The 72,089-nt window shown below is 39.3% G+C and overlaps 1 protein-coding gene and 1 non-coding gene across 2 annotated transcripts; both read right to left on the bottom strand.

Moving 5' to 3' along the window:
- Positions 1–29,966: 29,966 nt before the first annotated feature.
- On the bottom strand, positions 29,967–30,073 carry LOC148803245 (small nucleolar RNA R71). The gene has a single exon (XR_016081607.1). It is a non-coding gene; the product is annotated as a small nucleolar RNA R71 (small nucleolar RNA).
- A 9,882-nt stretch (positions 30,074–39,955) lies between these two features.
- LOC104589932 (uncharacterized) lies at positions 39,956–45,514 on the bottom strand. The gene is made up of 6 exons (XM_010248411.2): positions 45,143–45,514; positions 43,022–43,221; positions 41,483–41,623; positions 41,313–41,393; positions 40,293–40,420; positions 39,956–40,189 (listed from the first exon to the last, which is right to left on the bottom strand). Exons 1-6 carry the CDS (start codon positions 45,408–45,410, stop codon positions 40,144–40,146), a joined length of 864 nt encoding a protein of 287 aa, XP_010246713.1. The 5' UTR covers positions 45,411–45,514; the 3' UTR covers positions 39,956–40,143.
- Positions 45,515–72,089: the final 26,575 nt, after the last annotated feature.

The following is a 72,089-nucleotide window of genomic DNA, read 5'->3' as shown; positions in this document are numbered from 1 at the left end:
CATATTTTAGGTGATCAGGTAGGGTCTTTAGTTCCAGCTCCGGAGCCTGCAAAACAGAGGGCAGCAACCTTGTGTGAGAAACCTTCGATTGAACATCAGAAGTACTTACCTCCTATTCAGGTTCCAGAGTATCATAGGATGCATCGATCTCCTCTTCCCTGTCCAATTGTGCCTTATATTCCAGCTCATCGTCCATGTCCTCCTCTCCAAAGACTTCCTACACAATCAAATCGATAGTATCAATAGAGCATATCGAATGACACTCACTAGGATATTTCATTGCATAAAAAATATTAAATTTTACAATCTCTCTGTCAAACTCGATGGAGAGGGTACCCTCGTCCACATCTATTTTGGTCTTGGCCGTTTTCATGAATGGCCGACCTAATAGAAGTGGGGCTGAACTCGTGGTTGTGTCTTCTTCCATCTTCAGGATGTAAAAATCAGTTGGAAAGATCAAATCGTTAACATGCACTAATACATCCTCAACAATCTCTTCTGGGTATGCATTAGAACGATCAACCAATTGAATAACAACTCTAGTCTCTTTTAAAGGACCTAGTCTCAATGCACAGTAAATCGAGTATGGCATGACATTAATAAATGCACCTAAGTCCAGCATGGCACGCTCGATTCGTTTATTGCCAATCACACAGGGTAGGGTAAACATACCTGGATCAGCACGCTTTTCTGGCAGGGCCTTCTTGATCACGGCTGAAACGTTCTCTCCCACTCTTACCTTTTCATCAATTCGCAGCCTCCTCTTGTTAGTGCATAACTCTTTCAAAAATTTTGCATATTTAGGGATTTGTTTTATTGCATCTAGCAAGGGAATGTTGATCTCCACCTTCCTGAAGGTTTCTAATACTTCTTGTTCATATTCCTCTTTCTTTGAACTTGCCAACCTGCTAGGAAAAGGTGGTACAACATTAGTAACCTTAGGGAGAGGGGGGTCCAATTTTACCTCAATGGGGCTGTTGTTTGACCCTTGTCCTTCCTCTTCTTTGGCTGCCTTCGATGGTGAACTTGGTTGGGACTGCAACTCTCTTCCGCTTCTCAATACCACCGCACTTGCATTCTCTTTCGGATTAACTACGGTTGTAAGGGTAGTTTCCCGGAGTTCTGCACCTCCAACTTGCTGATGGAAGTGGCAAGTTGGCTAATTTGGTTCCCCAAATTCTGAATGCTAGCTCTCGTTTCCTGCTGAAATTGTTGAGTATTAGTAGCGAGAGCCTTAACTATATCATCCAAAGACATACCTGAATTCGGGGGTTGGCCTTGCGCTGTGATGGGTGTTGAAAACTAGGGCTGTCGACTGAAAAATTGGGGCTGATATTTCTGCTGTCTTCCTTGGGTCCCGTAGCTTAAGTTTGGATGATCTCTCCACCCCGGATTGTAATGATTGGAGTAAGGATCATACTTTCGTTGGGGCTGGCCCGGGAATCCTCCCACGACATTGACTTGCTGCATCGGGCCATCTTGTAGTGATGGACACATGTCCGTAGGATGTCCAGGGATCGAACAGATACCACACACCCTGGCAGTTTGTAACTGTCCTGCTGCGAGCTGATTAACCAAAGCAGTTAAATCAGAAATCTGGTTTTCTAAATTTGCATGGCTTACCTCGTTAATGGTACCTTCTATCCTTGTACCGAATTGTTGAGAATTTTCGGCCATATTGGAGATTAATTCCCTGGCCGCTTCAGGTGTCTTGTTCACTAGAGCTCCTCCACTGGCTGCATCGACCATACTTCTATCCATGGGCTGAAGCCCTTCATAGAAGTATTGGATTAACAATTGTTCAGGAATTTGGTGGTGGGGACAACTAGCAACAAGTTGCTTAAACCTTTCCCAATATTCAAATAATGTCTCACCACCAAACTGCCAAACTCCACATATTTCTTTTCTTATATTCGCAGCCCGGGACGCAGGAAAATATTTATCTAAAAATATCCTATTCATTTCATCCCATGTGCGTACTGAACCGGGAGGGAGAATATACAACCAATCCTTTACTTTATCTCTTAAAGTAAATGGAAAGGCTATGAGTTTTACCTGGTCCTCGGTCATACCGTGGGGTTTCATGCTTGAACAGACGACATGAAATTCCTTTAGATGTTTGTGAGGGTCCTCACCTAAGAAACCATGAAACAGAGGCAATAATTGAATCAAACCAGATTTGAGTTCAAAGGCTACCTCAAGAGTGGGGTATGTGATGCATAAGGGTTGTTGGTTCATAATCGGTGCAGCCAACTCCCTCAATGTCCTCTCTCTGTTAGCCATTTTTTCTCCTTCTTCGAAGATGGGAAAATCACAAGTGGGCAATTCGCAATCTGAGTTCACTCTTTTGGTGAACGATCCTTCCTTTGCTTTGCCTCCTTCCTTAAACGATGGATGGTCCTCTCAATTTCGGGGTTGTACTAAAGTTCACCTCGTTGAGAAGCACGAGTCATAAAAAAGAAGGTAATAGCTAAGAAATTAATGTTGCTCCCTGGCAACGGCGCCAAAATTTTGACGGGTTGTCGAAGCCTTCAAAATTAGTACTAGTCCCACAATAAAATATTTGCAGTAAATGTGGTGCTAGGTCGAATCCCACAGGGAGCAAATCAGTAATCTCTTAGCCGAATAGATAAAGTAATTGAGTGGAAAATTTAATAACTAAAATTTAAAAGAATAAGAAAGCAATAACAAACTAAACGAACAAGAGAAAAATCAATCTTACCGAATTCTGGTTCAAGGGTTTGGGTTGAATCGATTGGCCATCGATCCTAGGTACAATTCAGCATTCTTCCAATTCAAGCATTTAACCTTAGATTTATTAGGATAGGCATAATAAACCTTGTGTTTCCTAATTCAGTTGACCAAACCCAACATTCAATCAACACTTATCACCACTCAACTGGGTACGATAGCGTCCATATTAAACAGTGATAGCATTAAGATTTGTGAAAACAGTTAAACCAAAATAACAATAATTGAGATAGATGCAATTACTGAATCTTGTTCCATCAATTCCTTTAGGTTGAACCATATTAAAACATTGGTTAAAGGCTGTCACGAACAATTGACCCAAAAAGATATCAACCTAATTGCTACTTGCACCATTATTCGTGACAATTACGGATCACCGAAATCATGGATAGTAGTAGGAAGATCAACATTAATTTAGTTTGTCAAACTAATTAACATCAACATCCAATAAAAAATTATGCACAAGAATCAATGAATACTTGAATTAGAAAGAAAGAAAATAAAATAACTACAGAACCTCACAATGACACAATCGAACCTCCCCCCTTGAACCAGAAAAAAAAAAAAAAAAAAAACTTAGCTGCTCATGATCTACGCAATCTCCATGCTTTTCTTCTCCATAGCTGAACTGCCTTCTTGAGCTTCTTGGTCTTCTTGATGATCTCTTGGACCTGAGAGTGAGTGATGCTAGAGCTGGTTTGCCCCCCTCTTTATATATGCAAAGGAGAGGGCTATTTTCCAACTCCTTCTAGGAGATCTTCTTATCTTTAGGGAGTCTTGATCTTCTTTGAACTAATCCTATCCTATCTCTTATCTAATCCCCAACCTTCTTATCCTTATAGGATTACATTCAAAGTTTAGATCTAATAAGACTCTCTCCCTCTTGGGAGATTACATTCGAATTAGGACTGTAGACTCTTGTATCCGAGTTGGGCTTCTCTATTACTTGGGCTGCTTTCAGGTTCTTCTGCGAGTTAGGCTTCAGCTGTTAAATGGGCCTGGCTGCGAACTTTCTCCGACTTCGGACCCGATTTCTTACTCGATGCGGACCGAATCAGTCAAAACCCAAAACATAATAGTTATGGGTCTTTCTTTCTTCTTTCTAATGCTTCTTGAATTGCCCAATTCGGAGTCCGGAATTGTGAGTTAGGCCCAGATCACTGACTGTCGCCGAAACTGTACAAAATCACCTAAATTGGCCTGTTTCCTTCCAATTGCCCTGAATCGAAATACAAGAGTAATGAGTCCATTTAAGTGTTAAATAAATATAAAAGAGTGAATATTAGAGAATAAAAATAAGGTTCTTTTTGTTCTCACCAGTGGCCCACTTTACACCTCTAGAGGGGAGAACTGGAAAACTAGTTTCTCTATACTCCTATAATCAGCTTGATCTTTGATTCTAGTCAAGTTGACACCTCAATTCAAATTATGGATGTTTTGGACAACAATGGCACCTGGAATTGAGGTCTAATATAGAATAAAACCTATTTAAGGACTTAACTTAACAGGTTAAACTTTTAGATTGAATGGTTTTTGAGATGGTTTCAAAGCCACTTTGATCAAGTGGTCCAGTGTTCGATTCTCGTCACCCCATTATAATTAATTAAGTTTTAGCACAAGGTATGGATGGGTCTGTCCATTATAATTAATAGAAAATAAAACTTATTCAAGGACTTCACTTAACAGCTTAAAATGATTATTTGAGAGGGTCCAATAGCTATGTCGATGCTGATATTATTCATAAGATTGAGAGCAAGAGACTACGACTTTCAACACTGAAGGATCTTAGAATTTGGAAACCCAGTTCAGATGGCAATTTCAGCTACAACAGTACGTGGAATCCTGTGTGCACTCAAAACACAAGGGTTTGGTGGTATAAGTTTTTTTGGAACAAATTTTTCCCAACTAAAGTTGCTTTCCATTACTGGAAATTTTTGGTAGGAGACATTCCTATTGATGGCAACATTAGAGGGTTGTGCATCCCAGTAGTTTCCAGATGCAATTGCTGCAAGGATCAAAAGGTAGAAACCACTAATCATCTTCTGATTCACGACAGTTTGGCTTCTAAAGATTGGACACTTTTTCAGTCACATTATGGATGTCCCCATTATACTCTATCAGGTTGTACGGGATTGGATATTCCTGTGGTTCAATAAGGCTAAAGAACATCGATTGCAAATCAAGGACATCATGGCGTCTGTTCTTTTGTTGATCATTTGGGAGGTTTGGAAAGAGAGATGCAGGCGTAGAATGGAAGATCTAAGCCATCCTCTTCTATTATTTAAAAAATACTTTTATGGCTCAAGGAAATTAATTGGAACACACCGTTGCATCCACCCATTCTTACTCTCCAGACTTAACATATAACACCCCATTCTTGTCGTTGACCTTAAATTAAGGTAGTTTCGTGGTGCCCTTCCTTAGATTTTAATTTCTTATTCGTTTTTCGGTAAGTTATTTATTCGGGTAAATGCATTTACCCATGTTCTTTTATTTTTTATATAAATAAAGCAATGACAATCTTAACCATAAAAATTCCATTATTAAAAGGACACTTTTGTCCCATCCAAGTATTAGAAACTTTCTCTTAGATGGGAAAATTAATTTACCCACCTAGGAGATGGGTATCACTGGTTCCCATATAAATCTGAAAAATGAACATAAATTTCTTAGTCAATGGGAATCAAAATCCCATTAACCAACTTTCCCCCTTCTCAAAATCCAAAAAAAAAATGCCCCCTAAATATAATAATGGGCAGAGTCTATGCTGGAAACTCGGGGCTATCAAGGGGAGGAAAAATAATAATAGACAACAGTGAGAATTTTGTTTTTGCCTTTTGTAATTGGTATGATTAAGGGGCCAACATAACTACCAAATGTAGAGCAATTTTGGACGGGATCTATTTCTACAAAGCTTTCAGTATAAACCCATTGTACGATTGAAAGTGATTCCAAAATAATGGTGGGCATTCTAAACTCTAAAGCAACAGCTGCCCTTTTTGGATCAAACTTTGCAGCTGCTTCTTGACATGAGGATCGATTTTGTCCTCACGCTAAGGGAAGGTAACGTAGAGGCGGACGCTCTCTCGAAATTAGCAATCCAGAATAGAGTTTCCACCAACTATGATACAATTTGAATTCTATACACTGTTATAGGTTTTAATTTGATGATCTTTTGTACATCCCTAAAATTAAAGTTTCTTTTAGAAAATTTTGGGTTTTATGTATGAGTTTTTGTTTTTTGGGGCAAGGCAGATTATGTCCTCCCCTATATTTGCATATCTATTTTTCAATGATTATTAATAAAATTTAAAGTGGCCTCCCCTTCACCTGGAGTAAAGTTTGAGGCTAAAAAAACATGTTTAACTCTTCACAAGTATCACAAAAAGTAAGCCAAGTGTCTTGAGGAGTTCAATTGGTATTCCTTACAATTTGACCATAAAAAACACCTAGTTCAACTTCAAAATGATCACTCACTTCCCCAAGGGACCACTTGTCACAAGAGCAAACATATGTTAATAACAATAATGAACCTAATAAATCATGTGTTTTATTATAAGAAAATTAGTTAACCTTAATAAAAGTTATAAGAAATAAGAAACCTTTATATAATATTAACTCAACAATTAGTTTGGGTCTTAATCGGGTTGAAACATGCAAGAATCAAAACTGATTTAATCAATTTGAGTTGGGTAGAAAAAACAGTTTCATTCAACACTGATTTAGCAAACTTTGAATGCAATGTACTTGAGTAGAAAAAACAGGACACTTTTTTTTTGTGGGAAGCCCTTAGACCAGTTTCATTCAACAAACAAATTAGTGTACATGATTTGGGGAAATTGTAGTACCTGGTGATATCATAGACTAGTAGGGCACCTACAGCCCCCTTGTAGTAAGACCGTGTGATCGATCTGAATGTTTCTTGACTAGCCTGATATATTCCATGGCAATTTTAACTTTACAAAATTCTAATGTTGCTGGATAATAACTAACTTAGCTTCAGAATTATTATATCGGGTTTTTACCCAATTCTAAAAAACACAATTACATTCTTGTAATTATAATTAATGAATCAAGGGTGAATACTCAAGTATGGCATACTGCAATTATTAACCACATCAAAATTCCAAATTAACATGGAGCACTTCTGCAAGAGTGTAAGTTTCAACCAAGTTCCCATGATATCAAGCAACAATATTGCAATATTTACAATCAAGTTATAAGAGTTCATTCTATTCAAAGATACTTAACCAAGTTCCAACTTTACAAATTAATGTTTTAAAAAGAGAGATACTTATCAATGTTAATTAATTACTAGGAATCCTCCTTGTTGCAAATATCCTTCAAGACACTAATTCCTTTCTTTCACTAATCAAATTTCAAAATAAACTTGGAGAATTCTAATTTTAAGACAAAAAAAAAAAATAGGATTTCTTGGTTGTACTATAGCATTTGGTTGAGTTGTTGTAGTCAAGTTGCTTGTCTGCCCAATAACCAAGTTGCTTGAAGGTGTAATACCTCATCCTGATGAGTGTATTCCCCCTCTTGTCATGGTAGTACCTCCTCTTGATGAGTGACCTCCCCTTCTTAATGGGGTAGTACCTCCTCTTGATGAAGGTCCCCCCTTCTTGAAGGGGTAACATCAATCCATGATTAGATGTTGTAGCACCTTGTCTTATTGGAGTAGTCACAATGCAACTCCTTGAGTTATGGCCATACTCTTTACAATGACAATAATGCCATTTCATTCAACCTTCATCTGCATTGTGACGTTTTCATATTTGGCCTCCTAATTTTCTTTGGGATTTTAGGTGCTCGAATTGGACCCGAACTTGAGGCAGGTGAATGTTTTTCCTCTGAGATTAGATGCACAACATGACTATAAGATTGTAGATACGAGGCTCGAGGATATGACTCATGATAATAGTCTTCAACATTCTTCCTTCGTTGCTTTATACAAGCAATCGCATGAATACAAAGTAACCCACTTAGATCCCATTTTCAACATGTGCATGACCTTCCATCAAGTTTTACCACATTTATACTAGTATTGTACCACACTTCATAAGTCCTATAAATAGATTATATAAGTAAATACACCAATACTATTATTTAAAACTAGAATAGAAATTAAGGAAATTAATTTTATACCTATAATTGGAGCTCCTCCTATTTAACAATTTTTGTATGTTTCCCATGATAGTGTATTACTAGTTATAGCTCAGTTATGTCTCTCCTCAACTTTTTCCATCCATTGCCTTCTAATACTTTCAAGTAATTGGATGACTGGAAAATACCTAAATGGCATTATCCACATGTTAAATAACTCTGTCAAATTGTTCCTAATGTTGTCGGTGTTGGAATGAATAGGAAATGCATGCCTAGATCACAGGGTTGGATCAATTTCACAGCACTATTCATAAGCATCAGGGTTATATCCTTTATATATTGCATTGCACGTAGAAAATCAGGTCTTATGTATGCTTTAGTAGTTGCCCAAAAAAGTCACTTAAGTACTCCTTTGTATAGCCTTTCGAAATTAATGTACAAGTGAACATAGTATCTATGCTCAACATTCGACATGATATGTTTGCATGCATTATCCAATCCCTATAGACATAATCCATAATAAAAAAAATAAACAATTGAAAATATTAATAGAAAATACCATTACTGCATTCACATAAATAATTTAGGTATTTAAAGCATACCTTTTGTCGATATGACATCAAAGTGAATCTAGAACTAGGATCCACCATAATAGCACTTTGTAGCTGCTCCATGAGCGAAGTTCAACTATGAATGTTTTCTATCTCAACTACACCAAATGCTATAGGAAATAGCCATTGTCACTATCAAGACCAACTGCAGCGAGTAAGACACCACCAAGTCGACCCTTTAAGTGGGTCCCATCCAATCCAATAAATCTCCTATATCTTGATAACCACCCTATCCTCATTGCACCATAGCTCATAAAAACCCAAGATTTGAACATGAATTCTAGCAATGCTCCCAAGATTTGAACTCAAAATGGCATCACAATAGTTTGGAAACTTCTGATAAGATTGCTTATGTGTGCCATCAATTTGCTCCATTGCCTTTCGTTTAGCTTTGTAAACCTTTTGAGGCTTAACATCCACATCATACTTTTCACTCGAATAAGAAACCATAGTCCTAGTTGACATTATAGGATCTGCCCGTATCCTATCTCCTATTTTCCTAGCTATCCAAGAATAGCTAGCTTCCTTATTTATTAGTCAACCTAGCTAGGAATGTGTGCTCACCACTTAATGTCTTTACCATGAAGGTAACATCATCTTGTATAGTTGATGCATAAATCTGCCATTGACAACCTCCTGTAGCACACTTGTAGATACACCTATCCTTATCATTATTAGAACCTTATTAGAGAAATTCTCTTGTAAACACAATAGTCTTTAATTGCCCATCTAAAAGCCTTTATGTTGTTGAACATCATCCCAACTGCCAATTCCGGTTTGTCCTCATCCCATAGTGGAATATCATTTTTATGTCTTTCATCATCAGAACCAACTAAACTCTCATAATTAGATGTTGAATATAGTCAACCTCGTTCTCACCAACAAAACTTTTATAACAAATGTTAAACACACTCTCTTCTTCAACTAGAGTAGCACTGCATTTTGAATTAGTATCACCTTCACCCATTCCAACTTCATAATCAACATCACTAGTGTCATTAAAGTACGAGTTGCTACCACCTTCTAGCTGACGATCCACATCATCATCATTGGAATGTATCTCTATAGCACACACATCATCATCATGTTCCACCTCTATATCATTGGCAAATGAATTTCCATTCGATTATGAAACTTTGAAATCATATTCAACAATTCACTATCAGAGTTAAGTGGACAAATCTCATTCTTGTTGCCTCCATTCGATATTTGGTATTGGATTGTTATCTTTGCACCCTTTAAGGCACCACATGAAACAACTACCTCATCTGCAATTTCCATAAAGCAAACCTTGTCTTTGTCAATATGGTCTATAAAACTAACACTACCTCCTACAAATTAAAAGAGTGTTGGTGCTGGTATGTTCATTTACCTTGAACACCAAAAGCAATCTCCCTTTCTTCTTCTGTGTTGAATGTGTTGTTCCCAAGTAATGGTAGAGCTTTCAGACCATAACAACAATAGAAAATAGGGTTTTCGGTTGGAAACAGATAGTAGAACAGGGTTTTTAGTTGGAAACAGATAACAGAACAATGTTATCAAAGGTGGGCGAACCGCTAAGTTGGCAACAAAGCTATGTGTTTCAATAGCCAACAACAAAGATACTTGCTTGGGTTTTCAGAGGTCGGTAAACCATCAAATCCGACAACAAGGTTATGTGTCTCAATAGCTGGCAGCAAATATATTTGCTTGGGTTTTCAGAGATTGGTGAACTATTAAATCGCCAATTTGATTTCCTCTCACTAGCAGTCTGAAAATAGAGTTGCCACCGATCAGATTCTAATGTTCATTCCTTCTCTAGTGGTGGTTATCTTCTTCGTCTCAGGTGATGTTAGAAGAAGCAGTGACTTATCATTTTCATCTCAGGTGATGTTAGAAGATGCATTAGCAATCATTTTTCTCTTTCATTAGGGTTCAAACAGTTAGGGTTTTGGGTTGAAGAATAACAACATGAGTATTTTTGGAATGTTGTAAAATCATTAAAATATAACAAAGGGTAAAATAGTAATCTACTAACATCCGTTAGTTTATTTGTTGTCTAACTTACTGACATGGGGTTCCTTAGACGTTTTGAAAAGTTATGGTGAGTTCATTGTTTTAAAAGGCTTAAGCCTTGAGGCATGAGGCGTACGCCTTGAGGCAAGGCATACAAATTTTGCCTCAAGGCTTAAGCCTCACAACTTTAATGCGAGGCTTAAGCCTTTGTCAAAATGAAGCATAAGCCTCAAGGCTCAAGGTGTGAGGCATAAAAAGGTGTAAGCCTCAAATATCAATTACATAGTTATTTAATGAAAAAAATATAAACTTTTATAATTTAAAACACATAGAAAAAACACTTCGATAATTATAAGAAAAATAAAAAAGAGTAAAAAATAAAAACCAATAAGGCAAATCAAATTCTAATAATTTTTCTTAGTGTTTTAAGAGAAATCAACATAAAAACGAATAACAACAACAACGATAGATCAAATCAACTAAGTTGTTTTCTTTTTTCTAAATTGTTTTTCTTTTACATGAAATGTAAAATGTTTACAATTATTAATTGATTAGTTATTTTTTAATTTAATGCTTAAATGTTAAAACTTATTGCTTATAAACTTCTAGTTTATGAATCTATGTACTTTATATCATTTTAATTTGACATATTATATGTTATTTTCATCAATTTACAAACTTTAATTGATTTTTCCTTAAACTTTGAGGCTTAAACGTCACCTTTTTGGGCCATTACACCTCAAATATTCCTTTAGCCTTTTAAAACCTTGGGTGAGTTTAAGAGAAGTGCTAAAAAGGCATGGTAGGTTTCAGACAATTTACCTATTATATATAATTACAATAAGATTTTCATTGATTATTAAATTTTATTACTTTAGTTTTATTATTTGTCTTATTGTATTATTTGTTTGTTCTTTAGATATTTTTTACTCATCTTATTTCAATATTTAAGTTTTAAGTTTTACTATTTTAAAAAAAAATCTTTAACTTAAACATTAATAATTTAATACATTGATGAAAAATTAAATACATGTATTTAGAAGGTAGAGAGAGAGATAAAAATAGATAGAGAAAGAAAGAGATAAGGGGAATAATCTCTAGTGATTGTCGTTTAAAGCTCAAAGAGACATTACTTGCATATCGGTTAAGGTAGGTAAGGCATGTTTCACGTTAATCATGCATTAATCTTCACCAGTGGTTAGTTTATGAGGAGATCAAATCAGTCCCCCACAATGTCCCATAGCACATCCCCGCCGTGTATTGGGAACATCTCCCGATGATAATATTAGAAATGATGATGTCATCATCAGGAAATGTTTTCAATACACAGCGGAGATGTGCTGTGAGACGTTGTGAGGGACAATCTTGTGGGGGCTGATTTGAACTCGTTTACAAGTGGATTTTTTTCATTCTATTCTATATTAATTGGTTGCAGTTCGAGTAGACGGTTTGGTTTTTTATTTGGAATCCAATTACTCTTCATTGATAACCAATTTTTAAATCCATTTCAATAAATAAAGTCATCGATTCAGCAAGTTAGTCCTATCCTCTCCCGCCATCAATACTTTTGTAGTTTGGCTAGTTTTTGCAGGAAAACGACCATTGCAACACTCACTGACATCCCGACGGTGATAACCATGTGGAATGCCAGTATGTTGCTACAGTAGAAGATGGTTGGATTCAACCTAGATACGACCCAAACTCATGGAACTGATTACCAATCCAAATACGATCTTATTTTGGATTTTTTTTTTTGTAAATTACCAAAATAAGCCAGTAAGTTATTGGAAAATAATGCAATTACTTTTAACTAATTAATGTTAAATTACTGTTAAATAATGTTAATTATTATTAAATAATTATAAGTGTAACACTAGTTTAAGTCAATAATGTCAATATACTATTAAATAATTATGATAATTAGTAATTATTAATTTATAGTAAAAAATTTAGTAATTTCCATAATTAATGGGGTCTGTGACAAAGACCCCCCCTGTACTATGACTGTGAGACAAAGACCCCCTTCTGTTAGCCTACCGTCCAAAAATGTCGTTACAATATTTTCTAATCCCTATACTATCCTTCTAATGACTATTCCTTTGTGAAAAATACTACTGTTCATCTCCCTCAACCCTCCTTCACGTTTCTCTTCCTCTCTCTCCTCTCTCTCTCTCTCTCACCCGATCTCTCTTCTTCTGAGATTGCATTGGACGAGTGAGAGGTGAAGGGTGATGAGACTAAAAAGTACCTTATTTTTATCCTCAAATATTCACTCTTTTCCATTAATTTAGCTTAATTGGACTCATTACTCTTGTATTTTGATTCAGGGCAAGCAAGAAGGCAATTGGAAGAAAACAAGGCAATTCAAATGATTTTGCACAATTTTGGCACCATTCAGTAATAGGGGCATAACTCTCAATTCTGGACTCTGATTTGGATAATTCAAGAGGCATCAGAAATATGAAAGAAATGCCCACAACTTTTATGTTTTGGGTTTTGACAGATTCAGTCCGCATCAAAGACAAAACCGGGCCCTAAGTCGGAGTAAGTTCGCAGCAAAGCCCACTTCACAGCTGAAGCCCAATTCGCAGAAGAGCCTTGTAGCAGCCCAAGATATTAAGGCAGCCCAACTCGAATTCAAGAGCCTAGAGTCCCATTTTTGAATGTAACCTCTAGAAAGAGAGTCTTATTAGATTTAAACTTTGAATGTAATCCTATAAAGATAAGAAGATTGGATTAGATCACTAGATAAGAGATAGGATAGGATTAGTTCAAAACATATCAGGACTTGAAGTTAATCTCCTAGAAGGAGTTGGAGAGAGCCCTCTCCCTCAGCTATATAAAGAAGAGGGCGGACCAGATCTAGGCATCACTCAAGCATCCAAGAAATCATCAAGCAACTCAAGCTACCAAGAAGAGCAGTTCGGCCTACTGAGAAGCAGAGCATGGAGGGATCGAAATTCATGAGCAGCTAAGCTTTTCTTTTCTAGTTCAAGGGGGGAGGTTCGATTGTGTCATCGTGAGGTTCTGTATTTAACTCAAGTTTTTGCTTTTTAATTAAAGTATTCGTTGATTCTTGTGCATATTCTCATTGGATGTTAATGTTAATTAGTCTGATAAATTAATTAATATTGATTTTCCTACTGCTATCTGATGGAGGATGATTTGACCCAACCTATGAAACAGTGACACGTGGACACTGACTCAGCACGAGCGACAGCTCAGCATTGTAGCCTAGTGCGACCAAGTGAAGGGCCCATAAAGCAGCTCGCTACACTATAGCTCATAAAAGAAGGAGCTCGCCACAACGCGAGCTCCGGGTTCCCCGAGCTACCTTTGAAGGGATACTCCGAGGCAACTTTAGCTCGCAAGCTAGGGGAACTAGCTCGCCCGAGCTCCCAAGCAGACAAATCATCCCAAGGACCAATTCTATTAAGGGTAATCCTGAAGTGTTCCGAGCTCGCTACAAAGTAGCTCGCGAATGAGCCGTATGAGCGCTCCTCAGGAAGCTTCTATCTGACAGGACGTACCGATCAAACTGGGCAACATCCCTTACAAACGACGCAGTCCCTGTCCTTTCGACAGTCTACATCCACGTCTCTCAGCAAGCGGAGGCGTGCCTGCCACTTTGGAGACGTGTCACTCACCTAAGAAGTACATCACAACGGCCACCTGCACAGCCCTGGCAGGTAACGGCTGTGGCAGGAGCCCAGTGGCGGTTACGCCTGACCTGACATGGATGCCCCAATAAAAGCCCTCAGGGAAAAAGAGAAACTTCTTCTTGAGACTTCTGATCTCTCGAGTATAGTGTAACATGGTATCTGCACTCTTAGCCTCCGTCTTCTCCTTGCTTTTCCTACTGAGTACTAACTTAAGCACCGGAGTGTTCCCGCCGGGCAAGCCCCTGGGGATTATTCTTCTTCTTCATCTCAGGTATCTTCCAGGAGCCACGCGAGTGCCAGCTAGGAGTGACCGAATCGTGCTACATCACTTGGCGCCGTTTGTGGGAAACGCTTCGAAAAGCCTTTCTTTAAACCTTCACAGCTCTTTCTTCCTTGAAAACTTGACACTCATGGCTTCCTCAAGCAACATCGGACAAAGCACGGAGATGGGCAATTCCAGGGAACAGCCCCAGCTTCCTACTGTCTGCATCGGACAGTTCACCATCCCCCTCTCAACGGACGGGATCCCTAGTTTTAACGTGCTTCTTACAGGGGCACCCGTCGTTGCTCCACTCCCTACTACAGTCGAAGCAACCTTCAACGAACCCTCGGTTGTGCCCCCAGTGGCCAACCCGAACCAACTGGAGGACTTGGTGCAGTGCATGCGGGCCATGCAGGCCCAAATGCAACAACAGTTTCAACAGTTCCAGCTCTATTAGCAACAGGTACTGCACCAGGTTTCCCAGTACCAGTATCAGCAGCAGTTCCCTCCACTGCCTCAACCCCAGCTTCAGCAGCCGCAGCTCCCTCCTCGACACCCAGCCTCACGGCGCGCTAGGTCTCATCGTCAGGAGGAGCACCTTTCTCGCCAAGGAGAGGCCCCCTAGAACCCTCCAAGGAGCCAGGCCTCCTCCCGCGGCAAACAAGAAAGACTGGCCACTCCGGTCTCACCACGGGCAGTCAGGTCAGAAGGACCTCAGCTCGCCAAGTCCACGTCGCCTCAACCCTCCAAGCTCGATACCCCGTTCCTAGAGAACCGGTTCGAGATTCTGGTCGCAAGCTCCAAGCAGGATCCCTCTGTCCGCAGTCATCACCAGCGGCCTAAGCTACTTCCTGCACACACCATCCCTGACAACACAAAGGTGAGCAGCACAAACGCCTAGCCTGCCAAGAAGCAGAGACGCCATCGCCAAGCTCGCCAATCTGCCACCCACGACTTGCTCGAGCTCGGAGACAAAGAAGAGGTAAGCTCGCACGAAGTCAAGGCTCCCCTCCTTTCAGTTCAATCCCCCTTGTCTCCCGAGCTCCGGGCAGTCCCAATGCCTAAAGATTTCAAGCTCCCCCCTCTTGACAAGTACGACGGGTCATTCGACCCAAATGATCACGTGGATTCCTTCCAGTCGCAGATGCACCTGGCGAGAGCTAGTGAGTCGTGCATGTGCGTCGCCTTCTCCACCACTTTCAGAGGAGTAGCCCGCACATGGTACCGGAACCTGGCGCCCGGATCAATAAGAAGTTCGGCGCAGTTCGTGCAAGCCTTCACGTCCCACTTCGTTACCAACAAGCGGTGCCCGCGGACTGAAGAAAGCCTCCTCAACATAGTGTAGAGAGAGGGAGAGTCCATCCGAAGCTATGTTAAGCGGTTCAACGATGCTTGCATGCAGATACTGTGCCTGGACCCTGTTGTGCACCTCGCAGCAGCCAAGAAAGGCGTGATGCCGAGTTCAAATGGCACATGGTCGTCAACCAACTGCAATCATAACCGAATTTCTTAAACTCGCGGATAGGTTTATAGCCACCGAAGAAGAGATCGGCCAGAAGGGCAAGGGCGTGCCCAAAAAGAGGAAAAGAGAAGGAGAGCCTTCTAGTCAAGGGGACAGCCAAAAGAAAAAGGATGCAGCTCGGGGAGCTAAGCTAGGTTAGTCGTTCCGAGCCCTTGTAGTGGACCGAGCTGATTACACCCCACTGAACGCGAAAAGGGTCGAAATCCTGATGGCGATCAAGGACGCCCCATATGTGAAGTGGCCACCCCGTTTAAGGGGAAATCCCAATGAGAGAAACAAGAATCTGTACTACAGCTTTCACAGAGATCACGGTCATAGCACCAAAAGTTGTAAAAACCTCCGTGACGAGATTGAGGAGCTCATCCGTTGCGAATATTTAAGGAACTTTGTACAAAATAATAATAATAATAATAAAATAGGTCGGCAAGGGGAGCACAGTAAGGATGCTCCCGAGTCCAGTAGCAGGCCGGTCGAACAGTCACAGAGGCAGGCTCCGAAGGAGAGGCCGGTTCGGGGCACCATCCACGTGATAGTGGGAGGTTCGATCGTCGCGGGTTGTACTTTAGCAGCAGCTCGAATGTCAGTTCGTGAGGCCGCCCGAGAAGAACAGAATCCTCTGAAGCGGTCGGGGACTCAAGAACCAATTTTCTTCACGGAAGATGATGCGTGAGGGGTCTACTACCCCCACGATGATGCACTTGTGATAGAGTTGAGGATCAACGACTTCGAGGTCAAGTGCGTACTCTTTGACTCGGGTAGCTCGGCGGATATTATCTTCAAAGCCGCGTTCGACTAGCTTCAGTTGCAGAAAAGTGACTTGAAGCCTGCGGACACTCCTTTGGTGGGCTTCAGCGGGGAAGAAGTCCGGCCCCTTGGGAAAATAACAGTACCTGTGGAAGTCGGCACATGGCCCTGCATAGTCAGACTCAACCACGACTTCCTAATGGTCGTGACCCCCTCCCCATACAATGCCATAATAGGTTGGCCGATCACCCATGTCCTACGGGCGGTGGTCTCCACCTATCATTTGGCTATGAAGTTCCCTACAGACTTCGGTGTGGGGGTAGTGCGGGGCGACTAGCTCGACTTCCGCAAGTGCTATGTCGCCGCCCTGAAGGGAAAGACCAAGGTGGCCGACGACCTCGAACTGGAGTGGCCTACAGAACAAGGCGAAGAACGAGCCGCGCCCACGGAAGAAACAGTCACAGTCCCGACCTTAGCAGCAGACCCAGCTCGGATGCTCCAGATCGGTGCTTCCGTCCAAGAACCTCTACGATCCGAACTGGTAAGTTTCTTATTTCAAAATTTGGATATTTTTGCATGGTCCGCAGCAGAGATGCCCGGTATAGACCCTGACCTTATAACTCACAAGCTGAATACTGACCCTGTAGTTAGGCCCGTTAGACAAAAGAAACGCAACCTAGCCCTGAAGCGGTGGAAAGCAGTCGACGAGGAGGTCGAGAAGCTCCTCGCAGCTGACTTCATAAGAGAAGTCCATTACCCGAGCTGGGTAGCCAACCCCGTCCTGGTAAAGAAGGCCAACGGCAAGTGGCGCATGTGCGTCGACTACACCAACCTAAACCGGGCTTGCCCAAAAGACTGCTTTCTGCTCCCCAGATTTGACCGCTTGGTGGACGCAACCTCAGGGCACGAGTCGCTAAGTTTCTTGGATGCCTATTCGGGCTATAACCAAATCAAAATGGACCCGGCGGATGAAGAAAAGACTGCCTTCATCACGGAGTTCGGTCTATACTGTTACAAGGTTATGCCCTTCGGGTTGAAAAACACAGGGGCAACCTTTCAAAGGCTTGTAAATAAGTTGTTCGCGCCATTAATTGGCAGAAAAGTAGAATGCTATGTAGACGACATGGTCGTCAAAACTCAATTTTCGCATGAACTAATACAAGACCTGCATTCTATTTTTCAAATTTTGCTAAGTTTAATATGAGATTAAATCCAAACAAGTGTGTGTTCGGTGTGACCTCGGGCAAGTTCCTAGGGTACATCGTCAACCGGCGCGGCATCGAGACCAACCTGGATAAAATTAAGGCCATCTTAGATATGAGACCACCCCGGAAGTTGAAGGAGGTTCAGAGGTTGAACAGCCGCATAGCCGCCCTGAGCCGCTTCATGTCCAAGTCGGAGGACCGGCTGTTTGCCGTTCTTTAAGGCAATTAAGAGCAAAGGGTTTGAGTAGACCCAAGACTGCCAACTCGTGTTTGACGAGCTCAAGAAGTACCTCACTAGCGTGCCAATCTTAACCTGGCCCGAGGAGGGCGATGTTTTAGAACTGTACCTCTCGGCATGCGACGAAGTGGTCAGTTCAGTACTAATAAAGGAAGTAGATCGGGTTCGACGACCCATCTATTATGTTGAGTAAAGTATTGCAGGGAGCAGAGACGAGATATCCAGAGATAGAAAAGCTAGCATACGCACTGGTAATTTCAGCTCGGAAGCTCCGCCTGTACTTCCAGGCTCACACTGTTATCATCCTCACCGATAAAACTCTGAGGCAAGTCTTACTCAAGCCCGAGGTCTCTAGTCGGTCGACGAAGTGGGCCATTGAGCTCAGCGAGTATGACCTCCAGTACAAGCCACGAACCGCCATTAAGGCCCAAGCCTTAGCAGATTTCATCGTTGAGTGCACATTCAGCTTCGAGGTTCACAGGCCGATTGAACACGAGGCTCCTAGCTCGGGTGAGCCTGAAGCCCCAGGCCGGTCGAGTCCGAGCCCCGTGAGGTAGGAGCCAGTGTGGCATCTCTCCTAGTTCAGCCAAGCGCGAGCTGGGATGATGAGCCTTGGATCCTTCACGTAGATGGCTCCTCGAACCAACAGGGCAGTGGAGCCGGAATAGTTCTGCACGGCCCAAGTGGCACGAAACTGGAGTACGCGCTACGCTTTGAGTTCGCGGCCTCTAACAATGAAGCAGAGTACAAGGCGTTGATAGCCGGACTAGCTCTAGCCAGAGAAGTAAAAGCCAAGCACATCATTATCTACAGCGACTCCCAGCTCGTGGTCAACCAGGTCACTGGCGAGTAGGAAGCTCGCGAGCCAACCATGATCGCCTACTTAGCCAAAGTCAAAGAGGCCCTGCTCAACTTCCAGTCACACTTCATTAGACAAATCCCTAGGTCAAAGAACGCTGAGGCCGATGCCCTGTCCAGGTTAGCCAGCACCAGCGACATCAGCATGAGAACCGTGTACATAGAGGACCTGCCTCGGCCTAGCATTCTCGGGGGGGCAGAGGAGGTCGCTCCCATCGTTCAAGCAGAGCTGAGCTGGATTGACCCACTCACGAGCTTCTTACTACACAGGACCCTCCCTACAGATTGCAATGCAGCCAGAAGGGTGCAGCGCCAAGTAGCCAAATACGTCATAATAGACGAGTGGCTATACCGGAGATCCTACACGCTCCCCTACCTGTGTTGCTTGCGACCTACCAAAGTCGAGCTCATACTCCGCGACACTCATGAGGGTCTGCGCGGCGGACACTTGGGGGGCAGGGCCCTCGCTCAAAAGGTACTTTGATAGGAGTATTATTGGCCAACAATGAAGGAAGATGCTATTGAGCTCGTCAGAAAATGTGACAAATGTCAGAGGCATGCCAATATTCACCACCAACCCGCTGTCGACCTCAAGTATCTCACCAGCCCTTGGCCCTTCGCACAGTGGGGCATTGATCTACTTGGGCCATTCCCGCCAGCAACGGGTGGGAGGAAGTTCTTAGTAGTAGCAGTGGACTACTTCACAAAGTGGGTAGAAGCTGAGCCCCTTGTAACAATCACAGCCCGGAACGTCCAAAACTTCTTTTGGAAGAACATCGTGTGCCGCTTCGGGTTACCTCAGGTATTGATTTCTGACAACGGTAAGCAGTTCGAAGACATCAAATTCCAAGACTAGTGCCAAGACATGAGAATCCGATAGAATTTTACATCAATCGCACACCCTAAAGCGAACGGTCAGGCAAAAGTCACGAATAGAGCCATCCTCCACGGACTGAAAGCACAACTGGATTGGGCTAAAGGGTTGTGGGCAGATGAGCTACCCAGTGTCCTATGGGCCTACCGAACAACGAAGAAGACCGCCAAGGGAGAAACGCCCTTCAACCTCACCTATGGCGCCGAAGCAATTATCCCCGCAGAGACCGAAGTCCCTACACTGCGACTAGAAGCATACAGTGACTAGATGAATGAAGATGAGCTCCATACCAACCTTGATCTACTAGACGAAGTAAGAGACCTCGTGTACATCAGAACTGCAGCTTACCAGCAAAGAGCAGCTCAGTACTATAATGCCAGGGTCAAGAAGCGGAACCTCTGCGTCGGCGACCTGGTTCTTCACAAAGTTATGGTGCCTGAGCCCGACGCTGGCAAGCTCGGGTCCAACTAGGAAGGACCTTACCGAGTGAAATGAGTGCTCGGGGAAGGAACGTACAAGCACGAGACTCTCGAAGGGAAACAAGTACCTCGGGCATGGAATATTGTCAACTTAAGATAATACTATCTATAAGAACCGAGTAGGCCACGAGCCACTCCCAAAGCCTAAGGGCCAAGATGCCGAGCTAACATGACCTCGGCGCAATGGGACCCAGTCGCCTTTATGGCATGGGCGAACTCCAAGAGTGGACTAGAAGTCACTCCCAGAGCCTAAGGGCCAAAATGCCGAGGTAATACGACCTCGGTGCAATAAGACCCAGTCGTCTCCATGACATGGGCGAACTTCAAGTGCCAAGCTGACCACAACTCGGGCTTAAACCCCACCAAGCATAGCTCGTTCTAATACGATGATCGAACTAGAGAATAATCGATGAGCATATAGTTCAGGCACACATGGTAATCACTTTGCCATGCACCATAGAGATGCCTTAAATGATTTAAGGAACAGTTCGAGATAACGATTATCGAGGAGTCCTACTTCGGGTATGTAGCTCTAATAGCTTGGGTGTTGAGATCACCTTAGCAAAGATAAAGAGGGCACATCATACTTGGAAGAAAAAGGGAGAAGTTTCATTACTATTTCAAAAAAAAAAGGGGAAAAGAAAAATGACAATGCAACAACTGAGCTAAACAGCTTGGGAAAGTTTGACAATCACAAGGCACAACCGCCCAACCAAAGACCTTTGAAAGACCGGGTTTATGGCACTCGGAAGCCACCAGAAGTCCAAAAAACACCGCCTCAGGGATCCACCTCCTCATCCTCATCCTCTGGGGAGTCAGGCTCCTCTTCCTCCGCTTGATCCGCCGTCTCAGGAGGCAGGCCCTTCATAGTGATGCTGTTAAGGTTGAGCCCAGAGAACTTTTTTCGAACCAACCACCGGCAGAGCTTAAACCCAGAGCGGTACGAACTTGAGCCATATTCCACCTGGAGGTCGTGGTATTCCTGGGAGTCTCTGAAATCCCAAACTGCCTTCTCTCGTTCAGCCTCCACCATCTGGTCAAAGTTTCAAGTCTGATCCAAAAGAGTGGACTACAAGTCCCGCACCTGCTGCCAGAGGAGCTCCATCTCCGTTGCCACCGTCGATGACTCCTCCCTGTAGCGCACGCTCTCTTCAGAGAGCCGGGCAATTTGAGCCTCCTGGTCGTGGACGAGCAGCTCTTGAGACTCGCTCCCCTTGCGAGTGTGATGGAGCTCGCCCTGGATCCGGTCGAGCTCGCCCTGGAGCTTCTTATTAGTAGCCCGCTGGTCGAGGGCGTCACCGCGGTGGACGCGCGTCTGGAGAGCCATGGAATGGATGGTGGAATTCACATGCCAACAAAAGAGAAGATCAGAGGGCAGTGAAAGGAAGCAAAATGAGAGAAGAAAAAGGGAAGGAATCACTTACCACCATGCAGTGGGCGGAGGTGAACGCGGCGAGGTCCCCGGGCTCCATATTCCCCCAGTGAGCGACCTCGTCATTATTAATCGCCTTCCGGCTCCTCCAGCGAGTCACGAGGTAGTCGTTCACCCCTTCCCAGTTCCCCACTGAGAACGAAGGGTAAGGGCATGGCTGGAGGGGGTTACAGGGAGCCGCCCCTGCTGAGGGAGCTCGTCCCCTCTGAAACCAGACCCACTAGTTCCCTCGGATGGAGGTGCCGGGATCTCAAGCGGAGGGGAGGATAAAACCAGTTCAGCAGATCCAAACTCAGTACCTCCCGAGGGGGGAGTCCAGTTGGGGCGCGACCTCTTCACTTAGCGCCTCTGGTTTCTTGAGATAAGGCAGCATGAGTCGATACCAGACATGATGGCTGATAAAAAGAAATCAGTGTTAGTTCGGTAAGAATGAAATATATATATATATATATATATATATATATATATGCATATGAGCACAATGTCGTGACAAAAACCATGCGACCTAAAAGGACAACCTACCCAGGCTCAGGCCGGCCTACATGAGCTTCTCCTCGGCCAAGTAGTCCGAACAGAGGAAGCCTACCGATGCCCAGGACAGCATCGTTTTTCGAGTTTCGGGGTCCAGCTCGGCCCGGGGTCCTGGATGGCGCCCCTCCAAGAAGTTGGGAAGGGCCACCCCTCGGGGTTACGGACCACAAAGTAATCCCATTTCCATGCGGGAATCTTATTCGGTAGCTCGCACAAGAGCTTATAGCCGCGGCAGGGAGAGAGGTAGTAAAAGCGCCTCTCCGATGGAACCCCAGGAGCGGCATTTTTTATACAAAGAATAGAGGCGAAAATGTCGAGGTCCCCAGGGAGGCGAAAGTAGCGGATTAGAGACCTAAGCCTCTCTGCTATCATGGAGGAAGAGGCAAAAGTGTCAGGCTCCCTCCCCCGAGAAGTAGATGCTACATCACCAGAGGCCTCCCGAGCCTCCGGGACCTGCTCCCAGGCTCCCTCCGAGCTTGAGGGAGCATCATCGTCCTAGTTATTGCCCCGGTGGTAGGTGTGGTATGGGTACCCAGACATGATTGACAGTGCTTGGGACTCACCAGAAAAGACAAAACGAAGTAAACTGAGGAGCTCAGAATCCGAAGACAGCAAGATGGTGTGAGAGAAAATGAGGCCCAGAGGGCCCTCCGATTTATAGTCTCCACCCCTCCAAATCAACGGCCCAGATCAAAGCAGATCCAACCTCGCAAGCGCACTGACTGCACGCCTTCTGAAAACTGAAGGTGATTGGCGGCACATCTTCCACGATTAAGGTAATGACGGCCGCACGACGTCTGGAGTTAAGAGCCATTTCAGTACGTTTTCAGAATCCGAAAAGTCATGAAAGTCAGAAAATCTCTTGATTCCCGCGAATGCATTTAATGTGAGTAGTCAATAAAGTTTGAATTTCGGTCAAATCAGTCCATCACGCTTCATGAACTCCTCGCGCTAAGGCAATGCTCTCAGCTCAAGGAGTGGGGGGCGATTGATGGAGGACGATTTGACCCGACCTATGAAATGGTGACACGTGGACACTAACTTAGCACAAGCAACAGCTCAGCATTGTAGCCTAGTGCGACCAAGTGACGGGCCCATAAAGCAGCTCGCTACACTATACCTCACAAAAGGAGGAGCTCGCCACAATGCAAGCTCCAGGTTCCCCAAGCTACCTTTGAAGGGATACTCCGAGGCAACTTTAGCTCGCAAGCTAGGGGAACTAGCTCGCCCGAGCTCCCAAGCAGACAATCATCCCAAGGACTAATTCTATTAAGGGTAATCCTGAAGTGTTCCAAGTTTGCTACAAAGTAGCTCGCGAATGAGCCGCATGAGCGCTCCACAGGAAGCTTCTATCTGACAAGATGTCCCGATCAGACTACGCCATGTCTCTTACAGATGGCACAATCCCTGTCCTTTCAACAGTCTGCATCCACGTCTCTCAACAGGCAGAGGCGTGCTTGCCACTTTGGAGACGTGTCACTCACCTGAGAAGTACGTCACAACGGCCACCTACGCATCTCTGGCAAGTAACGGCTGTGGCAGGAGCCCAGTGGCGGTTACACCCGACCTGACATGGACGCCCCAATAAAATCCCTCAGGGCAGAAGAGAAACTTCTTCTTGAGACTTCTGATCTCTCGAGTATAGTGTAATGCGCTATCTGCACTCTTAGCCTCCGTCTTCTCCTTGCTTTTCCTACAGAGTACTAACTTAAGCATCGGAGTGTTCCCGCCGAGCAAGCCCCCGAGGATTCTTCTTCTTCTTCATCTCAGGTATCATCCAGGAGCCATGCGAGTGCCAGCTAGGAGTGACCGGATCGCGCTACATCACTATCCATGGTTTGGTGATCCGTAATTGTCACGAATAGTGGTACAAGTAGCAATTAGGTTAATATCTTTCTGGGTCAATTGTTCGTGACAGCCTTTGACCAATGTATTGACATGTTTTAACCTAAGGGAATCAATGGAACAAGAGTCGATAATTGCAGCTATCTCAATTATTGTTATTTTGGTTTTACTATTTTCACAAAGCTAAATGCTATCACTAATTGATATGGAACGCTATCATACCCAGTCATTTAGTGATAAGTGTTGATCGAATGCTGGGTTTGGTCATCTGATTTAGGAAAACGCAAGGTTTATTATGGCTATCCTAATAAATCTAAGGTTAAATGCTTGAATTGCAAGACCACCGAAGTCTACCTATGATCGATGGCCAATTAACTAACCTGAACCCTTGAATCAGAATTCGGTAAGACTGATTACATCTTGTTAGTTGAATTTGCAATTGCTTTCTTGTTCTTTTAAGTTTTAGTTATTTAATTTTCCCATTCAATTATATTATTCATTCGGCTGAGAGATTATTGTTTAGCTCCCTGTGGGATTCGACCTAGTACCACTATCACGAAAAAAATTTTATTGTAGGACTAACATTAATTTTGAGGGCTTCGACAACCCGTCAAAGGGGAAGAGGATCATTGCATTTCACTTGCCATTTCGGCATGTTGCATTTAATAACGGGTTCTTCCTCTATAACCACTTGTTCTTGCTCCTTCAACTACTGCTTTTCACCTACCATTCGGTATCGAGCCAAGCTGATTTTCAAGCTCTTCAAGCCTTCAAATGCGAATTAGTGGATCATTTGGGAATCTTACGGAGCTGGAATGACAGTGGCTTCGGAACTTGTTCATGAGGATGGACAGGGATCAAGTACGTTAAAGGCTAGGTTATAGAGATCCAGCTCCCATGGAATGACACAAATCAAGGGATGAGGCCATATTGGACGTGGTGGACTCAAGGATGAATGGGGAGTATGATGAGTCAGAGGTGATGATGGTGCTTAAGTTGGGGATGATGTGTTCCCACTATGCTGAAGGGATGAGAGATCCATCATATGGATGGCCGAACCCCACAGGTAGGTTGGGCGAATTTTCAAAAATTTCTCTCTCTCTCCCATGTGGGAATCACATTCCCTATTTTAGAAAACTACATTTTCAAGGATCAATCTTGAACCTAGACCAGACCAGATCTAAAACCAAAAGGTAGGAGAGGGATATACCTAATACGGAGTAGTAGTAACCCCCAACGAAGGTGTTCACACCCAAGGAGAATGCCAAAGACTGCTCCCACTGAAGATGACACAGCGTAGGGTGGAGCAGAATCAACAGGATGGCTCTTCAGCAAGAACTCGATGGAGAGCAGGTGAGCACAACTTCTGATTATCTTTTCTCCCAAAAGATAATATCAAGAACTCTTCTCCATCGCTCCTATAAGTGGAGATCGAACTAGCAGAGGCGACAAGAGTAGTAAGGGTAGAAATCTGGAATAGTTGAACTACAAGATTTCTTTCTTGTGATCTGTGAACCAGAAGATCTCTCTTCTTTTCTCTATGTCTTTTTCGCCCCTTGCTACTCTATTTATAACCTTTAAAGAGAGGTTCTCCTAATCCCATTAGGAGTTTCCTAATACAAATCTTGTATTTGGATCTGGACTCTCTTTAAGAGATAAGGATAAATCCTTATCTTATATGCAGATAAAGATCAACCCTCCTAATCTAATTAGGAATTTCCTGATCCAAATCTTTATTTGGATCTGGACTCTCTAAGTGGATAGGGATAATCCCTTATCCTATCTACTGATCTGAATCCCAAAACCGCTCTCTTTTAATTAATCACATTAATCTAGTTCGATTTGGGCTTTAGGCCCATCTTCTCACTCATCCTCCTATCTGCTGCCCAGTTGGATATCCTTATATGGCGTGGTACCCAAACATTGATCTACATATCAGCCACATGGGTTCAGCCCAGCCTCTGTTACAAGGCCTGGCCTAATTCATTGTAGGAAGCAATGAACCCTTGAGTCCATCGCCATGGGCTCTTAATGGGCCCAACATTTACACTAAATGGTCCTTGGGTCAAGCCACCTTATAAAAACCCAAGGACTGTGGGCAGATGCAAGATTAGCCCATCAGGAATTATCCTCAATGGTTTTACACTTAGCCTCTCAGCCCTTAATGATCAAACACTGCCCAACAAGAGAGGACCTCTCCCTCGGCTGCAAGGTACAATGCTACACTCTCTACTCACATGGATCCTGGGAATTAAAACCTTTTGCAAACATTTTGAAACCATAATATATATGTATATCTCTATATAAATATATTTTGCAAAAAAAATTTCAACGGTTGAAATCAACTGTCGGCAGTTTTGGTTTCCATCAAAGAGAGTGCATCCCCAATCATTCACTTTGTCCGACAAAGGGGCTGATCATGTCACTATGATCACCCACTCAGATGAATTCTCGGACTGTCCCAACATACCTAGGTTTTGACCCCCTCTAAGGATCTCACTGATTGGCATATCAAAGACAGCCCAATCCGATACATAGTGCAGTATCATAATCGAGTCTAGGGGTCATGTGTAACATTCCAGTTTTGCCTATCTATTTTCAAGGTCCTGGGTAATACTGGAATTCTAGTCCTCTTCAGGGTTTCTAAAAACCCACACTGCATGTACCTTAGGTCTCACCCTGGCAGCTGAGACAAGCCACCCCAACCAACTTGGTGGCACATCAGTGTCAGCCTTGTCAGGATAAATCTCCCCAGATCTATCCAACGGATGTGAAGATTCTAAACTAACACGAGTCTCATAAGTGTCCAGTTTTTAGGGTATTACACAGAAACACACCATAATAACATGAATCAAATATGTACTTGAAGGGATGAGAGATCCATCATATGGATAGTCGAACCCTACAGGAAGGTCGGGCAAAATTTCAAAAATTTCTCTCTCTCCCATGTGGGAATCACATTCCCTATTTTAGAAAATCTGCATTTTCAAGGATCAATCATGAACCAAGAACTGGACCAGATCTAAAACCGAGAGGTAGGAGAGGGAGGTACCTGATACGAAGAAACAATATCTCCCAATGAAGGTGTTCATGCCCAAGGAAAACTCCAAAGACTGCTCCCACTAAAGATAACACATTGTAGGGTGGAGCTGAATCAGCAGGTTCTTCACAAGAACCGAATCCTTCAACAAGAATTTGATGGAGGGTATGTGAGCACGACTTCAAATCAGTTTTTCTCTAAAAATTGATATCAAGAATACTTGTTGATCGCTCCTATAGTAGAGATCGAACTGGCAATGACGGCAGCAGGAGGAGGGTGCAAGAGCAGAAGATGGCGCAGTCTCACTGTAGTTGTCTTCTCTGTTTTTGTGATCGGTGATTTGATCTGTTGAGATGAATGGAGGTTCGCCCTCCTCCTCCTTTTATAGCCTTAAAGAGATCAACTCCTAATCCCATTAGGAGTTTACTGATTCAAATCCTTATTTGAATCTGGACACTCTTTAAGAGATAAGGATAAGCCCTTATCTTATCTGCAGATTAGATCAGCCCTCCTAATCTCATTAGGAACTTCCTGATCCAAATCTTTATTTGGATCTGGACTCTCTGAGTGGATAGGGATAACTCCCTATCCTATTGATGAGAATAGAACTTATCATATTTTTATCCCCAATTATTCTGTCTTTTATACTAAATTAACATCTAATTGGACTCATATCTCTTGTATTTTGGTCCAGGGTATGAAAGAAGGCATCAAGAGCAAAGAAAGACAAATCGGATGATTTTTCACAGTTTCAACATCGTTCAGTGATTTGGGTCTAACTCGCGTCTCCGAACTCCGAATGGGTTGATTCAAGATCCAATGGAAAGATAAGAGAAAAATCCACAACTTTCATGTTTTGGGCTTTCACAAATTCGGCCTGCATAGAAGTCAAATCTAGGCCCGAAGTTGGGGCAATTTCATAGGAAGGCCCAATCCGCAGCTGAAGCCCAACTCGCAGAAAAGCCTGGCTGAAGCCCAATTCGCAAAGGAGGTCAATTACGAATCCAAGAACAAAAAACTGAGAAGAGTCCTTCCAGATCTAAATTCTTGATGTAATCTTTAGTATTGAGTTCATTAGATAAAGAGATAAGAATAGGATTAGAATAGGACTTTCTATTCTTGTAAGATAAACTTCAAGAGAAAGTAGGAGACCACCCCCTCCCCTTTAATCTATATAAAGGAGGGGGCAGACCAGCTTTAGGGATCACTAAATCACTTTTTCACTGAATTATTCAATCATTCAACTTTTGATCTGAATCAAGAAGCAAGGAGCAATCAGTCAAGAAGGGTTCAAGAAAGGTTCAAGAATTCAAGAAACTTCAAGAAGAGGAGATCTCAGCACCATGGGCGAATTCCAGAGTTCTTTCTTCCCCTTTGATTGTTTTAATTCTTTCATTATGAACTGATTTGTTTCTTGCTAGGGCTATGGAAAGCCTAACCATGTTAATGAATATATTTTTATCTTCTTGATTTATCCAAGATTGTGATTTCCATATAGTCTATGAATTATTGTGCTTAATGCAATTAAGAGCTTGGCCACCTCTTAATTGATTTGGGTTATGTGAATGAATTAAGAGAGGAATTCACATAATTGACATAATAATTCATAGTGGGAATTGAATGGTATATAGAGATATATATACATGATTCATCTAAATTTAATGGTTTTCTTGGACCTAATGCACTTCCATCTTGAGAGCTCTACTCGAGAGATCGAAGGGTTACTTGATGGGCGTAGGTTTAGTATATCTCGAGAGAGAATATTAAATAAATTTGTGAAAATCTCAGCTTATGGGAATAACAATTAGTCTTGGATAATTGGACCCATTAATATTCATTACATTGGTTAGGTGGACCAAAAGTCCTAGCGATTTCATCATTGCATATTCTGTTAGTGATTATATTTGTTTTTATTTTTTTTGTTCCAGTCTTTATTTTCAGTAGTTCTTGTTTCCTCAAATCTAAATTTCGACTGTCCAAATAATTAGGGAAGACTGTGATTCTAATACTTATTTTGTTAAATCCCCGTGGGAACGATATTATTATACTACTTGATAACTAGTGCACTTGCTAGGATTATATTTATAGCTATCAAGTTTTTGGCGCCGTTGTCGGGGATTTAATCCTAAAATAATATTAGAATTTGTTAACCTTGATTAATTTGGACCTTTTATTTCTATTATTATTTTTTTATTCTTTTTCCTTTTATTTCTGTTATTATTTTTATTTTTATTTTTATTTGTTTGTTCAAATTTTTTTTGTTGATTCAGATTTACTAGTGCATGACACGCACTAGACAGGAAGGGTTAGCTGAATTCGATCCAGAAATTGAAAGGACCCTTCGTTTGTTGCAAAGGGCCAACAAAGGAAAATCAAGAGAAGAGGTTGTTATTTGCGAACCAGCCATAGAAATAGAAGGAGAGATGGTAGAAGGAAATCGCACCCTCTTGGACTATGCTTGTCCAAACATTGATGGGGCGACATCCAACATTTGCAAGCCTACCATCCATGCCAATAATTTTGAAATAAAGCCTGCAATAATTCAAATGATCCAAACTAGTATTCAGTTTAGTAGGTTACCAAGTGATGACCCTAACGCACACATTGTTAACTTCCTTGAAATATGTGATACATTTAAACACAATGGAGTTAGTGATGATGCAATTAGGTTAAGATTATTTCCTTTTTCATTGCGTGATAGAGCTAAAGATTGGTTCAACTCACTCCCTGCAGGAAGCATCACCACTTGGAATGATTTAACCCAGAAATTTTTGGTTAAATAAATATTTCCCACCCTCCAAAACAGTAAAATTAATTAATGATATTACCACTTTTGCTCAATTTGAGAGGGAGTCCTTGTATGAAGCATGGGAACGATTCAAGGAAATGCTTAGGAAGTGTCCTCACCATGGGATACCAACTTGGCGACAGATTCAGACCTTTTACAATGGTATTAACCCCTCTAATCGATCTATTATTGATGCAGCCGCAGGTGGTACGATCATGAGGAAAACATCGGAAGAAGCTTATGACCTAATAGAGGAGATGGTGTCAAACAGCTACCAGTGGAGCAATGATCGAACCAATCAGAGGGGAGTACACCATACACCATCTAGCATCTCATGCGATTTATATGGACAAATAGGACATGCCAATTCTGATTGTCAATTAAATAGTCCTTTTATTTCCCGTGAGAATGCTAATTTTATCTCTCATGCTACCAGGACAAATTATAACCCATATTCAAATACATACAACCCAGGGTGGAGGAGTCATCCCAACTTCTCTTGAAGCAACAATCATCAAAAGGCACCCATGGGATTCCAACCACAGCCGCCTCCACAAGAAAAAAAGAGTAATTTGGAAGAGATGATTTCTAAGTTCATCAATGCTACTGAAGCAAGATTCCAAAGCCATGAAGCATCGATTAAGAACTTAGAAGTTCAAATGGGGCAAGTTGTGAGTATGTTATCAGAGAGGAAAGAAGGAAGGCTGCCCAGCAACACATAAAATAATCCCAGAGAGCATGTGAATGCCATAGCCTTAAGAAGCGGGAAGACAATCGGCGAAGCCCCAGAAATTGACAAGAAAGCTGAAATGGCCGATTTACAAAAGGAGAATGAGGGAAGCACCCCTAAACTGAATTTACATGAAATTAAACTTCCTATCCCCTACCCTGGAAGAGTCTTGAAGGCTAAATTAGATAGACAATTTGAGAAATTTTTGGAAGTGTTTAAAAAGATCCATATTAACCTTCCTCTTCTTGATCTATTATCGCAGATGCCGAAGTATGCTAAATTCCTGAAAGAGGTAATGTCCAACAAAAGAAAGTGGGAGGATGGTGAGATGGTAAAACTAAACGAAGAATGTTCAGTAATTCTTCAAAAGAAATTGCCCCCAAAGCTTAAGGATCTAGGGAGTTTTTCTATACCTTGCACCATAGGGAATACTGAATTTGAAAAAGCTTTATGTGATTTAAGTGCTAGTATAAATTTAATGCCTTATTCTATTTTTGAAAAACTTGGACTGCATGAACTAACATCTACAACTATTATCCTGCAATTAGCTGATAGAAGCATTAAATATCCTAAGGGAATAGTAGAAGATGTTTTTGTCAAAGTGGGCAATTTTATTATTCCTGCTGATTTCGTTGTGTTGGATATGGAGGAAGATAGGACAATGTCGTTGATTCTAGGGAGACCTTTTCTTGCTACTGGTGATGCTTTAATTGAAGTGCGAAAAGGTCTACTTACCCTTAGAATCAATGGTGAAGAAGTGGTGTTCAATGTATTTAAAACCATGGAACACCCCAACACAATTGAACATGAAATTTATGCAATCGATAGCATTGATGTTGGTGCAGCTGAATTAGATACATCTAAATCAGAAGACATGCTGAAAGTTGCACTTAACAATAGTCCTACTCAATTGCAACAAGCAGAGCAGAAGTTTGTACTGAAATCAGAATTGCGAAGTTTGACTTCTGAGCCACATTCTTTTGAAATTACAATTCATAATGCATATTTACCTCCATCTCACACAAAACCCCTCCCATCTATTGTGTAGGTCCCTATTCCAGGTTTAAACCCACCTATGAAGGATGAAAGGGGGAAACATCGGAAGTTAAAAACCAAGTGGGGTGGACCCTTTAAAGGGGCTAAAGTATTCCCTCATGGAGCGATCGAAATACATAATGATGATAGGAATACAATCAAGGTAAATGGACAGCGGTTGAAGCATTACATCGAAGGAGAACAACCCACCCACCATGGGTCCGTTCTCTCCTTGAAACCACCATGAAGGAAAGGTGAAAGTCAAGCTCATGACTTAAAACAAGTGCTTGTGGGAGGCAACCCATTAAGTTTGTTCGGTTTTTTTTCTTTTTTCTTATGAGTGTGTTTTTCTCTTTTTAGTATCTCACATCTGCAGGATCTCAACAAGGCATTCAGAGAAGTCCTCTTAAATCTCTCTCCTTGTTCTTTTGATGCATTCCATACATTGAGGACAATGTATATCTTAAGTGTGGGGGAGGAGTAAGGGGTTGATAAAATTTTTTCGAACTCTAGCATTCCTTGATCATCACTTTTTAACCTTTCCTTTTGAAATTTCTACTCCTTAGAGACTTGTTTTTGAATGATTGCAAACCACCCTGAATCATGTGCTTAGGTGGGATAGACAGGAAAGGATGCAGGCAAATCTAGCTGAAATTTTTGTCTATGGAAAGTATCTCAGTAGTTTGAATGATCAACGGGCAAGATGCAATAGAGATTGGACCCTTGTGAGCATTTGGTTTCTAACGGACAAACAGGGGTTGATTATTCTAGAACTTGTTTTGTTAGGCATGTTGAGACCACGATAATGAGTTCATGTATTGGAACGTGTTATCCAAAAAAAAAAAGGAAAAAAAATTTGTAAAAAAAACTCATGCGAGATGGAGCATAAAATGCACTCACACCGAGAGAAAAAGGAGCTAGTGTGAGATGGAGCATAAAATGCACTCACACTAAAAGAATAAAAGGATGAGATGGAGCATAAAATGCACTCATCTGTAGATCCCAAACCCTAATTCACCTTTTGATGCATTGCACTCATGATAAGTGGTGGAGATGTGATACATGAGCAAGCTTATGGTAATAACATTCCTTGTTTCGTTCTGAAGAATCATGAGAGGGTATTTTTTGAATCTTGCCACATGTGATTATGAAAACAAAAAGGGCTTACTCTAGCCCTAAATTATTCATGCGAAGAGATGCCTGTTTCCCTTGATTGTCGATCTCACTTAGGGACATGAGGATTGGCGATTTAAGATTATTCTTGGACAAGTTAAAAAGGAAAAGAAGTGGACGAAGCGAAGAAAATGGATGCTGATCAAGGCTTGCAGGAGGACAAATACCCTGTTGAGAGAAATCCAAAACAAATCTTTTAGTTAGTTTGTTCTTGTTTTAATTTTGTTTTGAGATTTGTCTTGCCCGAGGACAGGCAAGAGTTTAAGTGTGGGGGATTTGATGAGAATAGAACTTATCATATTTTTATCCCCAATTATTCTGTATTTTATACTAAATTAACATCTAATTGGACTCATATCTCTTGTATTTTGGTCCAGGGTATGAAAGAAGGATCAAGAGCAAAGAAAGACAAATCGGATGATTTTTCATAGTTTCGATATTGTTCAGTGATTTGGGTCTAACTCGCGTCTCCGAACTCCGAATGGGTTGATTCAAAATCCACTGGAAAGATAAGAGAAAAATCCACAACTTTCATGTTTTGGGCTTTCGCAGATTCGGCCTGCATCGAAGTCAAATCTGGGCCCGAAGTCGGGGCAATTTCATAGGAAGGCCCAATCCGCAGCTGAAGCCCAACTCGCAGAAAAGCCTGGCTGAAGCCCAATTAGCAGAGGAGGTCTAAGCAATTTCCAGAAAATCAACAATCTGCGCAAATCGGGTAGAACGCCTTCTGCCCATTTGCGCAGTTTCAGATCTGGCCAATTTCGGTTCAAGATTTGAACCTGGCTCTAATACCACTGAAGGGATGAGAGATCCATCATATGGATGACTGAACCCTGCTGGTAGGTTGGGCGAATTTTCAAAAATTTCTCTCTCTCCCATGTGGGAATCACATTTCCTATTTTAGAAAATTACATTTTCAATGATCAATCTTGAACCTAGACCAGACCAGATCTGAAACCAAAAGGTAGGAGAGGGATATACCTGATACGGAGTAGTAGTAACCCCCAACGAAGGTGTTCATGCCCAAGGAGAACCGAATTCTTCAGTAAGAACTCGATGGAGAGTAGGTGAGCACAACTTCTGATTATCTTTTCTCCCTAAAGATAATATCAAGAACTTTTCTTGATCGCTCCTATAGGTGGAGATCGAACTAGTTGAGGCGGCAAGAGCAGAAAAGGTATAAATCTGAAGTAGTCGAACTGCAAGATTTCTTGGGGCTACAAACTTTTCTGGTATTATACTTAAACTCGTTATTATTATTTGCTCCATGCCCCCCCCCCCCAACCCTGGTCTATCGGCTCTACTCATCCCAAATAGATATGATATTTTCCAAATTTAGGAATACAAATGAAAGCCTTTTTGTTGAATACATAGAGAGTCTAGCTTGTCACGACTTGATCATGGCCTTAAGAGGAATTGGTCTTGGCCAAAAGAACGAAAGATGCTGGCAAGCATGGAGCAATCGCCCAAAGGGGTTCAGTAGAGTGGTCTAACCCTGGGTCAATCTTTAGAGCTTTTTCCATGCTCAATAGAGAAAACTTGGTGCAAATCAGGGTGATAAAATCCACTACTAGTCTAACTAATGAATTGAATTAATTCCTTGCAAATATGGCTGCCCAGAGAATTGATAGTTGCTAAGAGAGAGGGCCGAGCCATAATGGATCGATGTGGCATAGCGTCGAAAGCTTCAAGCATAGTTCTGGGGCTTCTCCTATACCCCGCCTGGCCGCCTATATGGAGGAAGATTAGGTGGGGAAAGTTGTTAGAAATTGAACAGGTAAAAGAAATTGGGAGAAGTACCGATCAGCCCAGCTCAGAATTTACTAGCCACAAAGTACATGGGGAATGCATCCTGACCGTGAATTGATGCCAAATTCATGGGCAGGATGTGGTTTATAGAGAGGGAGAGGGCTACTCGTAGAGGGTGGCTGGAATTCAGAATTCTGCATCGTGTGTATTCGTACTTTTCCCAAAGAAATTTTTGTTCAGTTACGTACCTATTAAAAAGCGAATAAATCTCAGTTCCAAGAAATCATATCTTCTACCAAGACATTTACTGAGGAAGCAGAAGTCCTTTTGAAAGAAGCTATTCAGGAGCAGATGGAGCGTTTTCTACTTCACGAACAAACATAAAGAAATTGATCACTCTTAGTACAAGGTACAAGGAGAATCATTGATAAACGTCTCTGATTCAAAAAAATATCTGATTTGAACCTATACCAAAGGTTTAGAAGACCTCTGTCCTATCCATTAGATAATGGACGCTTTTCATTCCGATTTTGTTCTGTCGCATTTTTCCTTTACTATCTTATCTCCTGGTGAAAAAAAAAATCAGATTGGACCGGAAAATCCGGGAACTGGTCACCTGATCAGTTCTGTTTTCTTCCAAAATCGTTTTTTTTTCTTAAAATCATTGATTTTGGTCAGTAAACCGCTGAATCGGTCGGTTAACCGTTCGAACAGTTTTGACTGTTTTCCAATTTTTTAATTTTTTTTTAAATTTTTTTGTCAGAACGGGCCGACCATTCAAATCAAATAGTCGGACCGTTCAAACCGATAACCAAACCCCCGATTCGGTCACTAGTTCGTTTTTAAAAACCATGGATAGAATTTAGGGAATAAAGATGCGTATTCAAATCAAAGATGCATGTATCATAATTAAATTAATATAATAGGGAGCGGGTAGCGGGAATCGAACCTGCATCGTTAGCTTGGAAGGCTAGGGGTTATAGTTGACGTTGATTCATCATTTTTAACGTCTCTAATTCAAAACCGAATGGATAGATTAGATTCCCATATCTAAGGCGTGAACAAGAAAAAAAAAAAAGACCCATAACATCTATGTTAGCTTTTTTGTCTAAATGCATCCAAAACTCGCTTTCTAGATGATCCCTCTAGAAGAGGGGGATTCGAACAATCCTTCTAGTTACTTCGTTCCCTATTTCCACTTGTGAGAATCCCGAGGAAAAGAATTTTATTTCTACCGAGCGGAAACAATATGTCGGTGGCTCTAGTAAACCATTGAACGTTCCCATTGGCATGCATCCAATAGGAATTGAACCTACGAATTTGCCAATTTTTAACCAATCAGCCATAGATGCTTAACAGGGATCGTTGTACATCGTGAATAACTAAATTCTAATTGAAATGAAATCTTTAGGAGGAATCAATGAAACAACATCAATTCAAATTTTGGATCTTCGAATTGAGAGAGATCAAGAATTCTCACTATTTCTTAGATTCATGGACCAAATTTGATTTAGTGGGATCTTTCACTCACATTTTTTCCACCAAGAACATTTTATGAAACTCTTTCACCCCCAAATTTCGAGTATCATATTTTCACGCGACTCACAGGGTTCAACAAGCAATCGATATTTCACGATCAAAGGTGTAGTACTGCTTGTAGTAGCGGTCCTTATATATTGTATTAACAATCGAAATATGGTCGAAAGAAAAAATCTTTATTTGATGGGGCTTCTTCCTATACCTATGAATTCCATTGGACCTAGAAATGATACATTGGAAGAATCTTTTGAGTCTTCCAATATCAATAGGTTGATTGTTTCGCTCTTGTATCTTCCAAAAGGGAACAAGATCTCTGAGAGTTGTTTCATGGATCCGAAAGAGAGTACTTGGGTTCTCCCAATAACTAAAAAGTGTATCATGCCTGAATCTAACTGGGGTTCACGGTGGTGGAGGAATCGGATCGATAAAAATAGGGATTCTAGTTGTAAGATATCTAATGAAATCGTAGCTAGAATTGAGATCTCATTCAAAGAAAAAGATATCAAATATCTGGAGTTTCTTTTTGTATCATATATGGATGATTTGATCCACAAGGACCATGATTGGGAATTGTTTGATCGTCTTTATTCGAGGAAGAAGCGAAACATAATCAAATTGAATTTGGGACAGCTATTCAAAATCTTAATGAAACACTGGATTTGTTATCTCATGTCTGTTTTTCGTGAAAAAAGACCAATTGAAGTGAAGTTTTCTTCAAACAACAAGGAGTTGAGTCAACTATTCAATCAAATGATATTGAACATGTTTCCCATCTCTTCTCGAGAAACAAGTGGGGTATTTCTTTGCAAAACTGTGCTCAATTTCATATGTGGCAATTCCGCCAAGATCTCTTCATTAGTTGGGGGAAGAATCCACACGAATCGGATTTTTTGAGGAACGTATCGAGAGAGAATTGGATTTGGTTCGATTGCATTACCATTAATAATGAGGATTCAATATCACACATTGATCAATCAAAGAGAGATTCAACAACTAAAAGAAAGCTCCATTCTTGAGATCCTTCCTTTCTTCAAATGGAACGAACAAAGATAGAATCAGACCAATTCCCGAAATGCCTTTCTAGATATTCCTCAATGTGCCAACTATTCACAAAACGTTATTCATCTGCTTTCGGAAGAAATCGAAGAACTTCTTGGGGATCCTATAAGATCAATTCACTTTTTTCCCTAACAAATGGTCAGAACTTCATCTGGGTTCGAATCCTACTGAGAGGTCCACTAGAAGTCAGAAATTGTTGAAGAAACAACAAGATGTTTCTTTTGCCTCTTCCATGTGATCGCAAAATAAAGAAATGGTTGATATGTTCAAAATAATTACGTATTTACAAAATACCGTCTCAATTCATCCTATTTCATCAGATCTGGGATGTAATATGGTTCCGAAGGATGAATCGGATATGTACAATTCCAATAAGATTTCATTCTTGAAAAGTAGCAAGTTGGAAAGTAGTAGCTTGTGGTGGGGGGGGAGGGGGGGCAATTGGGTGGATTTAGGTCAAGCTTCGACCCAATTCATCTAACCCACCAACCCATTAATAATCCATTTTATATAAAATTAAATGGGTTGGGTTGAACCCAAACCCGCCTTAACCCAACCCATGAATATTTAAATCATTATACAACAGAAACAGAAACATAAATTGTAAAAAATACAGAAATTATAAAAACATAGAACATGCACAAAAAAGGAGAATATAAATATGGAAAATAATTAAAATTGCAAAAATATAGACAATATTATAAAAAACACAAAAGTGAGAAATTAATATAAATTACCAAAAAAACATAAGAAAGACTAGAAAAACATAAATTGCAGAAACATGAAAAATGAACAAAATTATAAAAATTATAGAAAATATAGAAGCCCACCAAAATAACATAAATTGCAAAAAGATGAAAACAAAAGTTATAGAGAAAACACAGAAATGTAGAAAAATAACAAAAAATACTGCAAAACATTTCAATACAACAGATAACAGAAGTTGCAAAAGAAAATATAACAAAAATTACAGAAAAAACAAAGAAAAAAAAGAAATTACAAAAATATGTATATAAATTTCAGAAAATATAAAAATTACAAAAAATAACAAAAATTATAAGAAAGTATAAACATTTCCAAAATATAACTGTAGAACTTCAATTACATTTAGAAAGGGACTGTGAAAAAAATAGTTGAAGATAACAAACACGATTTGAAGAAAAAGAAGTGAAAGGACATACCCATTGGACCTGAAAAAATAAAAGAGATATGGATAAAGAAATAATGGTCTCTTGTCGTCTGGATTTTACTAATGCGGTGACATCACTTTTGATTTTGCCGATGAACTTGAAGAAATAAATCCAGATTCATGGAAGGATGCCCTGGTAGTTTTGTGAGCTCATTACTACTTTGTAAAATTAATCCAAACATTAATTTGCAGGTTGAAAAGTAGTAGTTTCCGCATGTCTGAAGCACCTCACACTTTGTTCGGGACCCCTTTAGCTTTTGACAAACTATGGCAAAGTCTGCACTCCCTCGTCCATATTGTTGCAACTGGACGAAGCTAAAAATGTAAAACAGAGCATAACAGAAATAAACGAATCAGCTCTGCGTCATCATTGTAGCAGCTTTGGTTCACGTATGGAGGGATCACCACTGCTGATTAGTGTTGGTTAGGGTTTGGAATTGGAGAGAAAGAGAGAGAGTATGAGGTAAGGCAGGGTTAGAAAATCACTGGCTGAGATCTTCAACCATGGATTAGGCTGTGTTTACCAAACATAGCCTTAAGGTTCAGAGACGAAAAAGAAGGAAAGAAGTAAAAAATCAAAAAATGAAAATTCCTAATCTCTTAAGGATACCTGTGACACCAACTTGCTACTAACCCAGCACTAAAAAATACAACCCAACCATTAATAAATGGGTGAGTTTAAATTTCAATGGGTTGGGTTGGGTTGGAAGTTGCCACTCCTAGCAGCTCCTCTTTGATTGTGTTGCACAGGCCCTGCCATGAGACACCTAATAGAAGAAGCGCCTTCCTATCCATGCAATAAATGGGAGTTACTTCTATAGCACCTTGTGGCACGAGCCTTATCTTTGTGTGTGCCAGGCGATGCCACATCCTTCTTATAGTAGAGTTATGCCATTCTTTTCTTCCTTCGTTGCTTGAAGATGCTAGCTGGGCCGCTTCTTTTGCTGCCCTGTGCCCCACCCAAACCAGTATAGAGATGGGATTTGATCCTTCTTAGTAGAGTTATGCCATTAAGCGACCAAGCTCAGACTTACTTTTTAGAGTAAATTAGAAGTTGACTAAGTGCTATTTGGAGGTTTCTCGTCTGCTCTGTCCAAAGCCTGCCACACGGGATTTGATCCCAAGTTTTCGCTACAAACCAGCTAGACACCTTAACAATCAATAAACCAGTTGGCACCTTTCTTATATATATATATATATATATATATATATATATATATATATATATTGTGTATTTTTATATTTTTCTTATGTTTCCATTTGGGTTGTATTTTACTTGGCCACTAAAACAGTATAGGATGTTTTAGCAGCACCATGTCTTAATTTCCTCATTCTCCCTTCTGCAGTGAAAGCTGAAACTGGAGTGTATAGTCCGACCGACTGGCAGCATCCAGTTTATCCAATTCCTGCATCAGTGGATCAACTTTGAAACTCATTGGATGGTCTGCTAATAGGTTAGCTCCCTGCACTTCTGATGGATCCTTAATTGTTCCGAGTGACCTAGTACCAGAATTCTTGGCCATCACAAACTATACTTCTCAAAGCTTTTCAGTTCCAATAAAATTCCAGAAAATTGTTGATCCATCATTTTCAACTAAGAGTGGCAAGAAAACCAAACTGAAGGAAAAAATGAAACTCTTGATGGCACTGGGTTTTTAAATTAGGCTCTGGCAGCGAATATCAATGAACATTAATTGCTACCAATGGTTTATGGGGATGATCTTTAGACAGGTAAGGGCAACCTTATGATGAGCTGGCCTTCCATGACACTGTAAAGCAAAAATCCACAAGCAACGTACAGTTACGACTCAATTGTTGCAATGAGAGGATATGAATAGCACCAGTGGCATAAATTGAAAGTTGGGAATTCACCTCTTGACATAGTAGTAACAGAAGTCAGCCAAAATGAAGGTCTGAATAATTTCTGAAAGGAAAACAATTGGTAACCACAGGTACCCAGTTCCGAGGAAGAATAGATATGATCCACGAGTTTCAATAACCTGCATGCATACATGGAATTGAATAAGACCAACTATATTAATTATTAACCATGGTACTTACACAAGATTAGTAGTAAGAGGCCCTGTAGATGAGCACAATGATGTTGGGAAGCCTACAGGTACTGAAGGACAATGAGAAGCATTTTCATGACTTGTGACTATCAAATTATAATAGTCATAGTTTGGCTGTTGTAAAAGACTTCCTAAAATAGAACACCTTAGGTACCTAAAAGGCATGACAATAATTATATTTGACTGCAAGTAGCATCACAATGAAGTGAAATTTTCTCTTTTTTCCACTGCTATTTTCTTAATGTTATTTCTTCATAAGTAAATTTTTGGGGCTGAATATGTCAAAAGTTCCTTGTATCTTTTCTTCATTGTTGTATATCAATGTCATTTTGTGACACTATTATGCAAGACAAAGCCATGTCAAGATGGAAGAACAGAAGTAGCTTTACTCCTTGTTCCACGTCCATGACAGGTAAATGAATGAAACTAAGGGGTGCTCTTATGGCCCCACCTCATAGTTTACTAGGCCAAAAGTAAGTGAAACAAGACGGCTTCAGAACATTTTGAATTATCAGGATTTTAGGAAAGGAATGTGGTGAAGACTGAGAAGTCCAGAACAATGTCCATCAAACTTAATATAAGGATCATCTTACTAGACTGACTTATATATTCGGAGATCTCCAAAATTTGACTCAAAAGTGGTCTATCCCACCTCAGAATGGCAACAAGATGCACATAATAAGAAGACTGCTAACTGCACTTTCATTCAAACACAGGATATTTCTAAAAACTGTATAGTGTACTTATCGTGGGCATCTGCATGACACATAATTCACAGTAAGCTCATGTCCTAACATCATACATCCTTAATATTTCTTACCCGAAGGATCCAATGAGCGCAGCCCAAAAATCTTGCAACTCCCAATGCGAATACATAATGGGCAGTAAACGGTTCAACCATCTAACACATTTAACCATGAAATAATATTACTCATTTTGGAAAAGTTAATAATTGAATTAGAAGCTTAAACAATCCATTGGCATTCAAACCTTTGCATTCTGCATAAGACGAAGTTGAGGCAGAACTGACACAGATTCCATGTAAACACAAAATGCCCAAAGCACTCTGTTGATAATCAAATGTTTTGTATAAGGTTTTACAATTAGTGCAAGGATAGCAGAAGGAACCGCCTGCAAGGAACAGATCATCATTTAGCATGTGCAAGAAAAATAAAATTATTATATTCCTTTGTAAGTTTCTCTTTATGCAACAGAGGCTTTTCTTTATAATGTCTTTGGGTGGAGAGAAATGAATTTACTTGGGCTCAGTTTGGGAATAGTGCAAATACAAATATGTTTAATGTAAATCTTGTATATGGTACTTCTAGACATTGTATTTTCACTGTACAATATCTGTATTTGTACTCTTCCCAAACTAAGCCTCAGTTTGGAAAGAGTACAAATACAAATATGTACAGTGCAAATACATAGAAAATACAAAGTTTTGCACTACATATTTGTATTTGTACTCCATAAGAAGCAACACCATTGAGTACCATGGCCCTCCTTGCTGGTGGCATCTATATGGCACAAGTGCAGGCTGATCAGGATGCAATGTTTTATAAAACCAATCAGGTTCTGTCCAAGTGATGGCTCAATAATTCAACCCTCTAGGTCAAATGAGTCAACCCATGATGCCATAACTTAATAAAATATAAAAATACAGAATATAGAAATTATAGAAGTTTTTCAGAAAAATTGAGCACGTCTCTAATATATATTCATCATATTAAACAAAAATGAGTGTGACAAATGGTAATTATAGTTAATAATGATAAAAATGCCTAAAAATACAAAAATGTAAATAACGTTCTAACACATGGCCCGCTGACCAGGTCAAACTGTTCAGTGGTTCAACCATATGGGTCACTGACCTAGTCAACAACTTTCTGCAAATAAGTGATTCAGAGGAGAAATAGATATGTGGCTAGGTGATGGGATGACTGGTCAGAACAGCCAGTACTACCGCAGGTTGAAAACAGTCAGGATGAACAATTTAATGTATGCCAGAATGAGATCCCTCGAAAAAACTGCTGACCTAACCATGTAAACCAATAAAATGCAGGGTAACAATAAGAATTCCTAAACTCCTGGGTGGTATAAGTAAAAAATAAGGATTTCTACTATCCTGTCCTGACCAGAATTTGTCAGTGTTAGAATTTGAGTACTCCATATTAGAGCTCATTCAGAGAAGCCCTTGGAAGAAAGTTTGATTGTTAACAGTAATGATAAAACCTATATTATACTTTTAATAATCTATGTTACTCAGTTACAGCAGAACAAGGCTAGACAATGTGCTAAATATAAAATTTACACATCTAGGCATCATGGCTAATAATGCTGCCAAGAGATCAAGCACCTAGACCTAAAGAGAGAGAAAACTTTCTTCAGTAAAATCAAGCAAAGTTTACAATGAAAAGCTATTTAGTCAAAATCAACCCTGAACTATGATTTATATACCATTTCAGAGAATTGACAAAAGCACAAATTGCAAATAATCCAGTGAGTTGATACACAATTTGTCATTACCAAATAATATATTGGAAAGTTGTCAAATTCCTTGACATAGGTGGACTTCAATTTGAACCGTATCATGTAAATAACCCAAAGAGTTGAGATACATGTTGCAACATCAAGCACAGTATGAATATCACCTTCCATGACAAAACTGCAATACACTCTTACAGCTAGGAATATTGCAGTTATCTCCTGTGTTTTCAAGGATAGTCCTAAACAAAGCATTGATGGTTAGTAACATGAAAATGTAGGTACTAAAACAATGTGATATGGATGAAAAATTTATGATGCAGTAAAGAACACAATTTAATGTTGCACCAAGAGAAGGTCATCTGAGGTTATGCTGCACTCTGATATAAAAAATAGACATTGGCATTACTTGGCTTGCCTTCCTATCATAAATAAAACCTAAGACTTTATTTCAAAAGAAGTTACCTATAAAAGGATTATTCTTAACTTCAGAACAAGATTGACAATTCCTAGAGATTGCTATAACAAAGGCACAAGAATATCCATTTATTTGCCTAGCATGCATGAAAAACAGAAAGCATGCATATAAACACATGAGCATGTTTGAAAACTATAATAAGAAAACTAAAGGATGATAAGTTTTATCATAAGAACCTCAAAAAGTTACACATTACAGAAAGATGACTCTTCCTCTATAAGAGTAAGACAAGGTATTGAAATGCATGCAACAAAAATTCATAGCAAAATAGTTCTTTTAGACCTAAACAGTGATAGGTTAGTCTTATAGGTTTATATCAAGATTAAAAAAAAAAAAAAAAAAAAAAACTAACTCTGGAGTTGGTTTAAGTATGCAGTATCATTGTCCAAGCTAATCATGAGTCCTGTTGTGTTATCTAAAGAGAAGTGCAGGTATAAATTATCGAATGGGGGGATAATACCAAGTGAAATAAAAGTTATGATAAGATTGTGTTCAATGATTGGAAGGATAACAAATCTGTTCATTAGGATTAGCATAGTCCTGACATAGGTATAAGCTTCTTGTCTAGGAAAATACACTTAACAATATAAGAACAAGCTGAATTTAACTGAAATTAGCTAAATCATCCCACACAATCATGGAAGATATGAATTTAAACATTTTACTCAAAAAACATTTCTTTATTAAATTGCAACGATATGAAATTTTAGGCCTGTTGTAAAATAAGAATTCCAAATTGAAATTCAAGATTCCCATACCATCAATCTTTTTTTGCTTCTAACCATTATAATTTTAGTGTTTTCTTTTAACTTGTTAAGAAAATTCTGGTAGAATTTTGTTGCAATTCAGTAGTAAAATTGTACCATTCCATTCAACAAGACAAGAATATACCATAGAATATGGATTGGATGGTATTAAAATTCCACAGTTCCACTGTGAGAAAGACAAACAAATTCGTGTAGAAGATGACGTATATTTACAAACCCTGATCATTCAAAGAAGAGGAAGTATAAACATCACTGTGTTCCTTATAGATGTTCCAAGAGGATCCTTTTGATACCTACTGACCCCAGAGGTTTTAAATAGGATTTATGCACAACCAGGTAGTTTATGACAGATAGGGGGTAGTTCAAATAGGAAAACAGGATCCTTTGGGTCCACTTGGTATACAAAGATTTAAGCAAAATAAGCACTGAGCTGAGTAATTAAAAAAAAAATAACAGAGCTGAGTAATTTTACCTAACTGCATAACTGGGTAACAAAGGCCCATTCAAACATGAAATAAGAAAAAAATTATTCTATCAAGGCAATGAAGCTAAATTCTGTGTCTTTTTAATTAAAACAAAAAAGGAAAAGAAATACTGTACAATACTTTATATTGACTACTGTTTTCTAGTAACCATGTCGATTCTAACAAGAAACTCAGATACAAAACAGAAATTGTATTAATCAAATCCAAAGAGAACAATTTATATATCTCCCCCTTCTCCAAACCCACCAATCCCAATATCTATCACAAAACTACTCAGACTTTTTTTCATGGTCATTCTTTGATTTTATCTATTAATTAAGAGAAAAAGACAGAGCCCAACAGAAATTCAACAAAACAAGAAAAGCATTAGCAAGCCCAAACACTGAAACATTCTATAAGAAGGGGGTGGAGAGAGAAAACAGAGCATAAATACCAGAACAGCTCTTCTGTGTAGTGAGCTTGTATATCAAGACCATGATCCCCGCCCAATGAATCGCTTCAGAAGCGACGAAGAAGTGGTTGTGATCCTTAACGAAAAGTTTCAGAGCGACCAAAGAACAGATCATAGATACCACAGCCAGGAAAATCTTCACCTTCATCGACTGGCTTCGAACCCATCTGAATAACACGCTTACAGGAGAGCTCCTCCTCCTCCCCATACCTTCTTGACTCTTCTTCTTCTTCTCTCCCCAACAGAACATAGAGCTTCAGAGAGAGAGAGAGAGAGAGAGAGGGATTGAGCAGAAAAATAGACAGAGGTTTTGGTTGTTTTGTTGTCGAAATGGCGAGGACACGAAGAACGCATGCAAATGATGCAATGGTAGAGTAATACGATAAGAAATTAATAAATTTAGATACGAAAATTTGTTAATAAAGTAAATAATTCGCCAATAGTTTTTTGACACGTTTTCTAGGCATTTAAATAGCCGTTTTGGGTGTTGTTTTGTCTTTGGTTTGACTTCTGACTTTTTAACAGTTGACACCTCGGAGTTTGGACTCTGTGAGAGTGTGGTACTGGTATACTTGAATATATCAGGTCCTACAGAGAAGACTGTAGACTTCTTCAAAACCCCTCGGATTGGAATCTTTTAATATTGGATTAGATCCAGGTCCAGATGTACATTTACAGTTCATAGATCTTGTTTCAAAAACGTCGGATTGGATCGTTTATGATTTCATATAAAATACTAATCGATGGTAAAAATAGAGAATCAGGTGGGTCCATCAATCAAGTGGATAGATCAACAACTTCAAATATAATGTAATATATAATAATAACTACAACAAATAATAAATAGAAAACATAAATAGTAGCCATTGGATTCCACTTTCCACCAACCAATGCCTCTATCTCCAGATTCTAGTTGCTGGTTTTAGACCATCTCATGTCCTGGACCAGTGGCCCACGTGATCACAGAAAAAGCCCATTTCAATGTAACGTGGAAGAATGTCATCATGGGCCGGGCCCAGGCCCGGGCCTTGCTTAGCACCACGCATGAGTTGTACAGTGGACTCTAGTGGAGGAGTGAATACAAAATGTTGTGGTAGTCTGAGTTGCGTTTGACTTCATTTAGAGTTGACCTCTTATACAGGAGAAGGAAATCAGGCTAAAGGATCTATTCACCTCGAGTGAAATCAAAACTTGGAATAGAGAAAAAAATCATGGACCCTCTGACGTTTGGATAGTATTAAAGCGATTATCATACCTATAATCCCGAAGAAAGATCAAATAATTTGGAAACTAAAATTGGGATGATCCGAAATCGGCCAAATAGGATTGGATTATCATCTGATTTATTTGAGAATAATCCCAATTTTAAAATTTAATTATTTCTTAATTGAGAATAATCCCAATTTTAAAATTTGAAAAATGAAATTATCTCCCAAAGTAGTTTTTTTCCTCTACATCCTACTCAATAAAAAACTATTGACTAAAGAGGGACTCTATAGATGGGGAATGAGCAAGGTTCAAAATATCACAACACCGCATTGATCAATACGTATATCGAATCTCTTGTCATTTTAATTTCTCTTTCATTAATTAGTCAATTACTCCAAGGCAAATTTAAATTTAAATATGAATTTTAGCGCCTAATTCAAATTATTTCATTAATTCCTTTAATTAATGATCCCCTCTCATTAATTTCATTTTGTTAGTGTAAAAACTTAAAATTTTAGTTATACCAAGACTTAAACCTTAGTCATTTGATTTTAAAATACAAGTTCACCAATGAGTCACACATATTTGTTTGCTATGATTTGAAGGGATGAGAAATCCATCATATGGATGGCCAAACCCTACAGTTAGGTTGGGCGAAATTTCAAAAATTTCTCTCTCTCCCATCTGGGAATCACATTACCTGTTTTAGAAAATCTACATTTTCAATGATCAATTTTGAACCTAAACCGAACCAGATCTGAAACCAAAAGGTAGGAGAGAGATGTACCGAATACGGAGTAGCAATAACTCCCAACGAAAGTGTTCACACCCAAGGAAACCTCCAAAGACTACTCCCATTGAAGATGACACAGCATAGGGTGGAGCAGAATCAACGGATTCTTCACAAGAACCGAATCCTTCAGCAAGAATTCGATGGAGGGAATGTGAGCACGACTTCATATCATTTTTTCTCCAAAGACTGATATCAAGAACACTTCTTGATCACTCCTACAGTGGAGATCGAATTGGCAATGGCGGCAGTAGTAGGAGGGCGCAAGAGCAGAAGATGGCGATGTCTTACTATAACTGTCTTCTCTCTTTCTGTGATCTGAGATCTATTGTGATGAGATGAATGGAGGTTCGCCCTCCTCCTCCTTTTATAGCCTTAAAGAGAACTCCTAATCTCATTAGGAGTTTCCTAATCCAAAACTGTATTTGGATCAGGACTTCTCTTTAAGAGATAAGGATAAGCCCTTATCTTATCTGCAGATCAGATCAGTCATCCTAATCTTATTAGGAGTTTCCAAATCTAAATCTATATTTGGAATTGGACTCTCTGAGTGGATAGGGATAACTCTCTATCCTATCTACTGATCCAAATCTCATATCCGCCCCCTTCTTTAACTAATCAAATTAGACCAATTTGAATTGGGCTTTGGGCCCATTAAGTCCATGTGCTCACTAACCTTCCAAACTGCTGCCCAGTTGGGTTTCCTTGTATGGTGTGAACCCAAACAATGATCTACACATCAGCCACATGGGTTTAGCCTAACATCTATTACAAGGCCTGGCCGAATTCACTGTTATGGATAGTGAACCCCTGAGACCATCACCATGGGCTCTTAATGGACCCAACACTTACACTAAGTGGTCCTTGGGCCAAGCCACCTTATAAAAACCCAGGGACTGTGGGTAGATGCAAGATTAGCCCATCAGGTATTACCCTCAATGGTTTTACACTTAACCTCTCAGCTCATAATGATAAAACACTACCCGACAAGAGATGACCTCTCCCTCGGCTGCAAGGAACAGTGTTGCACTCTCTACTCACATGGATCCCGGGAATTAAAACCTTTTGCAAACATTTTAGAAACCATAATATATATGTATATCTTTATATAAATATATTTTGCAAAAACAAATTTCAACTATTGAAATCGGCTGCCGGCAGCTTTGGTTTCCATCAGAGAGAGTGCATCCCCGATCATTACCTTTGTCCGACAAATGGGCTGATCCTGTCACTATGATCACCCACTCAAATGAATTCTCAGACTATCCCAACATACCCAGGTTTTGACCCCCTCTAAGGATCTCACTGATTGGCATATCAAAGATAGCCCAATCCGACATCTAATGCAGTATCATAATCGAGTCTAGGGGTCAGGTGTAACATTCCAGTTTTGCCCACTAATCACCAAGGTCCAGGGAAATACTGGAATTCTGGTCTGGTTCGGGGTTTCAAGTAAACCTACACAGCATGTACCTCGGGTATTAGCCTGGCAAGTGAGACAGACTACCCCTACCAACTTGGGGGCACATCAGTGTCAACTTTAGCAGGATAAATCTCCCCAGACTTACCCAATGGCTGTGAATATTTTAAACAAACACGAGTCTCATATGTGTCTAGTTTAAGGGTATTACACAGAAACATACCATAATAACATGATTCAAATATGCACTTTATTCATTTACAATAAGTGTCATAAGGTACATCATTCTGATTGGAGTTAAGGGCATACACTGTCTAACAGCTCCCACTTGCACTTAAGTCCAATCTGGTATAAGCCGGAGTCCCATACTTTCCACGTGTTTCATAAACACTTCCTGTGTCGGTGGCTTAGTCAATGGGTCTGCCACATTCTCCGCTGATGCTACCTTTTAACATCTCCCGTAGATCCAGTGTTGTCACACAACAGTGGAACGGGTGATGTGTAGAATTCCAAATTCCATAATGAACACCTTCATTCATTAGGCAACCTCATTTATGGCAATGTGTTCAACTTGGGTTGTGGACTGTTATTCTTACTACTTAAGACCCCTATTCGCTGACTTTCAGCAAACAACACACGATCCTATCGTGAAAATGTACTCAAATGTAGACTTTCTATCATCGGTATTAGTATACCCCTAGATTTGTAGTGAGCTACCATCGAATACCAGACAAAACTCTTTTGTCCTTCGAAGGTACTTAAGTATATTTTTCATAGCAATCCAGTGCTCCTGCCCTGGGTTGGCCAGGAATCTTCTTACCACACTCACTACCTGAGCAATGTCAGGACGAGTGCACAACATGGCATACATGATGCTCCCTACGGCTGAGGCATAGGGAATGTCCTTCATGCCCTCAATTTCCTCGGGAGTCATGGGAGACATGGCCTTGGAGAGAGTGACTCTATGCCTGAAAGGAACATTTCCTTTCTTGGAGTTCTCCATGCTGTATCTTTTGATTATCTTGTCAATGTAAGCAGATTGGGATAATCCTATTATCCTCTTCGATCTATCTCTATAGAGTCGAAGACCCAGTATATGGGAGGCTTCTCCAAGATCTTTCATGGAGAATTGCAGTGAAAGCCACACTTTCACCGTAGTCAACATTCCTACATTATTCCCAATGAGCAGAATGTCATCTACATACAGAACCAGGAACGTAACCTTATCTCCACTGGATTTCCTGTAAACACAAGGTTCATCTGAATTCTGCTCAAAGTCAAACTTTTTGACAGTAGAGTCAAACTGGATGTTCCAACTCCTAAAAGCTTGCTTAAGTCCATATATTGATCTATTTAATTTACATACCATGTGTTCCTGACCCGCAGCTATGAAACCTTGCGGTTGCTGCATATAGATATCTTCAATAAGATCTCCATTCAGGAATACAGTTTTGACATCCATTTGCCAAATTTCATAGTCATGGTATGCTGCTACAGCTAGCAGGATCCTAATGGATTTAAGCATGGCCACCAACGAAAAGGTTTCCTCATAATCAATGCCCTCTTTCTGAGTATACCCTTTCGCCACAAGACGAGCTTTGTAGGTCTCAACCTTACCATCGGGGCCCTTCTTCCTCTTATAGATCCATTTGCAACCAATGGCTTTTACCCCATGGGGCGGATCTACTAGAGTCCAGACTCTATTGGTCTCCATTGAGTCCATCTCAGCTCTAATGGCATCTACCCACTTCAAGGAATCTATGTCCAACATAGCTTCCGTATAAGTCACGGGATCCTCCTCACTGGTCATAGCTTCTACCAGGTAACTACCCTGGTTATAGCCGAGACGAACCGGAGGCCTGGAAACCCGGGTAGATCTTCTAGGTTGGTCACTACCTGGAACTTGTGGGACATCTCCCACTGACACTAAGCTTTCCTCATCAAGAACAACTTCTTGACGATGATTGTTCAGGATGTAATCTTCCTCCAAGAAATGGGCATTTTGACTACAGAACACCTTCTGTTCTCTCGGGTCATAGAATAGGTAACCCACAGATCCCTTGGGGTAGCCTACAAATAGGCAACAGCAGGTCTTGGATTCCAATTTGTCCGCACTCGTTCTTTTAACGTGTGCTGGACAACCCCAAATCTTCAAGTGTCTGACACTTGGTTTCTTTCCGGTCCAAAGTTCATATGGTGTATTTGGAACCGATTTGGTTGGAACCGGTTCAGCACGTATATCGCAGTCTCCAATGCGAAACCCCAAAAGGATGTGGGCAACTCTGAGTGCACGAGAAGTGACGGGACCATATCCAATAAGGTTATATTCCTCCTCTCTGAAACACAGTTTAGTTGTGGTGTAGCAGGAGGAGCTAATTGTGATACTATCCCGTTGACCTTCAAGTAGTCCCTGAATTCATCAGAGAGATACTCGCCACCTCGATCCAATCGAATGGTCTTAATTTCTCTCCCTAACTGTTTCTCGACCTCTTGTCTGAACTCTTTGAACTTTTCAAATGATTCAGACTTGTGTCTCATCAGGTACACGTAACCATACTGAGAATAATCATCGGTGAATGTAATAAAATACACGTACTGGTTACGAGTCCTAATACTCAGGGGACCGCATACATCAATATGTATAAGGTTAAGCATGCATGTACATTTTTCAGGCTTACCGTTAAATGGTTGTTTCATCATCTTACCCTAAAAGGCAAGGTTCACAAGTGGAAAGATATTCTACAGTTAGAAAATCCAAATGACCATCCTTTACCAACCTTGTGATACGATCTATATTAATATGGCAAAGTCGGTAATGCCACAGGCACGTGGGATTAACTGTATCACGGGTTCTTTTCTTGGGGATATCAACCAACGTAGTTTCAGCTATGTTAGTTTCCAGAGAAGGATGGAGAACATAGAGACCATTCTCAAGTTCTCCGTATGCGATGAATTTGTTATTTCTTTTAACAGTAATCGTATTACTGAAAAGAATAGAATATCCATTCGTACACAATTTTGAAACAGAAATCAAATTTCTTCTCAAATTCTATACATAAAGACAATCTTTTAGTACAATAGATCCTTCTTTGAAAAATAACTCTACGGTTCCTATAGTCGTAGCCGCAACACTTGCAGAAGTCCCCAAGTAAAGAGTTACTTCTCCATCACTCAGTCTTCTGCTTATCCTGAACTCTTGCAGTGAGTTACACGCATGAGTCGATGCCCCAGAGTCAATACACCAAGAAGTAGAAATTACCAACAAATTGGTTTCTATGACACATGATTCAAAATTACCTTTCTTGGATTCCAGGTATTGAGGACAATTCCTCTTCCAGTGGTTGGTCTGTTTGCAGAAGTGACAAGCATTCGATGCTCTGTCCTTCTTCTGCTTCTTGGACTTTGTGGCTTTCTTCTTGGGCTTCTTCTTTGCCTTCCTCTTTTTCTTGCCAGCTTCAACAAGCATAGCAAGAGGTTCATCCTTCTTAATCAGTTTTTCGGCCCTCTGCAACATATTGTTGAGTTTCTAAATGCTGACATTCAGCTAGTTCATGTTGTAATTCATGATGAACGGATTAAAAGAAGGAGGGAAAGAAATCAGGATAGCGTCTACCTTAGTGACATGGTCCAACCCGGATCCAAGAGCCTCAAGTTCATTGATATAGTCCATCATCCGAAGACAATGGTCATGAACCTGCTGGCCCTTGGACATCTGTGCGGTCATGAACTGTTTCAAGACCTTTTGCCAAGTAGAACGGTTCTGCTCTTCGTACATAGTCTTTAGACTGCCCAATATGTCCTTGGCCAGCTCGATCTGATCGAACTGCCTCTGTATCGGATTGTCTAGGGAGGCAATGATATAGCATCGGGCCAGGGAATTTTTCTCTTCCCACTCTTGGTAGTCCCTCCTACGGGCCTTAGAAGCCCTATCACCCAAACGCTCCGGGGCAGGGTTTTTAGCCACCTTGTCCAACTTCTCAGAAGTCAAGACCAACATAAGGTTACAGTACCAGTCAGCATAGTTTGGTCCTTTAAGTTTTTTGTCATTCAACAGCTTTGCAAATTGTCCGTTTGCCATTTCTAGTAAAAAGCAAACATCAGTCTACAACCTAATTTGATTCATGTTATTGATAAGAACGAAAAATATCATATTTTTCTCCCTTAATAATTAGCCTTTTATGTTTATTTTATGCCCAAATGCACTCATAATTCTTATATTTTGGTTTAAGGCACGAAAGAAGGCGTTAGGTGAGAAACAAGGCTAATCGGGTCATTTTACACAGTTTCAGCGCCGTGTGTATATTGAGCATAACTCTCTCATCCGGACTCCAATTGAGATGATTCAAGATGCGTTGGAAATATAAGGAAAAGTTATACAACTTTCCTGTTTTGAGTTTTGATAGATTCGGATTGCGTCAAGGTAAAAATTGGGCCCGAATTCTATAAAACTGCACTGGTGACGTGTTGAAGACATTCCTTAGCCTTGAAGCTTTCATCCGCGATTTCACCACTCTCCCACTCACACAAGAACTTTGTTTTATCTTATTTTTGAGTCTTCTCTGGATAAGTCAGACATGTAGATTGACCTAGAGGATGTTTAGGAGATTTTGTAAGCTTCTCTTGGGGGAAGTAGATAAGAGGAGAAAAACCTAGAGACAAGGCAAGTAGATTGGGAGCAACCGAACCTCTCTTCTCTTCTCTCTGCCCCTCTTCTTCATTCTCTGATTTTTTTGGAGTTTTCACCATGACCATGCATGACTAAACTCTCATACTTGGTCGAAAAAAGCAGAAGCCTCAGAATCAACTAAACTATGAGATCTAATTTGGTTTTATTGTTTAATTCATGCTTTGGATATTGAATGTTCTTCTATGTTTGTATCTATGATTGTTTCATTTGATTGCTAGGAAGGCCTACTAGTTTATTATTCGTTACAATCTATTGCAAGATTAGATATCAAATCCGTAATTGTTTGGTCCCTCTAATCTGCGAAGCAACTAGGGTTTAATGATTTACTGCGTCAGAAATTGTTAGATCCTAGGAAGGACACTGGACTGAATTAAATGCAACCGCTTGTGCTTGTATTGTTTAGCTTCATCGATCTCTAATGCTTAATGCTATTGCTGGATTAAATCTTTAACGCTTGTTTAGGGGTTGTTCAGTAGTAAGGGTTAAGAGGATCGCTTGTTTTTCGATTAACTGATATTAGGAAGATGTAGGAAAATAATTTCTACGATGAATATTCAAAGTCTGGATTGATTTATTCTTGCATCGATGAGCAATAGTGAAATTCTGGTGGTGGATGTTATCCTAGACCAAGATTCATTCTTTTGGTTAATTACAACACTCTAAATTGCCTTGCCTCCCATTTAAATTTTGTTCTCTTTAACTCTGATTTTCTTTCTTTCAAATCTAGTTTTCGTTACACACACCCCCCCTCTATCTTTGATTCACGTAGCACATAATTCAGGTTAGATACTCTATGGGAACAATCCCTACTCACACTATTACATTTTATTCTCACGAGTATAGGTTTTATTTTTGGGTGCTTACGGCAGCACGCCAGTTATCTACATAGATATGACTATTAATCTATGTTCCATTTCCATTTGTTCATCTCTGAGATTTCCCTCCTATCTCAGTGACGAAGACTGCGAATTGTTTCTGGAAATGTGGGAAACCACATAGGGTGCATGGAGCCAACTGTTTCAGTTGCATAACCCCACCACCTTTCTGTGAAGGATCATACCCACTCATCGTATGAGTTTTCCCTTTGGCCTCTGTCAGACAAGGTTCATTGCCATTTTAGGTTAAAACTTTCTGTCCAATGAGTGTTCACCCATCATATTCATGAACGCCAAGGTAACGTGAGAGAATCTTCCATTTTAGGATAGGGCCCTCCCACATCGGTCTATGACCCCTATCATCTTATGAAACAATCTAACAGATCCAACAACACTTGGATAGCCCAATTTTATGGTGTCTCCTCATAACTGAAGGACCCATCTTCATGCTAATGACGGAAGGCCTTTAGAAAGTTCATCATATGAAACCCCCTATCACATGCACTCATATTTCAGGAGGGAACAAAATATCTCCCTATCACATGCACTCGTTTTCCTTGTATGGTGTGGGACCTAAACATTGACCTACACATCATCCACATGGGTTCAGCCTAACCTCTGTTACAAGGCCTGGCCGAATTCACTGTTATGGGCAGTGAACCTCTGAGCCCATCACCATGGGCTCTTAGTGGGCCCAACACTTACACTAAGTGGTCCCTGAGCCAAGCCACCTTATAAAAACCTAGGGATTGTGGGCAGATGCAAGATTAGCCCATCAGGTATTACCCTCAATGGTCTTACACTTAACCTCTCAGCCCATAATGATAAAACACTACCCGACAAGAGAGGACCTCTCCCTCAGCTGCAAGGAACAGTGTTGCACTCTCTACTCACATGGATCCCGGGAATTAAAACCTTTTGCAAACATATTGAAACCATAATATATATGTATATCTTTATATAAATATATTTGGCAAAAACAAATTTCAACGATTGAAATCGGCTGCTGGCAGCTTTGGTTTCCATCAGAGAGAGTGCATTGTTAGACAGTTTTTGTATGCCTTTAGCTTCAATCAGAATGATGTACATTATGAGTTTATTGTAAATGAATAAAGTACATATTTGATTCATGTTCCTTTGGTATGTTTCTGTGTAATCCCCTTAAACTGGACACATAATGAGACTCGCGTTAGTTTAGAACGTTCATAGCCAATGGGTCAATCTGGGGAGACCTATCCTGATAAAGCTGACACTGATGTGCCACCAAATCGGTTGGGGTGGCCTATCTCAGCCACCAGGGTGAGACCCAAGGCACATGTAGTGTAGGATTAATTGAATCTTTGAACCGGACCAGATTTCCAGTATTGCCCTGGACCTTGGAGATTAATGGGCAAAACTGGAAAGTTGCACCCGACCCCTACACTCGATTATGATACTACACTAGGTGTCGGATTGGGCTGTCTTTGATGTACCAATCAGTGAGATCCTTAGCGGGGGTCAAAACCTGGGTATGTTGGGGCAGTCTAAGAATTCATCTGAGTGGGTGATCATAGTGATAGGATCAGCCCCTTTGACGGACAAAGGTAATGATCGGGGATGCACTCTCACTGATGGAAACCAAGACTACTGGCAGTCGATTTCAATTGTTGAGATTTATTTTGCAAAATATTTTATATGAGATATAAAAGTATATATATGTTATGGTTTCCAAAATGTTTGCAAAAGGTTTTAATTCCTAGGATCCATATAAGCAGAGAGTGCAACACTGTTCCTTGTAGCCGAGGGAGAGGTCCTCTCTTATCAGGCAGTGCTTGATCATTATGAGCTGAGAGGTTAAGTGTAAGACCATAGAGGGTGATACCTGATGGGCTAATTTTGCATCTACCCACAGTCCCTGGGTGTTACAAGGTGGCTTGGCCCAGGGACCACTTAGGGTAAGTGTTGGGCCCATAGAGCCCATGTGATGGGTTTCAGGGGGTGCACTGTCCATAACAATGTATTCGGCCAGTCCTTGTAACAAAGACTGGGCTGAACCCATGTGGCTGATGTGTATATTAATGTTTGGGTCCCATGCCATATAAGGAAGCCCAACTAGGCAGCAGTTAGGAAGGCTAACTGAGCACATAACCTTAATGGGCCTAAAGCCCATTTCGAACTGGGCTAATTTAATTAGTTAAATATGGGGCGAATTCTGGGGTGGATTATCAGATAGGATAGGGTCTTAACCCTATCCACTCAGAGAGTCCAGATCTGGAAACCTCCTAATGAGATTAGGAGAAGGCTGATCTAATCTGCAGATAAGATAAGGGTTTATCCTTATCACATAAAGGGATGTCTGATCCAAATATGATTTGGATCAGCAACTCCTAATAGGATTAGGAGCTTATCCTTTAAGGTTACAAAAGAAGGAAGGGGTGGCAACCTTTAGACATCACAAGAACATTAGATCATTGCAAGTCTTTAGAGCTGAAATCACAGAAGAGAGAATTCAGCATACTTGCAAAAATTCTCTCTTGTCCTTCCTGCCACCGCCTCACCTGCCAGTTCGACCTCCTCTTCAGTGGGAGAAATCAAGATTCGATCCTGACTTCAGTTCTTTGTGAAGGAACTGATAGGAAGTTGTGCTCACGTGCCATCCTGCTACTTCTTGTGAAGGATTAGGTTTTTGGAGAGAACACTATTGATTCTGCTCCATCCTACACTACGCCATCTTCAGTGGGTACTTTATTCATTTACAATAACATGAATCAAATATGTACTTTATTCATTTACAATAAGTGTCATAAGGTACATCATTCTGATTGGAGCTAAGGGCATACACTATCTAACATGATTGTATGCATTATTTTTATTTTAAGTAAATTTTCACATTTCTTAATGAGTGGTGAGTGTTTATTAAGAAATGGTAGAATTAATTATTAAAATTTATATACTAATAAATATTAAGATTAATTATATTGGTTTTTGAAAATTGGCATTCACATTATAATTTTTTTGTTTATTTTACATTTTAGTTATTCCATCATTTTTCAACAGTTATTAATTGTGTCCCGATATGTCACACTTTTTATAAACCATTAAATTATGGTTTTTTACATTTAAATGACTTATTTACAATCATATAAAATTTGTAAATATAGTTAGTAATATATTTTTTATGATTTATTTGAATTTTCTACCATATTTATGTATATCTTGATTTTTCGTCTGTATTCATACGTATCAAAAGTGTATCCCAATACATCTCTTTAAATTGTTTTTCCGATACACCTTGCATTTCCGATACTTTGAACCTTTGGAATGAGTCAAAAATCAGAGTGCCTGTTCTGTGGGAGACAAGAGGATATTGGCCATCCTTTCCTCCACTATGTGTCCTCTAGGCCTGTTTAGTGTAAGGGAGGACTGAGAGCAATTATACCACAAGGGAACGAAACAATGATTGGTTGAAAAAGATGATAATGATTAATTTCGAAAAGCTCAGTTTGGAAAGAGTATAAATGCAAATATGTGCAGTACAAATACATATAAAATAATACAAAATATAAGGTTTTTTACACTATATATTTGCATTTGTACTCCTTCCAAACTGAGCCAAAGAAAATAAGAGTGGATTTCTATTAATTAGAGCAAATCGGTGCAATCTTATGGCATATTTGGAAAAATAGAAACTCAAAGATTTTTAAAAATAAGAACCTATACTACATTTGTGTCAATGGTATAAGGGAAAACCAACACACCAAGCTCGAGGAACACTCGATCGTTAGTTGGCAAGCCCTGGAAGGAGAAGATATCAAAATAAACTTTGATGCTTCAATAAAATCAATTGGGCTTTGTGCAATCGGTGCAGTAGCTAGGGATACGATCGGGTAAATTCAGTTCCTCTTGCAGGATTTTAGGTATTTGTTCCATATTGGCAGCCCATGAAGCCCATATTATAGCAACCTAAGTTCCATAGGAGTACGTAGGATCATCAACAAAGAAGATTCAAGAGTTGTGATTGAGGGACTCTTACAAATCCTCCTTGGAATGTTCAAAATATACGTTAGAGACTTAGAGCAGTGCCATGAGGTCTGCATGAAATACCACTTAACGATCACATACTCGTATGCACTTCAAAAAGCCATGGGGTATTCTGTTGTGTGGATGAGAAATTGGTGGGTATGGACTAGTCCACATCACACCCTGTGGTAAGGACCAATCCACACCACACCACAGTACACAACTGTTCTGAACTGTGGATAAATTGTATGGACTAGACCAATCCACACCCACTGTGGCGTTGTATAGTGTGCCACACTTTTTTGATTCCATGTATCTCATGTACATTTTATGAATGATCTACACCAATATTTTAAAAAATGACCTGGAAACGGAATCATTCTTGCCATTGGTTTCTGGGTCAACAGTCCGACCGTCCAATTCGAACGGATGGCCCGTTTTGACAAACAAATTAAAAAAATAAAAAATGGTAGAAAACCATTGAACAGGTTGATGGTTTGAACGCTCGGGTCAATGGGTTGTTGACTTTTTCAATGGTTTTTAGCCAAAACCGGGTTTGGGGTAAAATGGAACTACTTGCCTGGACGGTTCTCGAGCTGAACGGTACAACCATCCAAGTCAACGGCGGTTTAAAAACCTTGACCTACATAGTTAATCATAAATATCTAATTTTTGGATTTTATATGATAAATATATTGAAAAATGCATCAATGAATTAATATTAACCAATAAATATTAATTTTTTTATAAAAACAATAGTAAAATATTTAAAAATTTAAAAAATATATTTAAAATATAATTTTATTGATAAACACATTAAAATTAAAAAAATTTAAAAATTAAGTAAAATAATTAATATTTTATTGACAAAAATATTAAAATGTGAAACAGACAATGGGGTAGCCTTTCAAGGAAAGTGTGAAGTAGGGGATCAAAAATCAAGTGTGGATGGTCCCCAACCATGATATTTTACCGTGGATGAGAAATTGGGTGTGGGCAGGACTTGTCCACGCTATATTGGGGTGTGGACAGGACCGGTCCTGTCCACACCCAGCCAAACGTGACCAAATCCCGTGGACGAGACACGAGATTTAAGCGGTTCCGAACACCACCCAAATTGTGTTGCAAACTAGTTGGTGGACTTTGGGCATAATAATCAATTGTCATATTCATCTTTTTCTTGCCATAGCGGGGATTCAATCCACGGGTTTTGTTAAGCGAAAGATAAATAATAGAAACACATAAGAATATTCAATTGTTTTATATTTTACTTTTTTAAATAATTAATAATTAATTATATTTTATATACTACTTTTAATGTTTTTTATAATACAAAATTAACAATAATTAATTTTAGCTAGGGTTGTTAATCAAATCAATGAAACTGATCAACCTGATTGACCCAACTTGACCTAAGTTGGTCTATTTTCTAATATTTCCAATCGGCTTTGGTTTAGCAATTTTCAAACCCAACTAGGTTGGATTTGGAAATAATTATAATAGATTTATTTTATATTGTTATATTTTTAAATATATAATTAATCATTATTTATATTTTATATACTACTCTTAATAATATTTTACAATACAAAAATAACAATAATTAATTTCATATAGGGTTGTTCATCAAACTGATAAAACTGACCGACCTAGTCGGTTTTCTAGTATTTCTGGTCGGCTTTGCTTCAAGAATTTCTTAACCTCACCAGATTGGATCAATTTCGTTTTGGCCATTTGTAGACCGACCAAAATCAAACGACCTAACTAAAGATATACATTAATATTTTATATTTTAAATATAATTTTTTAATATAGGAAAGTGGAAAAATTCCCATATTTCTTAGTCTAAAATATTTTATATCATAAACTTAATTTTTAAATTCCTATTTTTAATAATGCCACTGTAATTTTTGAATTTAAATTATTTTTTATTTTTTAAGTTTAAATCTTTTGAACTGATCGACCAAACCGAAAATTGACCCAAACCGATACAACCCGAGTTGACTGGTTTTCACTAATGGTCAGTTAGTTTCGAGTGACCAACTCCCCAACCAGACCAAGTTGATTTGGTTGGTTAAATAGCCTACCATCGAACTGAACCAACCGTGAACATTCCTTATTTTAGCTAAATTAACATTCTAATCTCTAATAAATAACAATAGTTTAATCTCCAATAATTATTGAAAATTTATATAAAAAATACATAATTATTGAAAATATATTTATCACAAAAAAACAATAAATATCAATTTTAGTATATATACATATATAATAAATATAGATCAAGACTTTAAAATTATTATTAATAAATATTAATTTTTTTGAAAGTTATTTTCTAGAATTATTAATTGATATAAGTGAAATTAGTTATTTGCAATATTATTTAGTTATTTAAATAATATACGAGAACCCAATGTTATTTGCAAATAATATTATTTGGAATATTATTAAATAATTAATAATATTATTAATTATTATCTAAATAATTAAATATTATTTAGTTAATTAAACAATAAAAATACATAAGAGTATAATTGCTTTATACTTTTAACTTTTAAATAATTGATAGTTATTTTTATTTTGGGTTTGACTACAATATGGGAAAAATATGATATCTGAAATTTTTTTTTACCAATCAACTGGTATCATAAATGTGGTAGCCAATCAAGTGTTATTTATCAAAATTCATGGGTGGATTTTGGTTGATCAAAACTCTTCTGATACCATATCTTTCCTACATCATAGATTTTTCCTTATATTTTATATACTACTTTTAATAATTTTTTTACAATACAAAAATAACAATAATTAATTTCAACTAGGGTTGTTCATCAAACTGATGAAACCGACCAACCTGACCAACTTGACCCATGTTGGTCGGTTTTCTAGTAGAGGTGTAAATTGGGTCGTGCCACCATCGGCCCGGCACAATAGCACGCGAACCATGCCAGGCCCGACACGATGGTCCACGTCGTGCTAGGCTTAGGGTTCCGGGTCCACAGGCCGCCATGGCACGACACGACACGACACGACTGTGCCGCTTGCGGCCCAACCCGTGGAACAAACTATCATGGGCTGACACAACACGGCCCACGAGCCCGTAGCGGGCCACGCTCAGCCCATCCAATGAACTAGCCCAACAACTAGTTTCAGCTTTTCATTTTTTGGGTGGGGGTTTATAGAAATACCCCTCAACAGCTATATAGGGGTGGTATTTATGTATTTTGGTTTTGGGGGGAGAAAGAATGACATAAATGCCCCCCAACAACTATATAATAGCTAGTTTGGGGGGCATTTTTGGTAAAGTGATAAATAACTTTACAATGACCAAAAGACCCCTCCCAACAACTAAAAAACAGCTAGTTTTTAAGGTATTTTGGGCAATTGAATTATTTTCAATTCCTATAAATAGCCATATCCTCCACCATTCTCATCACACCAATCAACAATTCTATTAATCTCTTCCCTAGTTCTCATACTTTCTCAAGTCTCAATCTCTCAATCTCTCATACATTTTCTGATTCTCCAATTCTCAACTTTATTGAAGTTTCAACAAGAAGAAGGCTTGCTCAACAACTCAAGTATCTTAAGTTAGCAATTTGGGAAGCTTGGACTCTTGGAATTGAAAGGCTTCAACTGTTGAAATCAAGTTGGGATGCTAAACTAGCATTCTGTAACTGCAATTAAATTAATTTTTATTTTTTATAATTAAAAAAATGGCCAATTCCTCCCGAAACCAATTTCTCAACATGTTCAATGTCAACGATATTCAGTCGTAGCATGGTAGTATTAGCACCGATATGGATGCTATTGATATTGGTGGAACTTCCACCCCTAGTACTAATACTAGAGGAAACAAAAGAAGGCCACTAAGTTGATTAGCTCAGTTTGGAAAATATTTAAAGTAGAGGAGGAGGTTCAAGGAAAGGGAAAAAGAATTGTTTGCCAAAAATGTAGGAAAGACTTTAGCTATTGTAGCAAGGGTGGTACTGGCCATTTGGGCAGACATTTGCTCACCCATGAAGAAGAAGAAGAAGAAGAAGAAGAAGAAGAAGAAGGAAGAGAAACAACACAAACACAATTTGGATGGGGGTTGGTACTTTTAAATATTCTTAAGAAAAAAATGAGGCAAGAATTAGCAAAATACATGTTGAACAACCATTTTTGTTAACTAAAGATACTAAACTTGAAAAATGGTTACGTAATTCTATAAATCCACAATTTAAAAAAGTTTTTAGGAATACTATTAGATCAAATGCTTTAAAAATTTTTTATTTGTATAAAAAAAATTTAATTTATATGTTATCATATCTTAATTCTAACTTGCAATTACTTCTGATATTTGGACTTCTAAATTTAACTTAAGTTATATTTGTGTTACCGGTAATTTTATTGATGAAAATTGACTTTTAAACAAAAGAATTTTAAATTTTACTAGGCTTGAATGGCCACATACTGGCCCAACTATTGCTGCAAGTATTTTAAATAATTTACATGCTTATGGAATTAACAATAAATTATTTTCTATTAGTTTTGATAATGCTAGTAATAATGCTTCAACAATAAATATTTTAAAATCTCAATTAAAACCATGTTTAAATGGTAAATTATTTCATATCAGATGTGCATGTCACATCTTAAATTTATGTATTCAAGATGCTTTAAATATTATTTCTACTCATATTTTTAAAATTAGAAATTATATTATATATATTAAAAGTTTTATAGCAAGAAAACAATAATTTAAATATTTACGTCAAAATTATGGTTTAAAATATAAACATTTTATGTTAGATGTTACACATAGATGGAATTATACCTATGCTATGTTAGAAAGTTGTATTTCTCACAAACAAATTCTTACTGATTTTTATAATGCAAAAATGTCTACTGATATTATATTTGAGGAAGACTAGGAAATGGAAATTTGTATAAGAGAATTATAAAACATTTTTATGATGCAACTAATGATACTGGGTATTTATTATCCAACTAGTTGTAATTTATCTTATCAAATGATGATTAGTGATTTTGCAAAATATAGAAAGAATCCACAATTTAAAAGCATTGTTGAAATAGCGGAAAATAAATTTAAAAAATATTGGGAGAACATTTCTCCTCTTTATTGCTTAGCTACAATATTAGATTCCAGGATTAGGAAAGATGGTTTAGATATTTTACTTGAAACATATTGTGAAAATATGAATATTGAAATTGGAAATAAAAAAAGAAGAAATTAATAGTTTATTATTTGAAACGTATAGTTTATATGAATCTAAAGTAACAGGGAATAATAAAAATTCTACAACTTATACAATTACATCTTCTACTTTTGAACTTGAGTCCAATTTGTGGAAGAGAAAAACATTTTTATTTAATAAGTAAGAAGCAGAAATCTATTGCCTCGACAACAAGTTCATTTACTGAACTTAATTTTTATTTACAATCAAATTTTTCTACTTTAGGCGATTCTTCCTTCACCTCGAAGGGAACAAATAATTTTGATATTTTAGCATGGTGGAGTGGACATGCAAAAAATTTTTCAGATCTCGCCACCATGGCACATGATCTACTAACCCCTTCGATGTCTACAATTCCATCGGAGTCTTGTTTTAGTACAGGTACTTGGGTGTTGGACGATAAGAGAAGTTGTATGAATGATGAAAGTCTAGAGATGTGCATATGCTTTAAAGATTGATTGGGTGCTTAAGATAGATTACAAGACAAAAGAGGGCATGACACTACACCTGATGTTTCACTTGAAGCAGATGATCAGAGTCAAGAACAATAGGAAAAAATGATGAAGTCAATATTTTTTGTTTACTTAATAGTTGTATAGCATTTTATCAAATTATTATAAATTTTGTTTTAATTTTATTTAATTTATTTGATATTTTTTTAATATTGTAATTTTTATTTTCAATTTGTAACTATATTGTATTATTATATTTGATATTTTTTTAATACGTCCGACCCGATGCACTCTCAAAGTTGGCAAGTTCACCGTGGACTAGCCTCGACGTTACAGTCCAGATCGACAGTCTGGCTCAACCTAGCATCACTCCTATGGCGCTCCTTGTCCTTCCAATCCAGCAAGGTCCGTCCTGGATGGACCTAATAGTACAGTACCTACGAGACGGCACACTACTAGAAGACCGAGCAAAAGCCAAGGAACTTGCATACAGGTCAGCCCAGTACCGTCTTATCTAGGGACAACTTTACCGTTGGTCACACACTTTCCCCTACCTAAATTGTCTCCCCCCTTCCGAGGCTAACTACGTCCTTAGGGAGATACACAAGGTATCTACGGAGACCACCCCGATGCTCGAACTCTGGCTCACAAGGCACTCCGGCAAGGCTACTACTAACCGACCATGAAGCATGATGCAGCCCAGCTCGTCAAGAAGTGTGACCACTATCAGAGGCACGTGTCACCTACATGACCACCTTATCTCTTTGGCTGCATCAGCACCACGTCACCTCCGCGGCCCAGCTTATCTCCTTGGCCACGTCAGCACCGCTTCACCTCTGCGGCCCTACCATATCTCTTCAGCCATGCCATGTGGATAAGCGCGACCAAGATAGGAGATTACCGCACGGATGGGGACAACTTCATTGGGGATTAGGTCTTATCGCGAAGACCTCAGTGGTTAACCTCATACCAACAACCCTAGAAGCCTCCCGCTCAAGGTAAAGGATCCAACTTTAGACTCCCATACTGTTACTCTGCTCAGACCAGCATCATTCTCTAACTGCTCGGACTGACTGCCCACAGCTTTCTACTGACTTGACTATCAGAGTATCTACCCGGGGATAACTCCTCAGGCCTCTGACCTTTTCTTGGATTCAAATCTAATTGCACGGCCTCGTCCTTCCACCTCGGCTCCACCCAATTGGCAAGAATTATCTGACTGTGACCTCGGTTCAAGAACTACCTCGTATCGAACAGCATCACTTTTCTCTTAGCGCTCTCACTTCTTTCCCTACCCCTAATCCCGCACTACTCATTCCATATGGTTGTATCTCTCCATTCAGTTGTTGTAGTTGAGCTTCTTGTAGATGTAGTTAAAGCATCTTCAAGAGTAGAATGATCCTCCATATCTCATGATGTTGATGATGTACACAAATTTAGAAACTTTTTTATTCCTCTTTTAGTGCAATTGTCCCCAACTCATTTGAAATTTTTTGGTAGGAGAGGGAGATAAGCGCACTCATGAGCCCATGATTCTGAGCCCATCAGATCAAGTTATAGACTAGAGGTTCCTCATAACAAATATATGGTTGGCATTCATTCCAAAGAAGGATTAAAAAAAGAAGAAAATATGGTTGAGAATAGGAAGAACATAAGAAAAGAAGAAAATATTAGAGGGTATTATGGCCTCTGATGTCTAAGGATTTCGTATTTGTCTAATGTTTAAAACATCTACATGGTTGGATTGTTTTTTGGGCTTTGGTTTTAGTTTTAAATAGTTTGCCTTTTTTATTTAGTAAGTTTTTACAGATCCTTGCATTAGAACTGTGACATTTCTGATTGTCCACTCTCTTCTATAATTTTTATTTTTATTTTTCTTTTTTTGTTTTGAGGAAAGAATGCAGATATGTCAATCAAATTTGAATAGAATTGACTATTCGATTTCCTAATCAAATTCAAATTCAGTTGTTGGTTTTAAATATCCGTTGAATTTTGAATGAAATTCAAATCATCACATCTCTAATCAAATTCGAATTCGAATATTGAGTGATTTGTTGTGAATTTGATCCATTTACACCCCTACTTCTCCTCCTCCTCCTGTTTAAATTAACTACCTTGTTCAAAGTTTATTGGAGAGACTGGAATGACGTTCTTTCTCCTTTGTTTGAATTGTTTCACCAAACCATTTAGAAATTTTCATCCAAAAAAATTGTTGGTTTGAAATAGAGCATGATTATCACAATGGAATAACGAAACAAGGCGTAACTAGTATTTAATAGTTATGGAATAAAATACAAAAAAAAAGGGCAACATTCTTGGATTCAATTCTAGATTAAACAAAGGTGGACAATGGCAATTAGATAGGATTGAAGGTTTTCATGGGTATAATAACGATCCACTTGATTTGCCTTGTGTTATAGGAAATGAAATGGGTTCTGAGGACATTAGTAAGAGAGCTAAGGTGGATAGTGACAATGAGACCAAAAACTATAGAATAGGGATTAATGGCTAAGATGGAATTGACTAATTGATCCCTCAACCTGATCCAATGCTACTGCATCAAGATTCCAACTATAGAAGCAATAACTAGAAATTGAAACAAACAAAGGAATAAGTAGATTAAACAATTATGCAAAAAAATTTGTGTATGATGCAACACTCTACCAATTCAAACCCTAGAGAGAAAAGAATGCTAAACCAAATATTTTGAAATGTTTTCTTGGGTTTTTGTTCTATCCTTTTCTCATTTTATGATACAATCATTTTCTTTGCCTGATTCAACTAATTCTAAACTATAAACTCCTTTTGCAATTACTAGCTCTCATGCACAGTGGAAATGGTTAATAAAAGCATCAGAATAAGATCCTACAAACTGTGTAACAACCAAAGTAATTATTCAACTCAGAGCATATAGCAAGAATTCTCAATTTTCCTATAAAATTTCTAGAAGCACAACTTCAACAATTCAAAATGAATTTTTAAAGGAAAACATATAAAAAGGGTATTCAACTATTCATGTAATAGCTCAAACAAAATTTAAGTCAAACTAAGACTGAATACCCTTTTAGGAATGAGGAAAGTAATGAAGATATGATACTTGGAATATTTGAACTTGTCAGAATTGTTAGAAGTAGTTACTAGGGGCAGTATTGTCTTTTTCATGTATTTCTTTCTCTCTTATATCTGTTTTAATTTTCCTAAGGGTATTGTAGTCATTTCAGCCTTAGTGGAATGTTAATACAACCTGGGTCGATAGTAAGGAGAGGCGAACAGATTTGTCCTTTCTAGTCTTCCCTCTTTTCTTCTCTTTTTCTTCTCTTTCCCTTCCCTTTCTCTTCCTATCTTCTTCTCTATCTTTCTTCTATCATTTTCTTCACTTTTTTCTTACTTTATTAAAGTTGGAACATGGTATCAGAGTTGTTTGTGGCACTATTCATGTCCCAACATTTTGTGCCTTAGGAATAGAGAATATTCTCTATTCTTTGTTGGAAAGGAAAAGGACTTAAGAGGACTAATCACCCACTTGGAAAAGAGGCTTTAATGCCTCAAATTGCAATGTTGTGTCAGTTGGTGGTGTTTTTCTAAAAGCCCTCTATTCAGCAGTTCGATAAGGGCAACTTTGTGATGTTTTGATTTGTGAGGTAGGTGCTCCTCAATGTGTGGTGATTTTGTAGTGGTTTGTGTTGTGGTGACACCTTGTGGTAAGTATGCAATCTTTCCCAAGTGTTTCTAAAGTAGAGGGATGATGATTCTTGGTGTTTTCCTAAAGAAAAAAAGGTGTGCTATAGTAATTGCATAACAGTTGTTTGATAGTTTGCCTAGGTGACAAATAAGTGATTTCCTCTCACTCAGGGCTTTATCAAGTGGTAGCACTAAACCTACAGTAGTTGTGCAATCAGATTTCATGACTTCTCAATTAACCATAGTGAAACTCAATGGTACTCATTATATCCCATGAACCAACTTGGTTGAGGCATCTATCATTGCAAGAGGCAAGTTGAAGTACATCAAGGAAGGTCCATTGAAAAGTAAATCAAAAGGGTACAATGAATGGGTACAAGAGAATGCACAAATTATGACATAACTTTGGAATAGTATGGAGAATCACATTAGAGTAAACCTTATGTTTGTAGACACGACCAAGGAGATTTAGGACCATTCCAAGCAATTGTACTCTAGACAAGACAATGCCACAAGAATTTACCAATTGTACTAAGACTATTTTTCTCCTCAACAAGGGGATAAAAGTGTTGAAGAATACTATGCTTCTCTAAAAAGCTTAAGGAATGAGCTTAATGTTTATTAGCCTCTATCCACTGATTTGAAGACTCAACAAGAACATCTAGATGTAGCAAGATTTTTATCTGGGTTGAGGTCTAAATTTGAACTAGTGCAGGCCCAAACCTTAGGGAGCAATGATCTTCCATCCTTGTCTGAGGTTTTCTCTCGCATAAGGAGAGCCTCAAATCCACAAAGTGATCATCCCCCACCTTCAGAGGGATCAGCCATGGTGGTTTATAGATGAGAGTTTCCTGGTAGACATATGCGTGGTAGAGGTGGAGCAAATGTGAAGGGTTTTGTCCGTGGGCCAGAGGTGCACAAGGAGTTGGTAGAGAGTTACATGGTACAAGGGGTGGTGGTGCTCGTAGTGGTAGTGGCCGTGGTTCAGCCCGTGAGTGCTCACATTGTGGATGAGAAGGTCATACAATTAACTTTTGTTATGATCTTCATGGCCCTCCATCTTCCTAGGCTAACCAAGTAATGGTGGAAGGTGATTTTGGGAATCTTAGTGTGATTAAAGATGCTCCTACTTCCAATGTTGGTAAGGATAAAGATGTTAAATAATGTACGCCCTTAGTTCCAATCAGATTGATGTAAAGATACATTTATTGTAAATGAATAAAAGTACATTATTGTTCCATGTTGATATTAGTATATTTTTGTGAAATTACCCCTTAAATTGGACACTTATGAGACTCATGTTATTTTATAATCTTCTTAGCCATTGGATAGACTTGAGGAGTTTATCCTACCAAGGTTGACACTGATGTACTGCCAAAGAAGTTGGAGCAACTTGTCTCAACTGCTAGGGTTAGACCCAAAGCACATACAATATGTGTTTGGTTGAAACACTAAACCCGGACCATTTTCCAATTATGCCTTGGACATGGAGATTGAAGGGAAAAACTGGAAAGTTACACATAACCCCTAAACTTGATTATGGTACTACACTAGGTATTGGATTGGGTTATCTTTGATGTACCATTCAGTGAGATCCATTGAGGGTCAAAACCTAGCTATGTTGGGGCAGTCTGAAAATTCACTTAAGTGGGTGATCATAGTGATAGGATTGGCCCCTTTGTCGGACAAAGTGAATGATAGAACTTACACTCTCTCAGATGGAAACCTAAACTACCGATAGTGGATTTCAACTGTATTTGAGATTTGGTTTTGCAAAATATATTTTTATGATATATATACATACACACACACACACACACACATATATATATATATATATATATATATATATATATATATATATATATTATGTTTTATGAAAAATGTTTGCGAAAGGTTTTAATTCCTAGGATCTATCCGAATAGAGAGTGTGACACTACATAGGGTTGTTCATAAGAAGACCCAACCCGGACCGACCCAACCCGAGTCAGCCAAGTTTTCTTCAGCACCGGTCGGTTTCGGGTTATAAAAAAATCATAAACCGATGATTCAGTTCGGTTTCGATTTTCATGTGTGAAAACCGAAACCGACCCGAACCGAACCGACTTAGTAGTTAGTTCCTAGTTAGTAGTTACAACCTACTTACTTCTTACTTAACTAAGTTGTCTCTATCCTACTTACAACCTAACTTTAAGTTAGGTTGTACAACAACTAATCACCACTAAGTAGAGCCGAAACCGACCCAAACCGATTCAAACCAATCAGGGTCGGTTTTGCTTAACACAGGGTCAGTTTCAGTTTCAAGTTCAGGTAACCCGACCAAGTCAGTTCGGTTGGAAAAACATCAGTAAACCGACCTAACCCGACCCATGAACAGCCCTAACACTGCACCTTGTAGCCAGGGGAGAGGCCCTTCCCTGTCGAGCAGTGTTTAATCATTATGGACCGAGAGGTTATGTGTAAGAAATCATTACAGGGCTGATTACCTGATGGGCTTTATTTTACTTAAGTCCATTAAACTTGGGTCTTCATAAGATGGTTGAATACAATGATCATTTAACTATAAATGTTGGGTCCATTTTGAACCCATAGTGATGTGCTCAGGGGTTCATTGCGTTTAATAGTGAATTCGGCCAACCTACAGAGGCTAGGCCAAACCCATGTGGAATTATGTGAAGTCATTGTGGGGTCCATCGCCATACAAATTAGGCCTAAATTGACCATGCAACACCCTTGGGTCGTGAGCCTTATAGTTGATGGGCCTAAGGCCCATAATTAATATGATTAATTAAGTTGTCACATGACAGCTTAAGTTGTCATGTGACATAGGGGGAATTTGGGTTTGGAATTGGGTATGAAGCACCTATCCTCTTAAGAGGATAAGGCTTATCTCTTAAAAGAGTCTAGATCCAAATTAGATTTGGATAATCTCCCAATTTGATTAGGAGAAGTGCTCCATAAAGAGACAAAAGAAGAAGATGACGAATTAGACTCTAACACCTCTCTATTTTGTTCTTTTTTTTTCTTTTTGTCTCCCAAGAAACTCTAGTTCGACCACAGCTATTTTGGACTAATAAATATCAGTTTTATTCTGATTTTTTCAAGAAAAATCTAGAGGAAGTTCGTGCTCACCTTCCCTAGTTCGATCCAAGCAGTTGGATTGTAGCTTTATTGAAAATTATGTTGTTGAACCGACTTTAGGAATACGCTGTGCCATTTTCATTGGAGGCTGGTTTTAAGACTAATTTGGGCACGAACTTTCACCTTGGGATCTGCGTTTATGGTATCCATACCAGGTATACAACTCCCTCTTTGATTAGTTACAAATCTGGTCCAGTTCAGTGCAAGACCACTCTTGAAAATTGTAGTTTTTCAAAACATAGGGATATTGATTCCCAGAAGGATTAGGAAATTTTGGAAATTTCGCTCAGTCATCCATATAATGGATCCTAACCCACCTTTAGTGGTATCAGAGCACTAGGTTCAGCCTTTGGACTTAACCAAATCAGATTTGAACCAAAACTTAAATCGGCAAGAACTTGTCTAGCAGATTTTAGTAGTTAGCAGAAAATTCTGAGAAATCAGTTCTCTGAATGGGTAAATGATCTAAAATTTTGGTGAATATATTCTGATATATTATAGAATTGTTCTATTATGGATTCTTGAATTCTTGGGCTGAAAGTGTGATGGAGATCGAAATCTTGTTGGCAACAAGTTTTGTGTATACCGAGATCTTTTTTTGATTATGTGGTTTGTAATTAATTATTTTCTTTTCTATAAAGAATGTATTAGGTTTTTTCTTATGTAAGCAATAGAAATTAGGGTTTTTTTTACATCAGAGAAATCACTAGAGCGTGCGGAGAAGACAGAGCTTGCAGATGGAGATTGATCTACATATTACAGTTTTCGTAGGGTTGTAGTTTTGTCCAGATCGGATTTGAACCATCACACTATCAGCCCTAGCTATTTATTTTGGTTTATTTTCTGTTTTAATTGTGAATCATAACTGAGAATTTTAGATCATTGCCTATGTGAATTGATTTATATTTTGGACACCAAACCCTGGGCCGATTTGACCTAGTTTTGGTAAATTTTGTTGGGATGAACCTATGGTTCTTTGGGGTCTAATCACAGCCCCTTGGATCATGGTTTAAGTGACCCAAAATTGATTTTAGGTTAGGGGTTTGATGGCCCATTACATGGACCAGTTCAGCCCATACTTGAAAACCCCTTCTATGTTAGATTAAAGCAAGACTTGCCCATTTCAACATAGACAACTATATGGGTTGAACTACTTTTTGCAGTTTAGCACATATACCAAGATAAAATTATTAGATAATTTGGTCCATTGGTGGACTAATCATGTTTTATTCTAAATAGATATGGATTTTACAAGTTTAAATTGATTTGGATCAATTTTTTGTGTGTATATGATGTGCTGAATGGATGTGATTCGTTCATGGGCCATAAGTACTTAGCCCATGTATTGACTTATGTGGCTCTCTATAAACATCATGGATGAATGCATATCATTGCCATGATGCCCATAGATCATTGTATGATCTCCTTTGTCAAT

Source organism: Nelumbo nucifera, chromosome 1 (genome assembly GCF_055504915.1).
Source record: "Nelumbo nucifera cultivar China Antique chromosome 1, China Antique-T2T, whole genome shotgun sequence".
NCBI lineage: Eukaryota > Viridiplantae > Streptophyta > Magnoliopsida > Proteales > Nelumbonaceae > Nelumbo > Nelumbo nucifera.
The sequence above is the reverse complement of the archived record's forward strand: the minus strand, read 5'-3'. Positions and strand labels throughout refer to the sequence as shown.

What these genes read in the sequence shown, in the direction of transcription:
- LOC104589932 (XM_010248411.2), bottom strand. Translation starts at nt 45,410, where the DNA reads ATGTTCTGTTGGGGAGAGAAGAAGAAGAAGAGTCAAGAAGGTATGGGG. An exon ending in GTCTTATGCAGAATGCAAAG is followed by an intron (nt 41,394 to 41,482) that starts GTTTGAATGCCA and finishes TAAATGTGTTAG; the next exon opens with ATGGTTGAACCGTTTACTGC. An exon ending in GCGCTCATTGGATCCTTCGG is followed by an intron (nt 40,421 to 41,312) that starts GTAAGAAATATT and finishes GTATGCATGCAG; the next exon opens with GTTATTGAAACTCGTGGATC.